Below are 72,089 nucleotides of genomic sequence, written 5' to 3' on the forward strand. Positions count from 1 at the left end.
AGTTTCACAGATGGAAAAAATACATGCCTACCAAATTTCTTGAAAAAATACATTTTTTTTTGTTTTGAACAGGGGAATGCCTTTGCAAACTGCTCAAAATCAAATTCAAAGTATAAATGGCTGAGAAAAAGAAGGATGCCTAGAACTTGTGGAGATATGCAGATAAGTACATAAACTTGAATGATAAAACTTTTCCTATGCCACACACATAAATAAATGGATTACAGTACACAGGACACAGTTCATTTAGTCCAAAAATTGGTCATATCATGTTGTGCAAACAAAAGAGTAATCTTCACCATTATAAACTAAGAATAGTAGAGTCTGTAAAACCTCAAAATGTAGGAAACCAAGGCACAGAAACACCTAAACTGAGTCCATAACTAATCTTCCTTGTTGACTTTTTTAAACCTTGTTCTTCTAACAGAGCCTCCAATGTTGCATTCATGATGAAATAAGGACATAAGGAGACATAATTTCACTCTATGTTCCTATGCATAGATATAATATAGTGTCAGCAAAACTCAATGCTTTACTGTTCTTGTTATGAAATAAGGACATAAGATAATGATTTTACATAGCTCGAGTGAAGAACATAAAAGTAATACAACATGGAAGCAAAGCAAACAAACTCACTTGATGACATAAGATTAGGAAATATACTACAGTAAAATTCAGTTCTAATACTGACACCGATTCTATAAACTGATCTAAGTTCATGATGTCAATAACTTCATTCAATCAAATGAACTGTAACAGTAAACAAAAAGTCTCATTCATTATGCTACTGTGAGGGAGATAAGAAGGAAGAAAGGGAAATTCAACAAGTTCTTGTAACAATAGGAAAAAAGTTGACATAAACATGGAGGCAATGAAAGATTCAAGGTAAGAAAACTACATTCAATTTAGATAACTGTATGATTATGTAACTGAGAATTTTACATAGAAATTACAGTAGATAAAATGTCAGCAACCGAGAAACAGGAAGAGATATGTAAATAAGATAAAGAAGATTCAGAAAAGGAGAATGCAGATAAGAAACTTAAACAAGTTTGAGCTCCTAATTCGGTTGTTGAATGATTTTAGAAGGGTTAAGAAAACATTTTTGTAGGGTAAAAGTTGATCAGCATTATCCTCAAAAAAGTAATTTATGTTCCCAATGAAACATAATAATGAGAAAGACCTTCCAAATAACAAAATTAATATAGCACGGAGTATTAGTTAATAATATTCTGACTGATACACAATTTAACTAGTAGCAAATGCTACTCCCTCCGTCCCATAAAAGTTGAGTCGTATTCCTTTTTAGTCCGTCTCAACAAAGTTGAGTCATTTCCTTATTTAACAAAAGATAAAATATCTAATCACTCTTACTTTATTCCATCATTTACTTTACTCTCTCTTATCTTTCCTACTTTTTTCATCTCTCTTATTTATTTAATATAAATTCTTAATCTCCGTGCCCAAAAGTTTTGTCTCAACTTTTATGGGACGGAGGGAGTACTAGTTATAGGAGAAAAAATTCTATGGACTTGACATACCAAGGTGGAAATATTATGTGGTGTGTCCTATCACTAATACATTGACACATAGAAACTTAGAGGCCCTAATTTCCAGCTGGGATATTACATATTCACGCTGCCAATTAACAAGATTTCTATTATGGAAATTATAAATTATCCAATAAATACACTCACACATAATATATACACAATCTTTCTATGATTTATCTATCATAGTCTTCAAATCAATTAAAAGAATTCTTCGTTACAAAACAATCAAAAGAATTCTTCATTACAAAACAATCAATGGATTTCGACGGTACGCCACTTATTCTTCTGGTATGCATACATACATGAGTTCTTGAATACCTATTCTTATTACCCACTATATATTTATTTATCTAAATATTCTTTTAAACTTTATTACATGACTACGTATAATCGGATGAACTAAAATTTAGTCTTCCTAATCAAGTAAAATTTAGTATTCTTAATCGACTGCTCTTTTAGCTTTGTTTTCATTGTTTTATAATTGTTCTTTTATAATATAATTTTTTAAAATCTACATGTTTAGTTGCTAAAGTTTTATCATTTTGTTTTATGATTGATATTTCTAATCAGCCTAATGCATATTTTAACAGCATAAAAATAAGGATATGAATTTTTAATTTAAATCTAATAATAAATTGTGTAATATTTTAATTGTATGAGTTCAAAATGAATTTTACATAATTTCTTTTTCTACTGCAGAAAATCTAGAAACTTCATATGTTCATCGTGTGGACACTGAATTTGAGTTCAAATTGGGAATGACTTTTGCTGATGAAGAAGATGCCTACAAAGCATATAATGCATATGCATTTACCAAAGGGTTCGGAATACGAAAAGGTAAGAAGTCCTACAATAAAAAAAATGAGCTTTGTGGATGTTTATTTTTATGTTGTTGCGAGGGATTCTCGTAATTTGAATTTGCCCTGTCTGAGGACAGAAAAATTGAAAGGTCATTAAAAAGATGTGGGTGTACAGCTCGCATTAGGTTTCATATCAAAGAATCTGTTTGGGAAGTGGTTGAATTCAATGATGTCCACAATCATCCTTTTGTTGAGGATAATCAGAAGCATTTAATTAGATCGTGTAGCAAGATTACAAAAACAAAGGGGAGCATTCTTAACACCATGGTTGATTCTGGGATAAAACCCACAAAAGCTTATTCTTATCTGACAAATGAAGCAGGAGGAGCGCAAAATGTTGGTTTTACTCTTCAGGATGCTAAAAAAATTTTACAATCGAAAAAAATGAACTCAATAAGTGCAGGAGATTGTCAAAGTCTTCTAGGGCACTTAGAGTCCTTACAAGCTAGTGGAAGTAATCTATTCTACTCTTTTCAAGTTGATGACCAAAATAGAATGACTAATTTTTTCTGGTGTGACGGTGCTTCAAGAATTGATTATGATTGCTTTGGTGATGTTTTAGTGTTCGACACCACGTATCGTACAAACAAGTACAACATGGTATGTGCGCCTTTTGTGGGGGTCAATAACCACTGGAGAAACGTCTTATTTGGTTGTGCTTTTATGTTAGATGAGACAATAGCCTCATTTATTTGGGTGTTGGAGACGTTCATGGAGGCAATGGGGAACAAAGCACCTAAAACAATATTTACTGATCAAGATAGTGCAATGGCCAATGCTATTGGCAAGGTTTTTCCGAACAGCATCCATCGGTTATGTGTTTGGCATATCTCTAAAAATGCCACTCAACATATTTCACACCTGCTTTCAGATTCTCAATTTAAGGCGAAGTTCAATAAAATGTTGTATGAAGTTGAAATGGAGCAGCTTTGGAGAGATCCATGTGAAAGATGGAATGTTACTGAGAATAAGTGGTTGAGTAATTTGTACTCCCTCCGTCCCATAAAAGTTGAGACAAAACTTTTGGGCACGGAGATTAAGAATTTATATTAAATAAATAGGAGAGATGAAAAAAGTAGGAAAGATAAGAGAGAGTAAAGTAAATGATGGAATAAAGTAAGAGTGATTGGATGTTTTGTCTTTTGTTAAAAAAGGAAATGACTCAACTTTTATGGGACGGACTAAAAAGGAATACGACTCAACTTTTATGGGACGGAGGGAGTACTTGATACGTCATAAATGGTGCCCCGCATTCAACCGTGATAAATTTTCGGCCGGTATAAGATCTACGCAGAGGAGTGAAAGCACAAACAATGTTTTTAAACATTTGTCTTGTAAGACAATGACATTAACTGAGTTTGTTAGTCACTACGAGAAGCAAGCAGAAAAGATGCGTGAGAATCAAGCTGTCGATGATTTCGAATGTGCTCGAGGGGTGCCAAGAATTGGTGTGGATTGTGGTATTTTGAGGCAAACGGCACAAGTGTATACTATTAAGATATTCAAGAAATTTCAAGCCGAATATTTTAAAGGTTTATCATGGCATGTGACAGGTTCAAAGCATGAAGGTGGAATTTACACATACACCATGAGGAGGGAAGTTGGTCATTTGGAGCATTATGTGAGTTTTGATTCAAATAATACTACCATCTCGTGTACATGCAAGTTGTTTGATTTATTAGGGTGGTTATGTTGTCATGCATTAACGGTAATGAATAATCATCTCAATGTGACTACTATTCCTGTCCAATACATATTGAAGAGGTGGACGAAAAGTGCAAGACTAAAAGTGCAAAATGATGACAGTGGTTCATGCTCCTTAGATTTGACGTCGACAAAAACTTATCACCTAAAGGAGTTGATGCGCCAATCTTTTGATGTCATGAGCTTAAGTGTTCATGACGTTGAAACCGTCAAAATTGCAAAAAAGAGACTCCAGGAGCTTGATGTTGAGATCAGGAATTATGTCTCATCAAGTGATAACAACACCATGAGAACTGAGGATAATGATGTTCCTCAAGTTAGTCCAACACAGATTCTTGATCCTCTTAAGAAAAAGTCGAAGGGAATGACAAATTCTAGAATGAAGAGCGCCATAGAGAAGCGAAAGAAGGGCAAATCATTGAAAGGTAAAGGAACTTTGCAACAATTTCATGGTGTAAATCCTACAAACCATCCACCAATGTGGAATAGGAATTTTCCCATGAATCCAAGCCACCAATATACGGTATGTTCGTGGTTTATGCTTATCAACTTAATATGTATATGTATGCATCACATTTTTATTGATTTGTTGTCATATAATTTCATAGGGTACACCATTTTATATGACCTCAATTCAACCTGGTTATGCCCAACCTATCTCCTTTACTTCATTAATGACTCAGGTATAGTTTTGTGTTTATAGGTTGATATATTCTATATATTTTAGTTTGTCTTTTTATATACCTTCTTTTCTTTTTTTGGTTTTATAGGACTATCAAAGTGTGGCAAGTGTTCCTGAAAATACGTTTCAGAGTGATTGCCCGCCATGATTTTCTAAAGTCAGAAAAGTTATTCGAATTGGAGAAATTTGAGTTGGATCATGTTGCTATAATATTTAGAATGCACTTTGGAAGAGAGTATTGTGATCATTTTAAGTTTGAACTAGTTTTTGTTTCTTTTATTTACGAAAAAGAAATTGTAGTAACTATCGAATAATTTTGATAGGATTAAACTTTTTGATTGGTGATCACTTTGACTATGGTTGTTTTTCTAAAATTCAATTTCTATTACCATAGACAATAATTTACTGTATTTTGTTTTATATTTTTTATGGTCTATTGATGAAAAATTAATATAGTAATTAACTATTTTTTTACCATCTTGATATTATTAGCTACCGGCATTATAGTTTAATATAGCATAAGAACATTATATAATAGTGATTAATATACACAAGTAATATAAATTACTATTAAGCTATATAATCATAATTTATTGTGTTCAATGCCATTAATAAAAAAGAAGGTATAATATGAAATGTGATTATACTCTATTATGTTTTTATATGAGTATATATTATATGTAAATAATGAAATAGTTAGTTTATAATTTTAGCAATAATTTTTCTATTATGTAAAAGATATAGTGGAACTGTGGCAGATTTAAATATTATGCATAGTGTATATATGGTTACGTATGGTAATTATGGGATAATTTATAATTTCCATAATAGAAATTTTGTTAATTGACAGTGTGAATACGTAATATCCCAGCTGGAAATTGGGGCCTCTAAGTTTCCATGTGTCAATGTATTAGTGGTAGGACACACCACATAATATTTCCACCTTGGTATGTCAAGTCCATGGAATTTTTTCTCCTAGTTATAGCTGGTCATAATAGGGCATTACGATCAAGATACATATCAAGAAGTTAATAACACTATTCATTGTATATGTACTTTTACTAATCAACCCTTTACCAATATTAGAATTCTTCAATGTACTTTTTAGAAAGATTGATGCTAAATTGTCATATTATGGCCGATCATAATATTAAAAAATTATTAAAATTCTATGTATTTAATGCTAAATTGATGAAATTTATGCATCTAGAAAGTAATAATTTTTTAAAGACTAATGTACCCTCATATTAAATATAGTACGTAGTATGTAGTACTCCCCAATTCACATTTTGACTTATACTGATACTGATCACTTGCGCTTATATTTTTTTTTTATTTCTGCACTCATATTTTCTTTACTTTTTTTGTTTCTTTTAGGTATGTAGAGTATTATTTATTTGTACTGCCATTTTCTTTCCTAGATATTAGATTATATTATAAGTTTTTTTTTCTCGTATTATGCTACTATTTATTTTAATTGCTTTGATTTTTTATATTATACCCTATTACTATATTTTATCATTTATGTTATATTATTTGTAGTAAAAATCATACTTCAAATAAAAATATTCTTAATTTTTTTAATTGCTTTTTAATTTTTATATTATATTCTGTTATTTTTATTATTTTATATGATATTATTTTTAATAAACTAGTACCTCAAATAAATTTTTCTTGGTATTTACTATTTACAATTATATTTATATTTCATATAATTATATTTATATCATAATTATTTAGTTGTATAATTCGTACCCTTAAACCTTAAATCCTATATCCGCCACTGTTTGTATCCAATCAGTAATACTCCATTCGTCCACAAAAAATAGAGCACAATTATCATTTTTGGTCGTCCACAAAAAATAAAACACATTCATTTATAAAAAGTTTTCAACAAATAATAACCCTGCACATCATTAATAGATCCAACTCTAAGGCATGATGAAAAAAAATACTTTTTCCTAATTATTTCCCAATGCCTATATTTAGAAAACATTGAACCACACACTTTAGTTACGTAATTTAATTATTTTGATCAATTTTAACTATACTAATTATTTAATTATTATAAAATTGTTTAGCAATCAAGCACTTATTTGTAATCAAATACATATTTTATTAATTTAAAGTGAGGTACTAAAAATTATTCAGATGATTTAATATGTATATTAGTTTTGAAATCATAATAAAATATGCTGATGATATTTCAATTCTATTATTAGTGATTATTAATGTTTAGCTTCACTTACTTAGTTTAAACTAATTTAAAATATACTAGTATAACTTATCCTATTATTAAATAACTTGTGAATAAAATACATGTAAATACTATGACAATATATTTATACAAAAACAATTCAACTTTAGTTATACTACAAATTAATTCACTGTTTAATTATAATGAAATAATTTAATTTTAATGAAAACACATACTCCTACTATTATATAATATTAACAATTTGTCAAAATAATTCAGAGTTAAGTAGTATTTACTAAATTTTAAATTTTATAAGTAATTTTAATATAATATATATTTAACCTTGGTGTTATATCACAACCTACTCACTAATATGGAAACGTAATGCCACATATTTACAACTTATTTTGAAATTATAGAGAAAATTGATAAATTAAATCTTGGTATGTGAAGATTTAAAAAGTAAAACAAAAATAAATATATTACGATAGTAGTTGTATAACTTCATCATTACCTTATTGATTATATGTTATGGAGTATTGTAATAACTAAAATTTAAAAAACTATTATTTGTACAATATGGAGTAATAAAAATAAAAACGAAATGGTAAAAAAGTTAAGTAACAAATTACTCTAAAAAAGAATGGAATAAATTAAAGAAACTATAATTAAAAACTAAGGGTAATATTGTCAACTGATTAAGCATTAAATGAGTCAATTAAATTATTAATATCCAAAAGTATCTATATTTACTGAAATGTCATTTATAGCCAGCCACATTATGGCCACGTAGCTTTACTCTTTTAGAAATGAGGTGAAAGATTGAAACGGCAAAATGGAGATATAAAGTTAGTTTGAATTAAAGTTTTAATTTTATCATAATTTATTTATTTTAGGTACTTTCGTACAAACATTTAAAATAAAAAATAACTTAAAATTAATTTATTTATATATTATTGATATAGTTGTGTGTATACTGATTAGTATGAAAATTGTACTAATATCTTCACAATATACTACCTCCGTCTACAAAATATAGAATAGTTTTGTCATTTTGGGTCGTCTACCAAAACTGGACCTATTTCTAAATTTGGAAAGTTTTCAACTTTTTAATACTATTAATAATGTAGATCCCACAATCCACAAATATTTCTTCTCTCTTACCTTTTTTTCATCTCTCTTACTTTATCAGTTACACATTAAATCCAATGGTACATAAAATTATGTCTATTTTTAGTGGAAGGAGATAATACAATTTTTAAATTAACACAATACAAATCAAAATACTATAACGTCAAAAAATATAAACGCATTTTTTCCAATCTCTCTTGCCATATTAATTAAAACAAAACAAAAATAAAACATCAAGAGAACCACACTTTCCTCTTATTAATCTCTTCTGGCATAAGTAGTTTTATTTTAAGCAATAATATACGTCAAAATATTAGAGGGTGCAATGTACTTTATAGTAATTCTAATATGTATAGCTTTATTAAATGTTTTGAACTTGTCTAGAATCTCAACATCAGCTCAAAATATTTTGAACTCGTCTAGAATTTCAAACTTTTAATTATTAGATGTAGGTGCCCAAAACAAGAATATTCTCTTATAAATGATTTAAAATATTTTTGATCATTCCAAGAAACCGAAGGGAATGAACCACAAATGTCCGCATATATCAATTCTAAAATGTATAGCTTTATTGGTACCTAATTTTTTTTATGTTTGGCTTGTTTTCCTTCGATACATTGAACACATAAATCAAGTTCTGAAAAGATAAGTGTATTCAATATAATATCTGACACAAGTCTCACAATCCTTTATTTTGATATATAACCAAAACACTCGTGCCATAAATTACCAAATTTTCATTACTTAATTTTTGCTTAATCTATTTGATTCAAAATGTAAAGCTTCTAAATATGGAGCAAATGACCAGTATGACATATATATATGTGTGTTATTCAAGTCAGCTGCATGTTAGTGTCTTTAGGATTTGTTTAGGTCTAGGATTTATTTGTGTTTTTTTTAATGGGCTTAAAACTCAACTGCCTCAAACTGACGGTGAGAGAAATTGAGGGAGATAAGGCATGCTGGAAAACAGAAATCCCCCCCCCCCCCCTCCCAGGAGCTCCTTGTCAGTATAGATGATGCAAGTATGAAGGAAAAAACCCATCATTTAGGTCAGACACGAAAGCCCTCTTCAATGGTGAGTTAGAAGCCTAAAGTGGAACCACTTTCCACTAAAAAAACATAAGAAAAGAAGAGTGTTTGCCACATGATGTCTAGGGCAAGGTGACCGCGTGTAGCAAACCCTGAAGGCAGTAGGAAACCCCCCATCGAAAAAAGAAAAAAAAATACCTACCCTTTATAACCCCATTTTCTAACCTGATCTACACCCCAAAATAACCCACCAGCCACTGGGACTGTGTGTGTGCAAGGCATAAGGCAAGAAGGCATTTGGCCAGGAGGACATACAAGAAAAACCAGCTGAAGAAGAGAAAATCAAAGAGAAAGGAGAAAATCGACCGGGAAAATTCCAGGTCCAAAAAAATTATAAGAAGGAATAAGGGTGGCAAAGCCACGGGAAAAGATCGAAGAAAATGGTCGAAAAGACCTGACCACAAAAAAAGGGGAGAAAGAAGGAATAAGGGTGGCGAAGCCACAAAGAAGCCACTGACCAGTTGGAGGCCAATATCAGAAATTGTCCAGCCGAAGAGAAGCACTAGCCAGAAGCCTAAATGCACACAGTTCTCCCACATCAAATAAAGTAGTTAGTTTTTTAACCTTAGAGCCTTAGGAACCTCCACCCCAAACACTATAGCCCCGTTACAAGCCTTGAAGACCTTCAGGAGCTGCGCGTGAGATCTGAGTCCAAAGCATCTGTGGTTTAGCATTGAGAGAAGAACAGTCCTAGCATCCCCTGTGAGGAATGAGTGACTAAGTGAATCTAGTGTTTGGCATAGAGTTGGGTTTTCTTGACAAGCAGATGTACTGACTAGGGAGGAAAAGGGGGGCGGCGGAAGTTCAAGGCTGTCTAAGGCCGGATTGCACCTGATCTCAAGGGGAGGAATGGTTGAAAATATAGTTTGTTCTATGTGTTTTTTTTTTATGTGTCTATGTGTGTGTCGTTATTTGTTTTTCTTTCCTTTGTGTCAAAGTCTAGAGTCTTGTGTCTAGTTTAGGTAGAGTCGGTCGGGGGAAGTAACCAAGCTCGAATTCGACTTATTTCTTTTTGTTTGTCTTCACGCTTGAGGAAAAGCATGTGGTAAGTGTGAGTAGTTTGATCAGTCGTATTCTAAGCCTTGGTTACTGGTCAGTATATCGTGATTTGCATGTATTATCCGCAAAATAGTTGCTTAAGTGTGCAGTATAAAGTAGTCCAAGTCAGTAGGAGACGGTTCGGACAACGCAGGTGAAAGCGCTAAAAGGGTGCAATACTGACCAGGATGCATGCAAGAGAAAAGGCTCATGATGGAGAAGGAGGATAGTTGGGATGATCAACCATAAACAAGGGAAAAAAAGTTAATTCCCGAAGGAAGTCTACCCTAAAAGCAAGGGCAAGCCTCCCTATAAAAGAAGCCACTTGGAGAGAGAGAAACAGAGTTTCGAGTTCGAAAGTCCAACCACTACACTTAGTTAGAATTCTCTCTCGAATATCAGTTCCTTCAGCATTATCCACGTTCTTCTCGTTCCTCGCCACAACCATGGTCACCTGAAAGTCCAGACGTTCACCAGAGAGTCATCATCCGCCGTTCCAACCAGTTTGTCTCATAGCGGTAGCAGTTTCATCGCCCGGAGTGGATAAACAATCTTTAATCGCTTTCCTAGTTTAACTTTTACTAGCTTTCTTCGTTGTATCAGTTGCAAACTTAAATCTTGTTGCCTTTTGAAGTATTTCTATAAGATCCAAACGTTTTAATTATGAAGTTTATTTTTCGCATCTCTCTTTGGTTTGAATCTGCTTTATTCTGCCTAGGAAAGTTAGATCTAGTTATCACTTTTATTTTCTAAGTGTTTACGCATATTTTTGTTTGAGTAGGCTAAATCCAGAGTCGTTGATCGAAATTTCAAGTTCATGTTTCAGTTTAAGTTTTCGTGCATGAGTTTCTTGTTTTGCGTTGTCATCACCACCTTGCATGTTAGCCAGTAGGAGTAATCTACAGTTTAGCCGTTAATCTTTAAGTTTAAGCTTTTTAATCGATGATCTTGTGTTTGAGGTTGAGAATCTGTGTTCATCCATGGAGTTTGAGTTCATGTAATTTCTGTTGATACTTGTTGACGAAGAAAACATCACAATCCACTTTTACTTTGGACCACTTTTGCTTTTTAGTTACTTTTTACTTTTGTCCTTTACTTTAAGTTTGTACTCTCCAGACTTGTCAGAGTTGCCATCCAGCCACCAAATATACCCTGCTGCTCTAAATTTCCTCATTTTGTAACTGTCTACTTTCCACATGCCTCTGAGATACCTTGTCCCCTACTTTCACATACACAACCACATGTCAGTCACTTTCACGCCCACTAGTCAGTAGGGTACCATCTTTAATTTCCGTCTAGGTAGAATCTCAACCCAAAAGCGTGGTAGCTAACCAAAACCTCCCAGATTATCACCGCAATTACCCGAACGTGTCCATCTGTGGGATTCGACCCTTACCACCACTATACTAGCCAGTAGAAGTGGGTTTAGGAATTTATTTGATACCAGGTTCCGATCGTGCCAACAACTCAGCTAGGTTGAGATTTTATCCTGATCAGTTGGACGCACCTCTAATTTAACACAACACCGAAAACCTGCACTTTCAACGTTCTCGTAGAATTGCGGCTTGTCGGCGTCGCAAGATTCACCATCGTGAAACTCCCGTGCTTCAATTTCTTCCCGCGAATCCAATACATTCCGAAAATCGGGGAGATTTTTTCAATCCTTTGTTTAGTTGGTGTTTGAGAGGGAAAAGGGAAAATGGGAGGGAACGGAGTGTTTGAAATGAAGCGTATATTGTCAACTCCCTTGAATGACAATGCTATGTAGTAGGTGAAGGGGTTGGCAGCGGAAGCGCATTCATAAATCAATTACATAATAATCAGATCTATTTAGCGGATTATTTAGACAAATTCTATTCGCGTAATCATCTCACGTATCATGCTCATAACTCAAATAATCACATGCTTTAAATTAAATGAAATCTAAAACATGCTGTTCTAGGGTTTAGCCATTATACCTTGATGATTCTCCAAAGAATCGAAGATAGCTAGCGCCTTCTCCTCGTGAAGATCTTTAGTACAAAACCACGGATCTTCTGACTGGTTCCCGGACTGTGAACTGATATCAGGGTGGGCTGATCTCACCAGCGCACTAGGACTTAAATAGAGAAGACAGAAATCCTTTCCCACGGAGGAGAAAAATTCGACCTCTACTAGGAATAGAGAGGGCCGAAAATTTTGAGAGAAAAACAAGTGTATTTTCTGTCTCCTTTATTCTCCTATTTATAATAAGTCACATATTGGGCCCAGACAGGGATCTATGGAAGGCTTTGGATATGGGCTCCTCCAATTAGCATTTTACTAATTAAATTAAACCCAATTTAATATAAGCTTAAAATTGGAATATTACGAGCAGCCACTACAGAAGTAATACTGCACTCCCCATCCAAATCCGAAATTACAAGTACTTCGGGTTTCCAATACTTTATATTTATTTCCCGCACTTAAGATAGAAACATCCATTAATTAATTATTGTCTGCTATGGACTTAATTAATTAATATCTTGTTTATTCCAAGAGAGGACTCAGCAAGAAAATCTTATTTATTATTCATAGAGTAATTAAACTCCAACTAGCTAGGTTCCGAATAATAAAACCTTATTTCAAGCTTCTCTTGAGGATGTTATCAAACGAGACTCACCTCGCGCACGATTCAACATAATAGCAATCCTAGCACCGCCAGATACTAATCACCACTACCCAATATACCAGGCTTATTGGGTTACGAAAAACCCGCACCATTTGGTAAGTCAAAGTAGTGCATAATCAATACCGTATGCTCAATGCTAACGTACATTGATTTAGAAATAATTTACGAGACCTCGTCTTTCAGTAGATAGCATAAAGACTGTCTCGCTGTTAGATCCATTCAGTGCTATACCACACCAACGTCATCTTATTTCAGTAAGGCTTAGAAATAATCGGACTGACATTGCAACCTTTCACGATAGGTAGTCTAAGCCTATCTAGGTTGTGAAATTCTTCTTTTTCTTTGTTTAGAACTGACCGTGTTACCTTAAAGTGGACGACGCCCACAACCGGTCTACTAAAACAAAGACTTGGACTTTGTTAAATTACTTATACATTTAAATATGCAATTAACATCCATTAAATGTAAAATATAACAACATTATGACAAAAATAATCTGTTTATTCATTTGGAAAATAAAATAAGAGTTTTAACAGTATTCAATCACTCGAAAGGTGATTTCTAGTATACAAACTCTAACAGTAGGGCTGGCAATTTTTGACACCACACGATAACACGACACGAACCGGCACGAAATTAATGGGTTTGGGTCAGAGCTTATCGTGTTCGTATCCTTATCGGGTCGACCCATTAAGGACATGAAAATTTCATGTCGTGTTCGTGTCGTGTTTGTGTCGGGTTCGTGTTATTCGTTAACAATGCGTGTTCGTGTCGTGTTCGTGTTATCCGTTAACACATAATATTTTAATATTATTATTCTTATTAACACATAATATTTTAATATTATTATTCTTATTATTTTCATTTTTTAATACTTATTTTCGTGTCATTAATGGGTTCGTGTCGTGTTCGTGTCGTGTTGACCCGAAACGGTTCGTGTCGTTAATGGGTTCGTGCCGTGTTCGTGTCGTGTTCGTGTCTGAGGGTAGCGGGTCGTGTTCATGTTCGTGTTTGAGGTTTTCTTAACGGGTCGTGTTCGTGTTTGTTGTTATCTTGTTCGTGTCGTTATCGTGTCGCCACGATAACGACCCGACACGCACGATTTGCCACCCCTACTATGTAGCAATACCTATGAAACTACATTTCAACTCCCTAGAATCACAATGCTATGTTATTATGCATAGTACTCCCTTCTATCCGTGAATGAATGAGTTAAGCGAAGAAGCCTATCAAGCAGTTGCAATAGCTTTATAGGAGATGAACGAGAAGAGTCAAAGTGGGAGATATGTAATTGAAGAGTTGTGGAATACCAAAGAAACTTCACCTTGCGGGGATATCAGATCCAAGATCGGGTATATGATTGAAGACATAGACGATGTCAAAAACATCAATTGGTGTCAGTATGTAATATCTGTACTCAAATATGCACAAAAGAAATGGTTGAGTCCATTTTGTGCATGTAATCGCAGTGAACGTACCCCATTTTGTGGATGTAATCGAGCCCTTTCAGCAATGCTTTCGTGTATTGCCGGATTTCTGATTTTGACAGGCGGAGATCGGTGGAATTATTCAATTTGTCGGCCAAAGAGCCGCCGCAAGCGTATTCAAGCAGCAAATTTTGCAATTTCTCGCCATTCTCGTTAGTGACGCTCTCGCCAAAGCAGCGGATTATCTCTGGGCTCCCTGAGTTCATCGAGGATGAGTTTTTCTCTAATGAGAGAGGAAGAGCGGGAAAAGCCACATGACTTCACTGTTGGGGCTACCGCAGCGGAAGACACGGAAAACAAACAGGTTCTTAACGGATCTATTTAGGTGATTATGCATTCGACTCCAATTTCATGCAATAAACATAGATCTATAGATATAACAACAAATAAACACATAATCATGCATATTCGATGTAGATTCGATTGTTCGATTATTACCTCTTGATCCATCATTAGATTGACGTTGCTAGCTGCACCACCCGGAGATCCTTGGTTTATCGACCACGAATCTTTCGTACTATTCCCTTGTCCTTGATCATCCATCCGTGTGGGCGGATCTTAGATAATCAATTAAATAACTTTGAATGGATCTAGGAAAAACCCAATACAAACACGAAATTGTCTAGATCTAATCCTATGAATTATGATAGATCAAGAACAATAATCAAAACCCTAATTCTCCCACGTGCTAGGCACGAAAATCGAGACAAGTGAGAGAGAAGAGAGAGGCACTGACTTTGCCTCCTAGGGTTAGGTTTTGAGGTGCCTTGGATTGTATGCTAGGGTTTCCATTTCATTCATTATTTATAGTGGACCTTATTGGGCTAGTAAGGGGATCCATGGAATGACTTAAGTGTTGGGCTCACCCATTAGATAATTAACTAATTAAATCAAATGACCCATTATTTAATATATTATCAATGGAATATTATTTTGTTCCACTAAAGAATAATATTGCGCTCCCACTTAAATCACCAAATTACAAATAACTTGGGTCCATTTTATTTTATAATATTTCCCGCGTTTAAGATTATCTTGATCCGTCAATTTAATTCTTTTGTCTGCTACGTGACTAGAATTAAATTAATTCTCCAAAGAGTTTTTCTAGTTTGAAACTTTATTTATTATTCGTGGAATAAATTCCAACTGCATAGTTTTCTGAATAATAAATTCCTTTTTCAAACACCTCTTGGGGATCACCCCTTAGGGATTTAATCATACCACACTGGGTACGCGAATTCTATGAAATAATATTCCAATACCTTCATGTTATTCAATTACTACCACCCAAGATATCATGAACTTGAGTTACGTACAAACTCTCACATTGATAAGTCAAAGTGGCGTTTGATTGAATAAACAATATTGATATTAATATCATAGACTAGAAAATACTAAACTTTCTGAAATATATTCTTTCAGTAGATAGCAATAAAGAATTCATTTTGGATTAGATCCTTTCAGTGCTTTACCACACCGGTGTTACTAATCTCTTCTTAGGTAAGAGAGGATTATCACAAACACCGCAACGGTACCAATAGGTAGCCAAAGCCTATCTAGGTTGTGAATACGTTTTTCTTCTTACTAGATCTGGCCAAGTCCCCTACTGGAAAACTCATGAGGAGATTCATTGAATTTCCCTACTTGACCTTCTTAGTAAAAAGCCTTAGACATGTTTATCATATTTCAATAATAAACCATTATATTATATTATTTATTCTCATAATTAGGTAAACAAGTGGACGTGACGTTTCTCGTATACATGCACAAGCTGACTGTACAAAGGCATGTACGCTCGAAGCATCTTTTAGTATACAAACCCCAACATTCACTACCGTCAATGGAGGTAGCGTAGAATTGCGGCTTGTCGGCGTCGCAAGATTCACCATCGTGAAACTCCCGTGTTTCAATTTCTCTCCGCGAATCCAATCCATTCCGAAAATCGGCGAGATTTTTTCAATCCTTTATTTAGTTGGTGTTTGCGAGGGAAGAGGGAAAAGGGGAGGGAACAGAGTGTTTGAAATGACGCGTATATTGTCAACTCCCTTGAATGACAATGCTATGTGGCAATACCTATGAAACTACATTTCAACTCCCTAGAATCACAATGCTATGTAATTATGCATACTCCCTACCGTCCGTGAATGAATGAGTTAAGCGAAGAAGCCTACCAAGCAGTTGCAACAGCTTTGTAGGAGATGAACGAGAAAAGTCAAAGTGGGAGATATGTAATTGAAGAGTTGTGGAATACCAAAGAAACTTCACCATGCGGGGATATCAGATCCAAGATCAGGTATATGATTGAAGACATAGACGATGTCAAAAACATCAATTGGTGTCAGTATGTAATATCTGTACTCAAATATGCACAAAAGAAATGGTTGAGTCCATTTTGTGCATGTAATCGCAGTGAACGTACCCCATTTTGTGGATGTAATCGAGCCCTTTGAGCAATGCTTTCGTGTATTGCCAGACTTCAGATTCCGCCAGGCGGAGATTGGTGGAATTTTTCAATTTTTCCGCCAGAGAGCCACCGCAAGCGTATTCAAGCAGCAAATTTTGCAATTTCTCGCCATTCTCGTTAGTGATGCTCTCGCCGAAGCAGCGGATTATCTCGGGGCAATCCCTAAAGTCATCGAGGATGAGTTTTTCTCTAATAAGAGTGGAAGAGAGGGAAAAGCCACATGACTTCACCGCCATCAATGGAGGTAGAGTAGAATTGCGGCTTGTCAGCGTCGCAAGACTCACCATTGCGTAATTCTCGTGCCCTAATTTCTCGCTGCGAATCTAATCCATTCTGAAAATAGCGGGTATTTTTTCGAACCTTTGTTTAGTTGGTGTTTGAGAGGGAAGAGAGACAAGGAGAGGGAACAGAGTGTTTAGAATGACGCGTATATTGTCAACTCCGTTGAATGACAATGCTATGTAGTAATACCTGTGTAACTATATTTCAACTCCCTAGAATTACAATGCTATGTAATTATGCATAGTACTCCCTTCCGTCCGTGAATGAATGAGTTATACGAAAAAGCCAATCAAGCAGTTGCAACAGCTTTGTTGGAGATCAACGAGAAAAGTCCAAGTGAGAGATATGTAACCGAAGAGTTGTGGAATACCAAAGAAACTTCACCTTGCGGATATCTGATCCAAGATCGGGTATATGATTGAAGACATAGAAGATGTCAAAAACATCTATTGGTCTAAGTGTGTAATATCTGTACTCAAATATGCACAAAAGAAATGGTTGAGTCCATTTTGTGTATGTAATCGCAGTGAACGTACCCCCATTTTGTTGATGTAATCGATCCATTTGAGCAATGCTTTCGTGTATTGCCGGACTTTTGATTCCGGCAGTCGGAGATTGGCGGAATTGTTCAATTTGTCCGCCAGAGAGCCGCCGCAAGCGTATTCAAGCAACAAATTTTGCAATTTCTCGCCATTCTCGTTAATGACGCTCTTGTCGAAGCAGCAGATCACCTCTAATTTTGGGCCTTTAAATGTGACATATAATTTGGATTCTAACAGTGTAGTTGATACGATCATGGAGGCCGTGCGTCAAGGATTTCAGCTACAGCTGGATTCAACCGAAAACCGTCCTATCGAGATGATATCTGAAAGCTATGAAACTGCCACCATTGTCTTCTTCTTGGAAACGGCTTCGCGTGGGTATCTTGCACATCCCAATCGGAGTCCGAATGAGGGAGTTATGGCGGTTTTACGGAAGTCGCGCAGAGAAGACCGGGAGCTTCGGGAAAAACGCCCGGCCGGGCGTTTTTACTGTGCAAAACGCCCGGGGACAGGGAAAACGCCCAGGCCGGGCGATTATGCCGATTTTTTTAGATTTTGTGGGCCAACTTTCTATTTTTGGACCCATAGTATAAATACCTCTTGATGTCATTTTTTTTCTTTAGGTTTTTGCTGAATTATATGCTTGAGAGATTTGTTCCTCTTTGAGAGGGTTTCCTATCCAATTCCTAGATTTAGGTTGCTTGGTTCATCAATTCTTAGTGAAGTATGGATCAAGTAGAGCTATGCTTCAAGGTTTGTGGTTTCCTTGAAGATCTAGCCATGGATGCATGTTAGTATGTTGTAAGTGTTTTAGCTTGCCTCATCAATGACTATGTATCTCAATTTCCACCATATCCAATTCTATTTCCTTCTTTGTTTATCTTAGTTTCCTATTTCTTGTTGGGTTGCCATTATTGATACAATAGAAAATCTACTTCACAAAAATATTAGATCAATCACCTACAAATTGGGTAAATCCTTGGGAAATGGATCACAAAATACATGGATCCACATCAGTAGTGTAAATAAATAATGTTTTTTTTTTAATTGAATACTAGAATTTATGTTTAACTCTATTATTATCATTATTACATTATAAAGCAAGGTTCTAATTTAGATTTTAATTTATTGTACTTCGTATATATTTTTTAAATCAAATTATATTTGTATATTAATATCTTGAATATTTTTTATTACTCTTTGGTATATCAAACATATTTTTAGAATTTTTAGAATTTGAAATGTTTCATTTATTAGGAAAGGAGAAAATTATTAATTTAGAGTAGGACAAGATGAGTATATTTTTTTTTGAATATTTTTTGAAGTGTTTTGATAATTTTTCTAAAGTTTTATTAATACTTCCTTTGTTCCACAATAATTGTCACTCTTTTACATTTCTCTTCATCCCACAATAATTCTCACACTTCATTTTAATTCTAAATGGTAAGTAATTTTGGGACGGAGAGAGTATAAATTAACTAATTAAATTGATATATTACTTTATTAAATATTTTTTCAATTTATTATATTGAATTTATTTAAAATAAATATAAATTTTATTTATGTTTAATGTTCAAGTCATATAATTACTAAAGATAGTATACATAGTTAAAATTGAGTTGAATTTGATTTATTCTATAATATAGTACTCCAGTATATTGTTATTCAAGATATTTACTCATATTTTTAATTTTAGGCTTCTCAAAATACTGAAATATGTGTGTATAAATATTATCTATTGAATTTAAATTTGGCTAAAGTGAATATATTAATTGTAAAATTTTTACTTTATTTCAGTATTTGCTTGCTTATGTCGGCCTATTTCTAAAAAGACGTGTTTTTAGTAATGGGCAACTGTAATAGGTACAAAATTTTATTTTATAGTGATGAGGTTGATGATACTTTTGATTCTATTATTTTCTATGATTAAAGTGTAGTTGATTTTTTCTATATTGATTTTAAGTACTTTAATGTATTTTTTAAAATAAATTTTGATTAATAATCTCTGTTTAATGTTAGTATTATTCTATTTATTTGATTAGTATTATTGTTGATAATCTCAAGTTAGTGTGAACAAATCACTTGAGTCGTGCAACATATAAGGTTTGACACATAATAAGGAACATTATATATTTTTCATTGTATATAATTTATGTCGGAGATGTATTTTAATTGGTTAAACATTTTGCATATCTTTAATAATATTCATTTGGCTTTTGGACATGCATCCTAAGTTGCGTAAACTATAAGGAATTATATCAATTAATGTATGACATATACTTTGTATCCCTTATTAGTGTCTATCTTCATGCTAATAAGCTTCATCCTTCTATCTATATCCCTAAACTGTGAATCTTACTAAATTATAGTTATAGAAAATGTTGAATGTTTTTTCAAAATACATATTCCATCCGTTCGTGAAATGTTATCCAATTTTGCCATTTTGGTCAATCAGTAGAAAGTTGTCCACTTTGCTTTTTTCTATGTTTGGTGAATAGACCCCACTAATTTTCACTAAATCTTTACACTCACATTCTATTATAAAACAAATATATAAATATGAGATCCTCATTCCATTGACATTTTCAACTCACTTTTCTTCATTTTTCTTAAAACCTATGTCAAGTCAAACTTGTGTACAATATTTCATGGACGGCGGGTGTATAATTTAATTTAAACGTTAGTAATGTTTATTAAAAATATACAATATGCCTATTAAATTTTTTTAATAATTAATACTCCCTCCGTCTCATAATAGATGTCACACATTCCTTTTAAGTTTGTCTCACAAAAGATGCCAGTCACATTTTCTTTTTTTAGAAAAAATTCTCTCACATTAATATAAATATATTATTTTCTCTTTTCACTTAACACACAAAATAATACTTCCTAATAGTCCTGACATAGTTTTGTAACTTCGATGCAAATAATGTTGACATAGTTGTCACTTGGATTCGTCAATCGAACAATATATTATCTCAAGAAAAAATCTCCATTTTTCATGGTAATTAAAGCCAAAGTTTGAAAACACAAATTTCTATTAATGGAGAGGTAAATGGAGAGGTAAAACTAATATAACTACCATATTTACCTTTTCTTCATGAAAATATATTCTCCAATGGGAGAGGTATTTGAGAAGGTATTATACCTTTTCTCATTTTGAAGAGGTATCTTTACCTCTCCATCAATGGAGAGGTAAAATCATATAACCACCATATTTACCTTCTTTTCATAAAAAATCATTCTCCAAGGGAGAAGGTATGTGAGAAGGTATTACACTTTATGTTTTTTTAATGCTTTTGTACTACTATTTTATTTTATTTAAATGATATACTTTTCCATATATCTTTTATCCTTGGAGTTAATTGATTTTTAGAAAGGTATATTGCACTTTTTGAGAAAGTATAAACATGATATATCCTTTTCATTTACCATATCCCCTATTAAAAAAAAAAAGGTCTCAAGAGAAGAATGCATTAGACCACACAGAAACACCCTGATTTCCACCGTCGTTAAACGGCACAATCATCTCCTCCCTCCAATCTGCTGATCGCCGCCGGGATTCACCATCCACCCGCAAACATCTGCTGCTGCTGCGTCCTCTCCTCCGGCTCCGCCGCCACCGGCGCCCCGCGATCCTTCCCAATCGACTCGGTCCTCTTGTAAATCTCCTTCAAGTTGTAATCGAGCATCCAAGCGACGTCGTTTAGGTCGGGAAGGCCGAGGCCGTGGAGGCCGCCCTTCCCGGTGAGGCAGTGGTACATAAGGTGCGTCACCTCCTTCTCCCGATTCTCCTTGCGGAGCTTCTTCAGCTGCTCGGCCGCCTTCGCAATGCGGCCACGGATGAACGACTCCTGGTTCACCATCTTCTTGCTCTGCTCCATCTCCGGCATCCGCTTGAACTGCGCCACCACGCGCCCCGCCCCCCGAGCGTCCGGCCACACGTCTGGCTGCGACTCGTACGGGCTGTACACGATCGCGCACGACTCGATCCCGCATAGCGTGCTCAGCTCGCTCACCTAAATTGTTATAATAAGGGGCAGACACAAGACACAGAAAGAAATCATCACTGATAAGGGCTATTTTTTTAAAAAAAAATTTAAATTATAATCACCTAATCAGAAGTGGACACATAAATCATCACTAATATGGCCTAAAAAAAACTATAATCACCTATTTAGGAGCGAACTCAAAAATCATCAATGATTAGGGCATTTTTTGTAAAAAAATTTATTTAAACTATAATCACTTAATCAGGACCAATACATAAATCATCACCGATAGAAGCTGTATTTTTAAAAAAAAATATATTTAAACACTAATCAACTAATTATCGCTGATCAGAGGTTTTTTTAAAAAAAATACTTAATCTATAATCATTTAATAATGACCAATACATAAATCATCACTGATAGAAGCTGTTGTTTTAAAAATTAAATTATAATCATGTACTACTGGTTTAGCTCATTCATAGTGGGTTTTATAAAAAAAAATACATAAAATTGATATAAATTTCAAAAAATTAATTATGAAAGGAAAAAAAAAAACATGTTTGATAGGGGCTTAAGCCTAGAGATCTTCCTATGTGTGTCACCTTCTTCATCAAACCCTTCTTCCTCTTCTTGAATGTCGCCTTACGAGCTGAGTCGTTGCTGATGAACGCGAGCTTCACTTTCTTCCGAGTCATTGCGATCGTCGATCGATATGTCTAGTATGCTAATCTCATCTTTGCTCTCTCTGTATAATATATGTGCATGTGTTTTAGGGGATCATTGATTTTAATTCAAATTAATATGGAAGATTCGGGAGCCTTAATGCTCCAACCTTTTTGGTAATAAGCTTTTAGTGTCCAAGATAATCATATCATCTTCTCACATTTTAAAAATCTGAGATTTTTCTACACAATACTTCATCTACAATTCTCTGTATCAGTGGTCTTTTGCATAATTAGTACTACTATAAAAAGTGCATTAATTTTGACATAGTCAAACATAGCCCAAGATAGGGACGTAGACACGATGACTGGTTTGTATGAGTGTTGTGAGTCGCAAAAAAAGGGAAATTTGAGAGATAAGAGAAAATATGTAAAGTTGAATAACAATAAAAGAAAGTTATATGTAAAAGATAGTGAAATGAATGGACTAATCTATTTAAGTAATATATCTATTTCAATAGTCTTGGCTAATGCAGTAATGACTAACTGAACGAGCTGTTTATTTTCTGTTTGGACCATTTGTGATAATTTTAGTATTTCGTACAAGCTCTTATTTACATACCAAACTGATAAATTTTTCGATCATAATTTTTGGTTAATCTTATAACTATCAAAATTTGTGAATTTAATTATAATTTTGTATGTTTCTCAATTATTTCATATAATTTAAATATTGATGAAATTTGTGGTGACTTTTGTAACTTTTTATTATTATGTGTTTTCCACTTACATAATACAGTAATTATCTATAAATTGACTACCAAAATATAGAAAAGTTAGATTACCCATACGTTTAATAAAAATTGTGATTTAAATGACAAATTTTTTTAATATATTAGTTGTATAAGACAATGTTATATTTTAATTTGCTGATTTTGAAAGTTATAAAATTGACCAAAAGTGAATCAAATGTTTTGATTTAAATGACATGTTTTTGTGATTATAAAATTCTAAACTACCAAGTCATATTATTTTTAATTATATAGTTTTTGATAGTTATAGTTAAGAGTTTGAAGACTATAAAGTTAAATTGAATAATCAATTTTGAAACTAAAGATTACCAATACAGAATAAAAGAATGGTGTTCAAGTGTCGTGATGATTATTGTTGAACAACCTAAAGTTAAGTAGTACTATTATGTAATTTGAATATTATTCGGATCTTTACTTTGAATTTGAAGTTTAGTTTATAGTATCTTTTTTTATATGTACATATAAACTCACTGACCAAAAAAAAAAAAAAAAAACTTTTCGTCATATTACTTTCGACATGTCATTTTTTTATCACACGATACAAAACTTTAATCATTTTAACATAGATTTTGATAGTAGTTGAACAACACAATGTGAAAGTAACGGTAGTATGATAAAAAAAGAAAATTATACTGTGAGTGAATTAAGTGAATAACATAGATATATAAACAAGTGCGGAGAAGTATATATGAATGGAAAAGGTCTATTTCGAGTTTTTAACATTCGATGGCAACTCGACCAGCCACTGTCGGGTGCAGCCATGTTCGCGTATTCCGTTAGCATTAGTATATATTCTTATTGCTATCCTGTCACAGTTTATTTGTCCATGCATCCACATCATAACGACAAGATTGTTTATGGAATAACAACTTCATGTGTTGGTGAAGCTATAATCATCCGTACAGCATGTATGTTTCTAATGGTATTATATACTCAATATGGAATCACGAATGTACTTCCATCATCAACACGTTACATAGTTAGTTTGAATACAAAGTTGTTATCTTAGAGTATCAACAACTACTAGCTTAATATGTTGAAATAATTGAATGTACAATTATATAAAGCTCTCTATGATGATTAACTGAAAACGACGGAGAAGGAGCATAAATTGTAGAGCAGAAACGTACCTTGATCCATAACGAATTGAACGGTAGAATTGCTTTGCAGTGGCTATGGATCTTCCAAACGATCAGAGACATTCTTCTCAATAGTCTGCCGAGAGAATACAAAGATATCGAATATTCTTCTGACGTTTGGGGACCATAACCCTAGCTTATATTTATATTAAATATAAACCCCTTTATTTTCTATTCGGTTCCTCATCAAATAGAAAATCCCTTATGATATCTACACTTATTTCCATAACAAATAAATACACTTTATCCCAAACTTTAATTTTTAAAAGATCACTTTAATTGGGCAACTGAAAGATAGTCATACACATTAAATTAGTCAAGTGGAAGTCCAAATTTCCAACTATCTCCCACTTGGGCAACACATGACACCAAATAAATGTGTACAAACCGAATGAGCGCTCAAATATGCTATCACATAATGTATTTCCGAACAATCTTATTGTCAACCATATCGGCATAGGACTAAAGAGGCAGTCACCATATTTTTTCATGATTAAACCCATCAGTAATCACATATGCAAACATAATCAACAACAGATCAATTATGGAGTGTAGCATGGAAATTTCATGCAAGGTGACCATATATGTCTATTTCCAACTGGTCCTCCCAAATCTTTAGTGAGATCAAACCAAAACCAAATTACAAAAGTAATGGACAAAACATAATACCTTATTTCTGCAGAGAATAACATGAACTTCATGTTCAAAACACAATATAGAGCAATAACTAAAATTACTCCCATTGAACGGAAGTATCCTTAAACAACATAACACCTATTTGGGCTACATGCCCATGAAAAACCTTGAGTGATAGTCCCTTAATGACTAGATTTGTAAACATCAAATCAATTCCTAGGCTCTATATGTATTTGTCCATTCCGAACCATTTATTTAACAACCAGGAAGCTCCTGTTGTTTTAGAATATAATACTGCAGAGTTATTGTCACAACATAACTTAAGTGGTCTTTCAATACCTTTAACAATATGCAGCCTAGTGACAAAATTTTGCAGTCATGTTCAATAACTAGATGCCCGAAACAAGTTACGAATTCTGTTATCATGGCAGAAGTAGCTACAAGTGTTTGCTTAGCACTTCTCCACGAAATGGCTTCACAGTCAACAGACACACGCAACCTAAAATGGATCCTTTACTGTATTGGCATCTAACAAAATCAGAATCAAAATATCTAATGATCTCTTCAAATGATCTGATTTTCTGTATGTGAGCATGTAATGCTTAGTTCTCTGCAGTATCTCATAACCCGTTTTGCTGCTTCCTAATGATCCATGTCGGGTTAACGAGATATCTGCCACAATAAAAACCAAATTGGGTCTAATACATACTTGAGCACACATTAGGCTCCCAATAGCCAAAGCATAAGCAACATTTTGCATTTTCTGAATCACAAGATTTATTTTAGGGCACTGAATGAGACTAGGTATGTCTCCCTTAGTCATAGGGGTATTTCTTTACTTGCAATTATGCATCTCAAATACTTTAGGCACTTTTTCACTATATTCCTTTTGTGACAATCGAAAATTATTTCTTTCAATTCCAAATACAAAAGAGGCTTCCCCAAGATCTTTCATCTCAAATTTCCTCGAGAGAAAATTCTTGGTGTTGTGCACCATTTCCTTATTGTTAATGCCAATCAATATGTTATTGACATACAATACCAAGAAGATGCATTTGCTTCCACTGAACTTGTGATACATACAACCATCAATAGCATTCTTTCTGAATCAAAATGAAAGAACTGCTTCATAAAATTTGCGGTACCTTTGACGAGAGTCTTAATTGAGGTTGTTGAGATTGACTTTAAATGATATCATCTTGAGGTTCTAAATCTACTTCTTCTTCAATGATAGTAATTGATACCTGAACATTGTTAGAAGCAGTAGTAGGTGTCTGTACAGACTCCTCCTCAAAAGTAATGTTCCTTAACACATTCTTCCCCCCAAACTCAACATCCTCAAGGGATACTATATATCTCGTCCCAAAAAATCAGTTCCTTTTGTGCGATCATAATTTTTTTTTAAAAAAAACCCTATATTTTTCTGGATAACCAAAGTGAGATATTATGCTATAGTCTTTAATTCCTCTCTCCAAAGCGAATGTGACAAGGAAGAATGATAAATCATACTCCTTCACATATCTTTTAGAGTTCTATTTCATCTTTCAGCAACACCACTCATGCTAGGCGATCCCGACATGGTGTACTAATGGACGATCACTCTTCCGAATGGAGGGCAAAAGGTCTTTGACATTGTTCACCTGAGTAGTCATTTCTTTCGTAGTATTCGTCACCACGACAAGATTTGTCTTTCTTAATGCCTTTGTTGAGTTGGAGCTCAACTGATGTGAGCCTCGCTGGCTCGCCAAGACGTCGCGACACCTCTCCGAACGAATCAGCCTCTCGTCGACTGTATGGCTTGCGATATTGGTCGCAAAAGGGCTGCGACATGGCACCCCGCAAGTTGTAACATCTTTAACACGAACATGCTTCGAAATATGGATGAAAATTGCAAGAAGTCGTTGTAGACATGGCATTCCTACAACTTCACAATATGGATGAATATGAGTTCGACGTGAAATATGGAGGTGGATATGGAATGAATGATGCCACGATTGAGGGCGGAAACTCAATCGATAAATCGATAGACTATTCGAAAACGAACAATTTGCTACAAGAATTCGAATTGGAAAAATCAAGAGTAAAAAAACTCAAGAAACACACTCAATTTTATTTATAAAAAAACTCGTCTTTGCTTCTCGACTCATATTACACGCCTTTTATAGGCAAACTATGAAACCTAAAAAGCTAATAAATCTCTTAATGAGATAACTACTAATCTTAACTCTAATAAAATATAATTAATAAAGTAATAGCCTAACCAAATCCTAACAAATACCTAAACCACGTAAACCCTAAACACTAGTAATATTAATAATATTAGTAACTATGCATTAAACAATAAAATAATCAAAAGGAGATATCAAATATAATGTTTTGAAATCTTCTCGGCACTCTCTCCATATCTCCATTCTTCACAAACTCATCTCTTTATCTTTTCTTTCATGTTAATCTTCCCATTTTTTAGCCAACTCAATACTTCGAACCAAGATATACTTCCTCTTCTCGTTCGTAGCTTCGTGCTCGAGACGAGGATCACATCACACTCTCCCTCTTCAAAAGGATTCGACCTCGAATCCTCGAAATCTACATTCTTGGTCGCAATGCAAATTCCTTCACTAACTTTCAGATTCAATGACTCTCGCTGTCTCTTTCCTTTACCAAAGTATCGTTGTTGAATAGGTATATGCATTCGTTGTCGAGATCGCTCCCATCTCTTTCGTGATTTAAGTGGTTGGTGTCTCAACTTTCGGCGATACTTAAACTGCATTGTTCGTTGTTGGATCAACTTGTGAGGCCGTGATTTGCTTGAATCCCTTCGTTGTAAATCTCTCATTGTAATGGCTAGTAATTGGTCAGCTTTGGTAACACCAATTCTTTTCACAAAACACAAATTTTGAGTTGGACTTGTAGTTGTAGAAGCCTCAAGCCTAATACATCTAATGTAATGGCCTGACTTCAACACAGGAGCTAAACCTATCGGCATTAGGATCTCAACATTTGCGCAACTTGGAACAAGAAGTGGACCAACTATTTCCTCCGAACCTATTTCTTCCTTCATCTCCAAATTTTCTTTTTCTTCTTCTAGAAGAATTGTTTCCTCGGCAACGATTGATAAAGGAAACTCTTGCTCTTCCTTTCTCGGAGCATTTGTTTTCTCCCGTTGCAATTCACGCTGCTGTCGCCTTAATTCCTCACAAGCTTTTTCGAGCAGCAACTCGATCTTTGGCTCCAATCGACGCATCAACTCTTCAAAGAAATCATCCTGCCCAGCCCAGTAGCCGAGGTACACATGGGTGTCTTCGACGGTTGGGTCAGTGCACGGGCTAATTGATGGTGTCGCGTAGCTCTGATACCACCTGATGTGAGCCTTGCTGGCTCGCGGCGTTCTCGCGACACCTCTCTGAACGAATTAGCCTCTCGCCTTCGCCACGGCTCGCTATACTTATAATATATCGAAAATAAAGAATCTGCCATGACATTCCTCCAGTTTAAGATGGATATTTGGAAAATAATTACAATATGGTGGATGTGGATTCGACAGGAAATATGGAGGTGGATATGGAATGAATGATGCCACGATTGAGGGCGGAAACTCAATCGATAAATCGATAGACTATTCGAAAACGAACAATTTGCTACAAGAATTCGAATTGGAAAAATCAAGAGTAAAAAAACTCAAGAAACACACTCAATTTTATTTATAAAAAAACTCGTCTTTGCTTCTCGACTCATATTACACGCCTTTTATAGGCAAACTATGAAACCTAAAAAGCTAATAAATCTCTTAATGAGATAACTACTAATCTTAACTCTAATAAAATATAATTAATAAAGTAATAGCCTAACCAAATCCTAACAAATACCTAAACCACGTAAACCCTAAACACTAGTAATAATAATAATATTAGTAACTATGCATTAAACAATAAAATAATCAAAAGGAGATATCAAATATAATGTTTTGAAATCTTCTCGGCACTCTTTCCATATCTCCATTCTTCACAAACTCATCTCTTTATCTTTTCTTTCATGTTCAAGATATACTTCCTCTTCTCGTTCGTAGCTTCGTGCTCGAGACGAGGATCACATCAACAACATCAGCCCAAAATATTTTGAACTTGTCTAGAACCTCAGACTTTTGATTATTAAATGTAGGTGCCCAAAACAAGAATATTTCCTATGAATGATAAAAATTATTTTTGATCATTCAAAGAAACCGAAGGGAATGAACCACAAACGTCTGTATATATCAATTCTAAAATGTATGGCTTTATTGGCACCTAATTTTTTATGTTTGGCCTGTTTTCGTTCGATACATTGAACACATAAATCAAGTTCTGAAAAGATAAGTGTATTCAATATAACATCTGACACAAGTCTCACAATCTTTTATTTTGATATATAACCAAAACACTTGTGACATAAATTACCAAATTTTCATTACTTAATTTTCGCTTAACCCATTTGATTTAACATGTAAAGCTTCTGAATATAAAGTAACATAATTAAGCATGTAAAGATTGTCACGCCATATGCACTTAAGCAAATAGTGCCCACAATACTGGAATTATTTGAAGGAAGAAACTTACAATTTATGAATGAACAAGATAAACCAAATTTGTCCAAAGTAGAAATAGATACCAAATTCAGTCTAAATGACTGTACAATAAAGTATCCTTCAAAACCAGAATAATTCCAGTCTTTAATAACAATCTACAATGCCCAATAGTCTCTTCTTCCACCGATTTGTCATATCCCACATAGATGTATCTTTCACCATCAATTGACTTTTAGTAGCTCAGACAGCCTTGCACTGATAACCTTATGTGAGTAGTAGCACCAGAATCTACCCACTAAATATCATTAGGCACTAAATCCAAATTAACTCCAGAACAGACCAAAACAAGAATTGTAACTTTCTTTGTACCCCATGCGTGATATTTGTCACAATTCTTATTTTATATCCATGTTTACCACAAAAGAAACAACTATCATTATCCTTATGTTATTTCTTTTGTGATGAACCCTTATCCATAGCAACATTCTCAATACACTTTTTCTTAATGCCCTTTACTTTATTTCTTGAGATACTAACCAAAAGTGCAACACCAAATGCACAAGCAAGTCTTTAGAATTCAAGCTTAAGTGAAGCAACGTGAGACATTTTCATAATGTTCTCCCTTATGTTGCCCTTTGCCCTTATACTTTATTGAGATCAAGCATGCTTGTCTCAGCCTTAACGTTTTTCGCAAAACGTTCTTTAATTTTTGGCAAGGTGTTCACTAGTCTTAGTGATATACTTAGATGCAACGCCTCGAAGGCTTCTGGGATACTACACCTAATGATCAGTAGATTTACACGATTCGAGTATTCTCACTTCTCATAGTTATTCCTTTGATAAGAAGTACTATCGTCCGTAGGAGAAGTAGGTTGCTCAATCCTTAGCGCGTAATCCAAATCCATGCAACCCAGAGCAATAAGAACATAATCATTCCAATCCATTAATATTTGACCCATATTGTTCATATTGGAAGAAGCTGTAGGAGTAGATATCATGACATAATAGAGAACCAAATCCGAAACAATTGTCATGTTCACATAATAAAATTCAAATAAGAAGGTAACATCTCGAGGTACCGACACAACATTCATACCAAGTCTTTGGATAGTAATATGAACTTGCAAGTGGCAACCTCTATGTAGTGATCAAACACTGAAAATAAGATTATGTCAAGTAATGTCCACCTTTGGCATCACAATTACTTACACAAAAACTAGATAATTGTCACCCATTTATCACCACAAATATGTATGTATCTCGTGCCTAATAATAATCTTCCTTCGGGCCGACTAATATCCGCATTAAAATACAAACACATCACCGTCCTAATATTCGCAATAAAGAAGTCTAGACAAGAGAGGTTACTTTAGCAACGTCATGCTTCGACTAATCTACTTTGAACATTAGTTAAACATTACGAGGTTCCGAGCACAACATTTACATAAAGTTTTTTAACAGTAATGTGAACTTGCAAGTGGTAACCTCCTTATAGTGATCAAACACTGATAATAAAATCATGTCAAATAGTGTCCACTTTTGTGCATCACACTACTTACACGAAAACTAAATAATTGTCACGTATTTATCACCAAAGGTATGTGTGTATCTCGTGCGAAATATTAATATTCCATTGGGCCGATTAATATCCGCATTAAAATACACACATCTATAAAAGGAACATGAAATGTACCAAAATTATTGAATTTAAAACTTTAATTAAATTCTCAAAAGAATTCTTAATTCCCAATTAATTAGCCAATTAATTGAGAAACTATGCGAATTATACACAATCAACTGAATCATTTATTCACACATTCCATATAACAAAAGCATAAATATGGAAACAGGGATTTCTTCTAAAACATAATGGAATAATAAATCAATCAATACAATATACAAACTCAATACTACATGTGCATATTATATCAATTAATATCATTCCATATACATGTAACCTACTGAAACGAAAAAGAATGAAATTTAAATTCACTCATAATTCCTTACGGTAAACACAAACACAATTATAGATATCTCAATTAATCCCAACACAAACTGGAGCGATACACAAGTACTCCATCCGTCCCCGATTAAGAGTCGCACTTGCATTTCTGCACTTGTTTTGTAAAAATAATAATAAATAGTTAAAGTCAATAAATAGTAAAATAAGATAGAGTGAATTTGAGCTTGACTTCTTCAATCGTGAGGAGGAGGAGGGAAACGGGCGTTGAGGTCGTCGAACACGCCAATAAGATAGGCGATTTCGCCACTCATGGTTTAGCGCTCTTGTCGAGCCTCGGCGGCCATCCTTTGGAGCTCTTCAATTTGTTGACGGCGATGCACGTCTTTTAGCCTTTGTTGCTCCCAAAATTGTTGCTCCGCCGTGCGCCAATCGCCTTTAGCCGTCCACCCTTGGCGGTTGTAGGCGTTCTCCCTTTGTTGCTCCACCCAACGGGTGTCCCAAGTGTTGGACACGTTTTGCATGTAGGAGCAGATGTCTCCTAGTTGGGCGGAGGTGTTCGCTTGGAACTCATCATTGGGATTCGGCCTCCCGCGGCGATGGCCCTCCACTTCCTCTTCTTCTTCTTCTTGGCAACGTTGGGGCGGTGGAAGCGGCGGTACTCCACTATCTTGGGCATGTGAATGCACCCCTTTTTCATTATAGTGATCAATAGCGTCAAAGGTGGAGTCATCATCGGGCTCAAAGATGGGGATGCGAGCCGGGATATTTCTCTTCCTGAACTCCCCATTGATGGGGTTGGCCTCAATGGCTCTTCGTTGGGCTGGAGTGTCGAGCTTCCAATTGACTTGCCCAAACGTCGACCTTGGTCAATTGCGGGATTGGAACAGGGAAGTGATCCCCCGCCACTTGCAAGAAAAATCCATGACCCCAATAGTCGGTCTTCAATAATCCCACCGAGAAAAGCACCTCATAAGTGATAAACCGGTCCCCGCCATCTTCCGTCAATCCGGCAAAAGATATGTCCAAGTGTTTGGCAATCGCCATGATCAAACCCCCGCAACATATAACGCCTCCATCTTTCTTTGTGATCCGGTCCACATAGAGAGTGAAGAGGGTTCCATAGTCGAATCCCTTCTTGTTGAGAAGACACCAAATCACATTGCGCTCTGTTTGGAAAACACTTCCCCCATCGACCCTAGCAAACATGAGTTGGGTCATAGCGCGGTGGAGGTACCTCAAAACGGGGTTGCGAATCGATGAAGACTTGGCATAGCCCGCGGCGTGCTCGTGCACATTCATCATCGCACCCCAAACCTCGTCAAAATCGTAGTCATTGTCTTCCTCGGGGTTGGGGTCGAAGCAATGGAACACCCCACTAAGCTCGTCCACGGTAAGTGAGTGCCAACGGTTGCCTAGGCGGAAGTCGATGTTAAGCGGAATATTTTGACGATGATCATTGGTGACCTTCAATGAGCTAAGAAACTCAAGAGTATACCCCTGAATGACGGCCACTTCCTCTGGAACATGTAGCCGAGACCGTTCCCGTCACCTACGTCGCACAACGCGCAAAAGTCCTCCGCGATTCCCAAAGTTTGGAGAGGGAAATCGGGGGGGTATTTCGAGGGCGCCGTCTCTCTCGCCGACACCTTCTTCCACATAGCCTTTTGCTCATCTGTGGCAAGGCTAATGTCATAGTTCTTCGCATTCTTGGGCTTTTCCTTTGATCTCATTATCCTACATAAGAAAATTTATATTCTTTAAGAAAATACCAACAAATAGGCAATCAAAGGGTCCCCCAAACTTGCACTCAAAATAACTAAAAACCAAGAATCAACAATCATATGCAAGTTTGTGTATCATAGCATCCTAGATGGTAGCATGTAAACATGTAGAGCATAATCAACCAAAATAGGACACTTTAATCCATCCCCCAACGTGAAATCATCCCCCATGCAGAGACGTATCAACAATAAATCAATACTAATCAACAGTCTCTTAGAAATTCACAAGTATTGCAATTCATGGAAGTAATAATAGCCTCACAATGCTATGAACATGATTACAACATATTATCAAGTATAAACAAAAGAGAGTCACTATTCACCAAGCTTCAATTCACCACCCATAACACAAATTAACCATGGAAATTCAAAAATAAACACACACAATCATCCCTCATCATGAAATAAGAGTTTCTACCGAACAATTCATTCAATACATAGGATTGACAACCCTAATCTTGTAATCAACGTTTGCATCGCATGAGCATAAGCTAGGTGACTCGTCCTATCAAAGTAATAACTATGCTAAGGTATTGTAGTTTGGAATTTGTATAACCATAACTGTGAACGCACATCCCTGGAATTCCCCTTATCTCTATCGTTTATCTCTGTGTCTTATTTGCATCTAGTTGTTATTTACCTTCAATTATTTTCTGTTTTCAAAAGTTTTCAAAATTCTCTTGGTTCTCCAAAGAGTAATTGAGTCTTAGTAGAAGATAGACAGTCTGTGTTTGTCTTCCCCGTGTTTGATATCCGGTGCTGACCTTTGGTGTAACACCCCGACTTTTTCTATCATGTTGTTGTTCTTGAAAGAGCGATGATTTTCAAGACAAAGTTTTTATGTTCGTTTAACCTTTTTTTTTCGAAGCTTAAAAGAATTTTGACTTTCGCGGTCGATTAAGAAGAATTCTAATTCTTTGTTTGAGCCAATTTACTACTTAAGCATTTTTTCACCTAAATTAATTCTTTTCTAGCCGAAATGGTTAGTTCTTTTAAGCCCAAGAGATAAAAATGTTTTGGAGCCCAACAAGTGATTGGCTTTGAGCCCCAATTCTAAACTTCACTCCAAATAACGGCCGGCGTCTCTTCCTTCTCCCAAGCGTGACTTATGATCTTTCATATGCACTCAACAGTCACAAATTAAACCACAATTAAGATCACAAATCTTTATCCCAATAGTCACGGCTTTTCACACTCACACAAATTTCCGTTTCATAATCAAACTCCTTGACTGCATAGAAGCTTTGATTTTGTTGTATGACTTCACGCAATATTTTGCCAGAGAAGGAATAGTTAAAGAAGAAAACTTATGGCCTTTTAGAAGAGGAGATGGGCGCTGACCGGGATGATACGAGGTTGGCCGGCGACGACTCCTTCTCCAAGCAGCAGCCTAGCGATCAGCAGACAGCAGCAGCACGCTGCGTTCTGACAGACGGAAAAGAGAGAGAAAACGGAGAGGTGGATCAGCGGGAGGGAGTGTAGCAGCAGCGACTGTAACGCAAGGCGACGGTGCCCGGGTCATTCCAGTGATGACGTCAGCCTGGACGTGAAGAAACGGAGGAGCTCGATGGCGGGAAGCAACGGCGGACAGCAGCAGACCGCGGTGATCAACAGCAGCGGCACCGCCTTTGAACCGAGGACAGCGGCCGTCGATGGATATCAGCCACGAGCTGACGGTGGCAGGCAGCAAGAGCAGCGGCTCTGTCTTACGCTCAATGTGAGTAGCAGGCTGGGGCGAGGCGACCGTGTGGCGACGAGCAGCAGCTCGAGAAGGCTAGCGGTGGTGGCAGCTCGCTCGCCAGCGAGCTGTGAAGGAAAAGGCGGCGGAGGCTTCGTGGCGCGACGACCCTATCAACAGCGGCTGAACCGGCAACAGCAGCCGCGGCTCACGGCGGTGCTGCAATGTGAGAGAGAAAAGAGGAACGGCGAGACCGGAGGCTTCAACTGCACCGTGACAGTAACGACACTACGCTCTGTCCGATGGAGGAGTTGCGAACTGAGGTAGGGAGATGGTGATGTATGACGGTAGAAAGAGAGAACGAGACGGGGAGAGAAAGATGACAGAAGTGTTTGAATGAAAAGTGTAGGACTTCAAAGCCAATTTTGGGAGTTCACGGATCACGTAAGGAGATGGATTGAGGTTAATTTGGTTTGGACCAAATTAATTAAATTGAAGATGGGGCAGGAGTACATTAAATCAATGGGTGACTCCATGCATGCTTTTTGTGAACGGAATGGAACACAAGGCTTTAACGAACTAGGTGGGCTCTATTGCTTTAACTCATATATTTTTCAAAAGATGAATATGGTGCTATAAGGGTGGTTTAAATGTTATGTCATGCCGTATTTTTATTTTTTGAATTGCCTATCTGATTGTCTACTAGGATAACATCCTACTAGACTTTGATGGTTAACGAATTCGGGTCTAACCAGGGTTTGAACCCCTACTTAGGCTAGTGCACTGATAGGGATCGTGAGCCGTCTTTTGGGTCGGCCGGTCCAGTGATCGAGTTTGTGGCTACATTCTCGTTTCACATGATGGTTCAGATATGGCATATGATGGATGATGATGATGATGGTTGTCTGCGCGGTCACATTTTTTTTACGATGGAAATGATTTTAGTGTTCTCTCGGCATTTTAAAGTAAAACCCGAGATTCACTCAATGGTGGTTTGACATAACTTTATTTATGAAAATATCTTTGGCATGAGTTCACTGAGTACATCAAGTACTGAGCCCTGCATGTTTTCTCTATGTGTAGGTTGAGCTGTGACGAGCGCGGTGGATGTTGAGCATAAAAGTGAAGAAAATAGCAAATAAAATGCTTTGAATATATTATGTCTCCATACATAATACTATTCTTCTCTCGAATGCTTCCGCTGAACGTTGTTTTGTTTATCATTTGATATTGTTGAATATTATTTCTTTTAATCATCGGACAATTTCTATTTGATACTCTGTTTTGAATGATTAAATTACCACGTTTGATCGATGTTTCGAGCCAATTGATGGTATCCCCTATTTCTTCCCCACTTCTTAAATCCCCCATTAGTTGCGATTCAACCGTGCTTTCTACCCTTAGAAAATGCGGTCATGACATTTGGCTATACTATTTCTATTTTGTATACTTGCAGGTATTAATAGTGCTAAAAAATATTGAATCAACGCGACTGATTTTAAAGCCGAGCTCGTACAGGAGGGTTTTGAGGCGGCATGGGTTGCGAAGGGTTTTGACGCGGTGTGGGTTGCAAGCGGGTTTGAGGCGGTTGGAGGCGGCGGGGGATTGCGTTGGGCCATCATCGGAGCGAGACATCTTTGGGAAAAAGAACATGAATTTCTATGAAGGAGTCGTCATTTTCTAGTAGCTAAGAGAGTAACTTTTGATTTTGAAAAAGTTTTATTTTGTATTTGTTTTAATATATTATGTTTCATCCAATTTTTGCCAATGGATATTAAGAACTTAATTTGGTGTAACTAATTATAATTAGTAATTTAATTTGGTCAAATTCGAATTACAATGCAATCACCGTTATTTGTTAACGACGCCATTGATTTAGGACTAATTCTGGTCCGAGTTCATTTGTGAGAGATCGAATAATCAAAAAGATAATGTTCATGACCAAATTCGTAAATTGGTCATATGTTTGGGACCACATTTGACCTTTATTCTTCTTTTTTTCTTCTTTCTTTTTTCTTCATTTTCTTCTTTCTTTTTAGTATTTTATCTTCCTTTCTTCTCTTTTTTTTTCTCCTTAGTTTATGTTTCCTCTTTTTCCCTTTCTCTTCTTTTTCTCCTTAGTTTATGTTTCCTCTTTTTATTAAATTATTTTATACTTATGTTAGAGTTTAACTCACTAAAATATTCAATTCTTAATATCATTAAGAATACGATTTATAATTTTAAAATTTTATTAAGACTATATTGATTAGTTATTAATTTAATATAAAATAATTATTATAATAATTATTATTATATAATATTGTGTGATTTATAATTAAAATAATTATACTATAATTATTTAGTAATTACAACCAGTTTTTAATATTATAACAATAATATTATTATAATGATTAAATATAATTATAAATATAATTATAATTAAGTAAATTTGAATGATATTAAAAAATAAATTAATTATTAATTTATAACATAAAAATAATAATATTAATATTGATTAATAATAATAGTATAAAGAGTGAGAAGAATGAGAGAAGATAGTATCACTTTTGGTACTTAGTTTTATGTATGTCCAAAATAACCTCAATGACACAAATGAAAAAATATATTTGTTTAGAGGGCATTAGGGTGAAAATTGCATGAGGTACCAAAAATATGTTTATAGATACAAAAATCGATATAAAATAAAGATCAGATACTGTTTATGTGCGAAAGTGAAAGATCAAGTACCATTTATTTAGTTCACTCATTAAAATATAATTGATATGAAAGTGGATTTGAAGAAATTGTGTGTGTGTGTGCACACCACACACAATACACATACTACATGCAACTATGCACACAATACCAGTGGCGGATCCAAAACTTTTGATTTGTTTTAACAAAATAAGAAAATTAAATTAGTGTCGTGATCTAAGAAATGAGAAAGGAGTGCAACCACTGGAAAATTGTGACAACTTAGATATCGGTTACTCTCAAATACTAATAATTAAGAATGTTGGGGGTACCCCCGTACCCCTTGTCCTTCATTGGCTCCGTCAGTGCACAATCCTGCATATACCACACACACTAATGTATATTGGTGGCATATCTAGGAAATAAATTGGAGGGGGTGGAATTAGGAGTAAACGAAGGACGGTAAACAATTGTATCAATTTAGCAAATAAGATATTAAAAATCTCAAAACGACGTAGTTTAGCCTCTCTGTCTTTCAAAAAGAAAATCCGCAAATGAGGGTGTGACGATTATAGTGTTTTCTGTAGGCCTCAAGAAAAAATTAAGTCATTCTTGCAATTTAGAGTGACTCACTGGCAAATCCAATTTATAACAAAGGGGGATGGCAGCACCCCCAAAAATTGTAAATAGACTAGTGGTAATCTGCTCAACTTTCGTAGCATCCAATCGAGATCAAATTCTAGCAGGCGCAATTTTTGCTATTTTATCTTCATTAGGCTATATTCTATTATCTTCATTAAATGCCGCTATATTCTATCTTCATTATTTGTTTACAGTTTCTAATTACAATCTAATTCTAAATGTTTGGTTACAAATATATTACTCCCTCTGTCCCATTAAAAATGAAACGTTTTCCTTTTTTGGCTGTCCCATTAAAAATGAAACGTTTCCTAAAATGGAAACAACTCTATCTCTACTTTTTCATCTCTCTTACTTTCCTCTCTCTTCTTTAACTCACAAAACAACACTACATAAAATCTCGTGCCGATTCCCAAATGTTGCATTTTAAGTGGGACGGAGGGAGTAGTTTATTTGCCTAGCGATTACTGTCTCTGTCTCCATTTTAGGTTCGATTACATGTAATAATTTATTATTTACTCTATCATTTGTTTTATTCACAATAAAAGTATGGTTAGATATTATTTTTAGTATTATTTATAGTTTCTAATGCTCATATTTGATACAATTATTTTAAAAATATGATTGTTTTATATTTATTTAAATATTTAAATTAAAATAAATTCTTATATCTAAGAGCCTCTACCTCAATTAGTGAAAAATTTAAAGTAAAATAAAATAATAATATATTTTTATGCCCAACAAAACGAGTCACTAGAAAATAAATGATGGAAATAATAGAAGGAGATAAATTGAATTTTAAATCTTTATGTCGGTGAAATTATTTATCGCACCCCCAATATGAAATTCCTGGATCCGCCATTGTGACTATATATTGATTATATTACATTACACGAGAAATTTATGGATTAGTTAGGCTCCCCTTTGCGGTCGATGTTATTCATAAACATGCACACAAGATTTATCTATCATTATCTAATAAAATTTCAATTAAATTATATGATTATTTCCTAAAATATTGTAAAAAATGATAAATATATTATACAGAAATAAATAGACGAAATCACTATACAGTTCATTAAATTCTACTACAATTCATTAAATTCTACTACAATTCAATTCTATAATACAATCACATTATATTGCCTGGTTAAATAACTAAGGAAAATTTCTATTTGAATTACAATTTTTGGTTGACTTTGGTCAATCTAATTACTTATCAAAGTTGATAATAATTAAATCATACTAACTGTTAAACATTTTTCGATTGTCCCATACAATTAGAATTCTGGTGAAATGTGTTATGTAAGTTACATTTTTAGTTAACTTCTGATAAATTTAGCATTGTTGTTTATTATGATTGATCGATTTTAGATTATTACTATAAATTAATTTTAGAAGATATAATAACGATTACAAAAATTGTGATTTAATTAGCTAATTTTATAAGTTATGGGATTGATTAGAGCCAACCAAAAGTTGTGATTTCAATGAAAATTTTCCCTTATCTATTAAGCATGACTAAAAATATATAATCATTCAGATATATTTAGTAATGCGAATCATTAAATATTTTAAGATGAATGAAATATATAAAATATCAAAATATGATTTTTATTAAAAAGTAAAATTACAAACAATACACATAGAATATCTTAATTACGAGAAATAAATTAAATTTATAAAAATAAGATCCTGGATTTTGGAAAAATGGATCTAGACGGTAATTCAAAATTGATTACAATAGTGGCACTAATGAATCAATATTCCTAATGAACTTTTAATCAAGTTAAAAGTCTATTAGGATAAGATCTGTTTTGATTTTTTGGATCCATAGTCAAACTCAACAGTATTTTATAAATAAGAGAAGGAGGATCAAACAACAATAATTTCATCATCCTAAGTTTTGAATTCACTCTCCCCTATAAATTTCAGAAATTCCCTCACCATGGGTGTGATATTTTCTCTTTCCTATATATTAAGGGATTGATAGCATAAGGCCTATATAATATTCAAACTTTGAATAATGATATAATTGACTACATGATTTAAGATTCAAATCCATTGGTGGAGTGCTGGGAATAGCAAGCCCTCATTTACAAAAGGAAGAGTGCAATCAAGAGGTATATTATGATCCCTAGAGGCATGTCTAGATACCTGATATCACTTATTTGTGGCATTTAACTAGTTCAGTTTTCGCGTGACGTGTGACTGACAACCTTTACAGTAATCAGATAAGTACATAATTATGTACTATCGCAGTCCACGAATAATAAACTCAATTTGACTTTGTACAAGTTTTAATAAATGTAATGGAAAATAGCGAAAGATGAGTCATAGTTTTATACATCCATTTTAATTTAATTACGTTCTATTGTAAATTTCTTTCATGTAAAAGCATGTATATTTTCAGGAGTCATCCCTTTGATATTCATGGGACTGGGGATCTTAAATACATTTCCAGCACACAGCGAGGATAACCTTTGGATTTTGGATTTGGGAAGAATAGGATAGGCTATAGAGGGAAAGAATTTTGATATAGTAAATTCATTATGATCAAGAAATTAAAGTTCAATAGTTAGTAGGGATGTATTTATAAGATCAAGGATATTTTCGTCTAAAACTCATATAATTTTTTATGGAAAATTGCGACATAGTTTATACTCCATCCGTCCCCAAAGAATATGTACTTTGGGCTCGACACGTGTTTTAATGTAAAATTAGTAAAGTAAGAGAAATGTATAGAGAAAAAATAATTAAAATATTATTAGTGGAGAATATGACTCACCTTATTAGAGATAGAAGACTTTCCGAAATTAGAAATTGCATATTCTTGTGGGACGGACTAAAGATAAAAGAGTGCATATTTTTGTGGGACATGGGGAGTACTTTATTACTCCCTCAGTTTCGTGGTAGTTGAGTTATTTCATTTTCTACACTCGTTTTGAAAAAAGTGATAATAAATAGTTAAAATGGAGAGAGAGTATTATGAGACAAAATAAGGTACTTAGGAGTATATCTACATAATTCTCTCTATTATGTTGTTTTTTCTCACCTTAAACTATTTATTACTACTCCCTCCGTCCCTCATTAGAAGTCACACTTCTGTTTCTGCACTCGTTTTATAAAAATGATAATAAATAGTTAAAGTGAAGAAATGGTAAAGGAAGAGAGAGAATAATGTAAAGAAGAGTCTTATCTACATTATTCTCTCTCTTATTTTACCATTTCTCCACTTTAACTATTTATTATCATTTTTATAAAACGAGTGCAGAAACGGTAATGTGACTCCTGATGGGGGACGGAGAGAGTATTACTTTTTTTAAACGCGTGCAGAAAATGAATTAACTTTAACTACAGAATTACTGTGGAACGAAGAGAGTACTATCTCGAGAGTATTTGAGACAATATTCAATGAAAAATCAACCACGTTCACCAAATATAGCAAAACATGCCATCAAGTTCGATACAATTTGAGAACATCACGGAATAAATTATATACCAATTTAATAACTAATCTTAAAATTTATTTCTCAAGAGTAAATGAAGCACCTCTACCATCCTTGGGAAACAATCATTAATACAAACACAAATGTGGCGTTCAATTGCCATGACTAAGTATTGTAAGATTATGCATCTAGAATTCAGTTGTGGGATTATTTTAGTTCAATTGTCATGACTAAGTATTGTGAGATTATGCATCTAGAATTCAGTTGTGGGATTATTTTAGTTGGAGATGAGAGGCTATGACTAATTATCATGAGACTATTCATCTAGGATTAAGTTGTAGGGTTCAATCATATGAACCAAACATGATACATCTTTAATCATGGGATTTAATTTTGGCAACCGAACACCCCCAAATATGTAGGGCTGTAGAGGCATGTGCTACTCCCTCCGTCTCATAAAAATATGGGCAATGGATATGACACGGGAATTAAGACAAAATTTGTAAAGTAAGAAAAATGAAGAGAATGGTATGGTAAAGTAAGAGAGAAGATGATAATGATAGTTAAAGTAGTGTTAGTGGATAGTGAGACTTACATTATTAAATTGATACTCCCTCCATTCCACAAGAATATGCACTATTTTTTTTAGTCCGTCCTACAAGAATATGCACTTTCTAATTTTAGAACTATTTTCTCTCTAATGAGGTGGGACCTATTCTCCACTAACAATACTTTATTTACTTTTTCTATGTACCTCTCTATTCCTTTACTAATTTTGTATTAAAATCTGTGTTGAACCAAAAGTGTACTCCCTCTGTCCCATTAAAAATGAAACGTTTTCCTTTTTTGGTTGTCCCATTAAAAATGAAACGTTTCCTAAAATAGAAACAACTCTATCTCTATTTTTTCATCTCTCTTACTTTACTCTCTCATCATTAACTCACAAAACAACACTACATAAAATCTTGTACCATTTCCCAAATGTTGCATTTTAAGTGGGACGGAGGGAGTATATTCTTTGGGGACATAGGGAGTAACTTTCCAAAAATAGAATGCACATATTTTTGTGGGACGGACTATAATATTCAATCGTGACAATTATTAAATTATTTTCATTTTTAGTTTTCGTTTCTGAATAATTGAACCCAAATATCACAGGGCCATTATGCTATGATATTTTAAGAAAACAGGGATATAATGTGACAACATTTTATACAACTTTGGTGATCAGTTTTCTTAACAGGTCGTGTTCATGTTTGTTGTTCTCATGTCATGTCGTTATCGTGTAACGACACAACACGGACGATTTGCCACCCCTATTCGTGACGACTATTGAAATTATTTTCTTTTTTAGTTTTCATTCCTGAATAATTGAACACAAAATATCACAGGGCCATTATGCTATGCTATTTTAAGAAAACAGGGAAATAATGTGACAACATTTTATACAAGTTCGGTGATCAGTTACATGAAGCCATATTTAGATATACATTGTATAATTTCATATAAAATCAAGTCAAGCAAGTCCTGCTTCTTCCTGTATTTGGTCTATTCTATTTTCTAATACTTGTCTGGCACGAGCACTTCTGTGCTGCAGGCGTTGATGTAGTTTTTCCGATATCTGGGCGAAGAATGCTGCATCCCACCTGCTTATCAACGATGGATCTTCTGCATAACAGATATAAATCGATGTAACTGCACTTTCCACGACCACCATGGCCAGTCCAACCTGCAAACCATATATAAGAAACCAGTAAGCAGGCAAACCAAATGCAATGCTTGTCATTGTCAAATGGCACAAGACGAAATAAGCTGCTTCCTTACCAAGATCATACCCATCAACATAGCAGTAGAGCCTACCATAACCACCCTCTCGGGATGCTTGATCCTGGTCCAGATTGCTGCACATGTTCCTGATATCAGCCCACCCAACACTGTGCCCATGAACAAAACAGCACCTGAACAATCGTATGCTATAAGTGCCTCCACACCGGTGGACTGGAATAACTCCCACGCATCTTTCGCTGAGTGATTAAAGCTTTTCCCGTAAACACCAATCTGGATGAGACGCCAAATCCATGTTTAGGTAGGTATCCAAGTGTATTCTCAGTTTACAAATTAAGGACTATAAGTTCCACTCCAGTAAATATTATCCTCACAAATTCCCCCAAGTAATAAAAAAAGTGAGGCAAATATGGGGTAATCATTGTACTCTTAAAAGGATTTAATGTCTTCTGTAGGTAGTTGTTATTGCTAGCATACACGCACTCGTTAGTACCTGGACATAAGCATACTTATTGAACCAGCGAACCAGAAACTCTACTAAATGGAACAAAAAATCAACACAGCAGAGCAGACACTCATTGTTGCCAATTTTTGACCGCAATCCTCTGATCTGTAAATTTCATTAACCAAATTATTGATGGTAAGAGGCAATCGAACTGAAACTACATACAGTTTAAATGTGCTCACCTCCCACCGTAGGGTTCGAATAGCAGCAGTAAAAAGTGACCCGTAGCATATACTGCCAAAAGAAGTAGTGACAGCATGTTGCAACGAACTCATAACTAGTTTGGGAGGCATTGATGATGCTTCTCGACCACCATGGATAAGAACAAGAAAAACCATACCCGAAACAACGACGTGGACAATATTACAGAGAACTGCACCAGTCCAAAACAAACTCACTGACAGAACCTGTAAGTGCATGTGGTAGGACCAATACTATGTTATAAGATGAGTAAATGAGAGCTTAACTAGTTCACAACCCTAGAAAAGCTAATATACATATATATATAATACTTATAGAGAAAAAACTTGCCAGCTCACCACAAGAAGCCACCAGAGACCACTATCTCCAATGCCTAAAGCAACAACCCCAGCTGCACCAAAAGACCACAGGGCTAGCCACAAAAGCATTACTAGCATGAAAAGGCTAGCTACTCTTGTGATCTCAGGAAGGTCCCAGACCATTTGTACTGCTCTTTGTAGTACCAGCATGGTAAACGGGAGCCTGGAAGGAGAGAAGAGATAAACAGAACCAAACAATGCATAAAATGTTAAATCCTTGCTATAGATGATAACACACTTACTAGATATGTTTCAGAATATTAAAAAGCTCAAAAAAAAACAAAATCATTAGAAATATACACAAATTAAGAGGAAAACTTTAATATTAGTACTTGTACTTAAAGAAAAGAAACGGATTTTCCTTATTACTGGGAAATGCAACAGGCAACAGCATCTAAGCATATTGGGCCCTTGTTTTTAACCATTAAAGTTATTGAAAAATCAACAAACACTAAGGTATTAACCACAAGGCCACAATGCTTACCTGTCAATAACAGAGATGACATACAGGAACTGCAATGCAGCACCAATAGCAAATGCAACACCCCAGAAGAACTGCTCGATCCAGAAACACAGCACACTGATGACAGCAAGATATGTAGTCAATATGTGCACAGAGAACTTCATCATTTGAGTGGCACGTGAACCGAGCAAGAATAACCAAGTCCACCCCAAAACTGCACCAACTCCACCAGCCACGGCATACAATGGCCAGTAGTCTTCAGTTAAACCATCCTTATTTTCGAGAAATCCCATTGTGTATTTATCAATATTTAGCCTATCCAATTGCTTAAACCTATTTAGCCCAAAAACCCCGAGAGCAAAACCTACCACAACCAAATGCGCTATAAATATCACCAACCAGAACACATCCCGCCAGCAACGAGACACTATTTGGGAGATTCCTTGAGAAGATGACTGACTCCCCATGGCATTCTGCAGACCGATTTATAATGTTATCCACATAAACAAGAAAAAAAACTGGGGAGGGAAAGAGTACAGTTACATCCTGCACTTGTTCATATATCTGCAAGCAAATGTTGATCATTCACATAGAAATTAATAAGACGAATATGTCTAGGTACAGTCATCACGATCCTTGTTGCAGATAGCAATACAGTCATTTGGTTAGCTACTTAAATTAATTTTAAGATCATATCCATTCAGAGAAAATTCGTGTTATGCACAAATTATTAAAATAAAATAAGAAAAAGTTTAACAAAAGGATCTATACTGCGTTGCGGTTTTTCCTAGGGGAAATCTAAAGCAGAGTCGGCCGGAAATGCAGGACAAAACTAATTCAGTGATCTCCAAAAACTAACTAATAGATTCTAAAAATGCCGCCCAACTTCATTTGCACCGAAACCGATAAATTCAACCAAATCTACTTTTTCTTACGAGAACTGTTCCGCTTGCCAAGGTCTACAATCGCTGGCACATCTTAAAATCAATCACAGCAAAATCCACACAGAACAAGCACACAAAGTCTCCATAAATCAATAAAATAAGAATAAGATGATTAAATTCACCAAAATATAAACGCCTACACAGGTCGCCGGATCAAGCACAGTGAAATAATCGACAAAATTAAACTCAAAACAACAATAAAGCGAAATCCAAACTTATAGTTGCTCCGAAACAACACACAATCTAGCCATGTCCATACCGCTTGCGGTGGTCCGACGGCGGAGTCATAGGAGGAAGAAGACGACGACGATGAAGAGCGAAAGTCATTCATTAGGCCACGGCTAGCAGGAAGTCGGCAAAATCAACGTATATACTGGATCAGAATTTTGTTTGGTAGCGAACATGAGTAGTTTTGCTAGGGTTTGGAAAAATTTGACAGCAAATAGCAGTTTGAGAGGGTGACGGCATTTGCAAAATGGGGAAAGGGAAAAATTTGGAGATGAAGTGAGGAAAAAACGAAACGGCTATTATTTTAATTTTAGCAATAGATTAGCCAAAAAATTTAAATAAAAAATAGGAGCGAGTAAACGGCGTGAGTTGCAAGGTAGTCGCAATCCTTTTGCTGTGACTGACCTGTGAGCAGGGATGTCAATCGGGTCGGCCAATCGGGTTTCGGGTCAACCCTATTCGGGTTGCGGGTCAATCAGGTGCGGGTTTGTCGGGTTGTAAAAGTTCAGCCCTAACCCTAAAAACTCAGGTTTCCGGCTAGCCCGACGGTTAATCGGGTTGCTACCGATAAGGTTAAGGCTCGATAAATCCAATAAATCATGATGAAAATTAGTTATATTTATAAAATATAAAATATTTAATTATAATAAATTTGATATATATGCTTAAACTCAATTATAAAATACTATTATTTGTGATATTTCGTGAAATTTTAATACATGTTAAAAATTTTAATATTCTTTTAGTGAGATTAATTTATTTAACAGTTATTATATTAATAAAAATTCAATATATAATTTATATATTTACCATAAAATTGAAAGTTATCTTTTTTTAGTTATCTATGTCATAAAATTAATCAACGAAGTGCCGAATTAGGAGTAAAAAATTGAAAAATATAAATTTTACCGGCTTATCGGGCCAGCCCATTGGGTTTTCGGGTCTGGCCCTAATGGGTTGCGGGCTTATCGGGTTTTATTTTTATCGGGCTAGAAATTTCCGACCCTAATCCTATAAATTTAGCAGGCTATTCGGACTAGTCCACGGGTTGCGGGCTACATTGACATCCCTACCTGTGAGAGAAAAAAAAGAAAGAAATAACTAACAGTGAGTAAACGGCGTGAGTTGCAAGGTAGTCGCCACTCTCTTGCTGTGAGGTAATCAATGGTGATTTTAGTAAGGTTAAACAACGCGCTCTCCCATTTAACAATGAATTTTCAATTCAAATTTTCTGTTCGGAAAATACATATAGTGCAATATGAAAAAAACAGGCTTTGGTTATTCATCACAAAATATTTTGTGATGAATGAAAAATTAATAAGTGCCTCTTTTAAACTAAACGGAGGATTATTTATAAATGATTGGCATATAAGTATATGCTTCATAAACAACTAGTGTTGTACAGTTTTGAGGTCATATTATTAATGTAAAATTCAGATTGGTAAGTAAACTGAGAAAGTTATTGGTTGGTTACATCGGCTGAACCACTAATTAAACCATAATATTGTAGCAATATAATGTATATAATTCAATAAATATTATACATATATATTAGAATCTAGAGAATGATAAAATACAATTAGTAATATATCTTAAAAATATCAAACCTTATAGATTTAATGCATAATAAATATAACAAAAATTATGTGGATGATAAATATAATTTTGTACATTTTTATAATTAATTATAAAAATATATTATTACATTATTAGTTATTTTATGAAGCATAAGAAGAGATAAAGTTCATCTATTATTCTATAAAAAAAACTTATTTTTAGCATAATATATATATATATATATATATATATATATATATATATAGGGTCTTGTTAGGTTGAGATTTTTGGGCCTAATTGAGAATTGAGATGCAACCACAGCCACTCATTCGCGCGATGTCAACAGCCTGTAGTTTATGTCAACAGGGGGTATTTTTGTCATTTCAGTTCTAAAATGTTTAAACTATATTCTAAATACTCTGTAAAACTCTCGAACGGTTTCTCAAAGTTCTCTCCCAAGTTTCTGTCGCGATTCATCGCGATTCTAAATACAATTTTGCATCTTCTCTCCTCTTCGTCGCGATTCATCTCCTAATCTTAGATTTCGGTCAGTTTTCTACATCAATTAATTTCGAAAAATGAGGATCGAAGAAATAGTTGAAGCTGAAGCGGCGATTGCATCCAGAAAAAGGCATTCCAAATCGGCGGTCGTTGAAGCGACTTCTTCAGGTTAAGAAATTGATTCAAATTTTAAGTATATTGCTTCGATTTTAGTGTATTACAACACATCTGGATTCGTTTTCTTATGAAATCAATTTCTGCTGATTTTTTTTTGTTGATTAGCGATGGTAGAATCAGAAGAGATGGAAAGGAACAATGCTTCTGGAAAAAACGGAAGAGGACAAGCATCACCTTCCAGTTAAGGATTTGTTTAAATTTTTAAGATTATTGACATTTTAAACTTATCGCTATTGACGTAGCTATAATAATATACTATTGACATAGTGTACGATTGTTTGAATGATTGTTGACATAATTATATTGACATAGTGTATGCTTGTTTGACAAAGTGTATGCTTGTTTGAATGGCTGTTAGGATGGTTGTAGAAAACATATGTATGGCTGTAGTAGTATGTCAATAGCTATTGACATAGTGTATGCTTGTTTGAATAGGTGTTGACATAATTATATTGACATAGTATATGCTTGTTTGACATAGTGTATGCTTATTTGAATGGCTGTTAGGATGGCTGTAGAAAACATATGTATGGTTGTAGTAGTATATCAATTGCTATTGACATATTGTGTGTTTGTTTGAATAGTTGTTGACATAGTCATATTTATGTGAACATGGTATGCTTGCCATGAACTTTATAAGATAATCAACAGGGTATGTCAGTATTATAAACTTTAACTATTAACATAATAGTAATAAGATAATTGTTCTTGCTATATATGGGATATACCTGTTCATGACAGAGTATACTTAATGTCTGAACTTCTGTTAATTGTGCTTGGTATATCTATTGACGTAATTTTAGTAATATACATGCACTTGCTGTCAACAAAGTATACTTGTTATTGTCATGATATTGTGTATAATTGATATAGATTTATTATGTTTGATTTTAAACCAATAACAGAAAAATATCAAAGCGAAAAATGAGTACTTCACTATCTCCGAAAGAGTTAATGATTATTGAAAAAAAAACAAAAGAAAAGGGTAAAGGATGAAAAACTGATTGAGATTGCTGAAAATTTATCTCAAAGGCTTCTAGTGAAAAGGAAGCCGTTGTTTTTTGTTGATACAATAAGCAAACTGAATTAGGAACAGATTAATGTTGTGAAGGAGTTGGGTTTTGAGAGTGTCCTACATTTCAACATTGATTACATTCCTAGTAGGTTAGCATTCTCATTATTAAAAGGTTTTGATGAAAAAAAGTGCAAGATAAAACTTTATAATGAGAAAAAAAATTCATATCACTGAAAAGGATGTGGAGCTTGTATACAGATTTCCAAGGGGTGACATTACTTACTCCAGAGATAAGTGGAAAAAGTAATGCACCTTTCATGAGGGAGATAGCAGAACAATGTAATACGAAACCAAAAAACGTGAACCATAAAGCTGTTGAACAACTTATGTTAGCAGATCTTCAAGGAGGAACACAGTTAAAGAGAATGTTCTTGGTCCTATTAGAATCAGCATTGATTGAGCAATCAACATGTGGAATGATAAATTCTAAGACTGGAGGGATAATTGATGATCTGGATAACGTGAGAAATATCAACTGTTAATCATATACAATGTTTGTGCTCAAGTTTGCAATGAGAAATTGGTCGAAGACAGAGAAGAACGCCTTTGCAGGACCACTTCCCTTCCTTATGGTATGTTTTACATTTTGTATTACAGATTATTAACCGTTAACATGATTACATTGAGTTGTATGTGTAGTTGATATAGCTTGTACTATAGTTGACATAAGTTGTATTAGTTATTTAAGTGGCTTGTGTATTGAGTTGACACTACACACTAGTAATTGACATGCATTTTTTAACGTATGCAACTCTGTTACTTAGACAGAGTTACACAAGACAAGCGTTCTGTTCCTCCCACATTTCCATTAATGAAAGGATGGAAAAGTGAGCATCTTCAGGCTAGAGAAGATAGAGAGACCAATGCAGAAGTTTTTTGTTTAGGACGTATAAAGAAGAGATACATTCATAATGAGGAGCAGCAGCAAGGGAATGAAGAACAAAATCTTGATGTAGATGACTGTGGAGTTGGGTCTTCTTCTCAGAACCTACTCCCATCAGATATGGTGACAAATGTATTGCTACACGATGATTGCATCAATTTACAATAACTAGAGGTTGCAGCGATGTTATAACTGGCTCATGATTGGATAGAAGCAAACATGGACAAATTGCTTGAGCTAAACAACAAGTACAAGGAGTTGTTTAGTCGTAGAAATAAGAAGTGAACAAAAAGTGATTTTAATGTTTGATGATGTTAACTTATTTTTTGGATGGGTTTTAAAACTATTATTGTGGATTCTGACTTTTGAACTTATCAGTTATATCAAATGTTAATCAGTTCAACAAATTATATTGAAATGTCAACAACCTATAACCAAATGTCAACAGCTTGTATAAAGTGTCAACAACTTGGAAAACAAATATTATAATTAAAAAGAAAATCATACGATAGATGTCAATAGAGAGCAAAATCAAATATCACCAACTAATAAGAAAATGTCAATAACTTGTAGTATATGTTAACAACTAATAAAAAACAACTCTGATTGTTGTTGACATGACTTGTACGTGTAGTTGACATGACTTATAATTGTTGTTCACATGTTTTCTATGAGTAGTTGACATGGCTTGTACGTGTAGTTGACATAGTATGTAACATAGTTGACATGACTTGTATGTGTAGTTGACACGATATGTACCGTAGTTGACATGACTTGTATGTGCCGTTGACACGATGTGCATCATAGTTGACATAATTATATTAGTTGTTGACACGTCTAGTATATATAGTTGACATGATTTTTAATTGTAATTAACTTTAAAAACATGAATTGTATTTGTAATTACCCCTCCAGGCAGGATTGGGGCAGTCTGGACGACCGCATCGGCGAGGAGCACAGAAGGAAACCTGACTCCAACTTGTATTACACCACAACAACTGAGTTCTGAACACCACCGCATTACACAACATAAATTTTCAACGAATTAGGAAATCAATCAGCGTAGCAAAGCTCAATCCGGTGTCATAATCTACTTGCGGTTGGCATTTCGAAAATGTTGTGGATTATGTCAACTATACACATATAATGTCAACTATAAGTTGTTAACATTTGATGCAAGCTATTGACGATAATACCCCTAGTTGACATAAACTACACGCTTTTGACATCGCGCGAAAATTGTGAATGAGTGGTTGCATCAAATGTCAACAACTTATAGTTGACATTATATGTGTATAGTTGACATGATTATGTCAACTAGGGGGTATTATCGTCATTTCATTTCTAAAATGACGGAATATCAAATGTCAACAACTCGTATTAAAATGTCAACAACTAAAAAATAACAATTATAATTCACATATCAATAGCCAGAATATCAAATGCCAGAATATCAAATGTCAACAACTTAGCTTTCACCGACGACGACTTCCATTCATGCAATCAACGATTTCTCGGTCAACAACTTATAGCAAAATGTCAACAACTTATATATCAAATGTTAACAGCTTGTCAACAACTTCTATATAGTGTCAACAACTCAAAAACAATTCTTGCACTTAAAAACTAACAACTATTTTATCTTAATTTTTTTATTTGACACAAGTTCCGGCATCATGATCATACAACACATGTCAATAGCCTGCATATTAAATGTCAACAGCTAATCAACAATAAATCTAGAACTTTCCAACAATCTCATATTTCCGAATCAAAAGCAAAATCGTTCAATTTCACAGCCACGAAGCTTGAATCAGAGACATATGAAGCATCAACTACTCTTGGCGCTCAAATTCGTCACTCTAAGTGGCGCGTACATGTTCACGTGCTCCTGAACTCCAGTGCACAAGCTTCCACCTCAAGTGAAGAAAATTTTTGACCTTTCATCATGTAAGCACTCGGTTCCATATGCAAAGTAGTCCGAGGCCTTATAATATGATATCCTTCTTAATGAGCTGGTCAAGCATCTTCACACCTCTATCATATTGACCAATCTAGCAACAATTTTCAATCAGAACACCGTAATGCCCTGCTTCTGCTGGAATACTCAGCTTAATCATCGCCTTCAACATATCAAGCAAAATTTCATTTATCATTTATTTAAGGGAGGAAATTTGGAATTAATACCTGCCACAATAATGTTCTACAAATTCATACAGAAAAGCTATTTGCTAGAAGAAGCTACAAAGCATCAGCTCCTTTACCCCTAGACCTATCCAAGAAAAACAATTTCAATTCAATCCATACTAAAACATCAGTTCTTGAACACACACACTCACACAATCACACTAAAATTTTCAATTCAATCCATACTTGACATTATACGTGTAGTTGACATCAAATGTCAACAACATGTCAATAGCTAAATGTCAATAGATCTACATTTACTCCATCCTAATAATCAACATTCTTGAGATTGCAAATAGATTAAAAAATAATCAATTTTTTTTTTCAAATAATGCAATTTTCTTCAAATAAAAACAAATGATTCACAGAAACAAATCTGAATTCAATTCTAACACATGATTACACTAAAAATTTTCCACAATTTTGGATTAATGCAACAAAATCATAGCACAATAAAAGGTCAACAAATCGATCGAATCAGAAACACCACTTGCAAAATTCTCCCCTATATCTTCCGGACCAGCTTGCTTACTTGAGTTTAATCCAATTGACGCCGACGCTTGCCCCCTCCTTCACGAAACTTTCACTGAACTTCTTTGACGGCTTCGGAGCTCAGAACAATGACCAACCTCAGAACAATATAATATCAGAATTCTAAAAGGCTTTTCATCAAACAAGTAATGAGCAACAAATTACAAATTGCATTCTATCATCACAGCAACTGAGTTCTGAACACCACCACATTACACAACATAAATTTTCAACGAATTAGGAAATCAATCAGCGTAGCAAAACTCAATCTAGAAAAAGAGCAAACTATCATAATTCATCAAATACGAATGCGTAATTCAATGATTACTCAAAAAAACAACCAAAATCCCACCAAAAATTGCATTTAATACTCGGATTATAAAACAAAAAGATTAGTTTTTAGTTACCTCTCGCAAAATTTGTACAATAATTACATATGGATTGAGCTGAAATTCCTTAGATTCATGAAAATATTACTGATATAAATAGGGAAAAAAAAAAAAAAAAAGCAGTGGGAAAAGCAGATGGTTTCCACAATGAGTGGAAATTGATCGCAGTTGACGCTTGCTGCTACGCCGGAATTGCCAGAACGATTTTGCAATTGGTTTCCCCCCTTCCTCTTCGTTGGCGGAGAGGAACTGACGAGCCGCTTCTTCTTCAATTTTTGTTGTTTTTGTTAAAATTACTATTCTACCCTTTCATATTAAATTAATCTAAAAATATTTATTGTGTGGCAAAATCTGGACCACTCATTTAATAAAAATGAGTGGTTGATATTGCATCTCATTTCTCAATTAGCCTAAATAATCTCAATTGATCATGATCCTATATATATATATATGTGAAATGTCAACAACATGTAGTTTATGTCAACAGAGGGGCATAATTGTAATTTTATTAATTTTATTTATTTTTATTTTTTTAATTTTTTTAATTTTTTTTTTAAAAATTTTTTTAAAATTTTTTTAAATCTTTTTTATTTTTTTTCTTTTTTTTATTATTTTTTATTTTTAAAATTTCTTTTTTTCAACTACATATACAATTCATGTCAACTACACATCAAATGTCAATAACTTTATTCAATAAATACTAGTATTTGACATGAATTGTACATGTAGTTGACATTATATTGTGTAGTTAACATGAATTGTATATGTAGTTGACATGGATTGTACACATAGTTGACATTATATGCGTGTAGTTGACATGAATTGTGTGTGTGGTTGACATGGATTGTACACATAGTTGACATTATATGTGTGTAGTTGATATGAATTGTATTTGTAGTTGAAAAATAAAAATTAAAAAAAAAAAAAAAAAATTTAAAAAAAAAAAAAAAAATTTAAAAAAAAAAAAAAAAAATTTAAAATTTTAAAAAATTTAATAAAAAATTAAAATTAAAAATTAAAAAAAATATATTTATTGAATTAAATGTACCATGATATTACCATCCTGCCATTTCATAATTAATTAATCTAAAGATATTTTCTATGTGGAAAAATCTGGACCATTAATTTAATAAAAATGAGTGGTTATATATATAGGATTGTGATCAATTGAGATTTTTTATGCTTATTGAGAAATGAGATGCAATATCAGCCACTCATTTTTATTAAATGAATGGTCCAGATTTTTTCACATGGAAAATATCTTTAGATTAATTAATTATGAAATGGCAGAATGGTAATATCATGGTACATTTAATTCAATAAATATTTTTTTTAATATTTCATTTAAATTTTTAAATTTTTTATTTATTATTTAAAAAAATTAATTTTTTTATTTTTTTTTAATTTTACAAATTAAAAAATGTAAACAGTAAACTCTATATATTTTACAAATTTCAAACTATGATATGGACCATAAGAAAATGTCAACAGATGATAAAATAACATCAACAGAAAATGTCAATACATTTTCAACACATTTTCAACACAGTATCAACAGTTGACACTGTGTTGACATTTCCTGTTGATGTTATTTTGTCATCTGTTAACATGTTCTAACGATCCAGATCATAGTTTGGAGTTTGTACAATATTTAGAATTTGCATTTGATTACATCCCTTAGGTAATGAGTAATAACAAAATACAAATATGATAACTTCATAAGCTTATTGAAATCTACCTTTGATTGACTAATATCAGTATTTAAAAGAAAAACTTGAGTACAGAGTGTTTACTCTTATGTTGACATGCACACACCTTAACCAACATCTGCATAACAAATATAATAACAATGCCACAAGTTGCAGCAAAACAAATAACATTTCAAGAACCAATGCTTATTACTCCCTCCGTCCCCTATTAGGAGTCACACTTTAACCAGACACGGGTTTTAAGAAATGTAAAGAAAAGTTGGTTGAAAAAGTTAGTGAAATGTGAGACCTATTTTTTTATATTGGTTTATAATAAAATGTGAGTGAATTGAGTTAGTGGAATGTGAGATCTACTTACTATTTATGGTAAAAATGAAGTGTGACTCTTAATTGGGGACGAACCGAAATGAAAAAGTGTGACTCTTAATCAGGGACGGAGGGAGTATGTTTGAAAGAACCAATGCACTTCAAGAACTTAAGTATCTTATTAAGTTTATTGAAATATGCTTTTGAATGACTAATATCAATATTTAAAATAAATCTAAAGAAATATAAGTGCAGTGTGTTAACTCTTAAGTTGACATGTCCACATCTTAACTAACTTTTGCATGACAAATATTACCAAGGCCACAGGTGGCAGCAAAACCAAAAACATACTATAAAAAATGGCTATTAGACATGAATACATTAAAAATAAAAAATTAGTTCAATTATCCAAAGGATAAATTTACTATGAGGTACATATGAATATTAATCACAAATTAAAAATCATAGAAAATAAATTCAAATTTTAAATTAAGAGCCAAAACACTCAAATTCCTTTATAGAACAACAAGACATAGATAAGTGTACTCACCATTTCAGATTCTAAGTTTCATCAATGGCTCATTTCTTCAGTTTGCTAAAAGACCTTCAATAATGCACTTTCAAGTGGGTAATCATAGCTCGATGTTATAGAGCATATGAAGTCTCTGGATCAAATAACAAGTTAAAAATTAGCTCACTAGATTGTGTTCTTGGAGATCAGGAGGACTCAGATTCATGCAAGTTTTTCACGTGATATAATGCATAAATTCAAAGACCAAATCAAAGAAAACAAAGTTTTATGTATTCGTAATTTCTTTGTGAATAAAAACCGTGTAACAAACATAATCACTACAAACAAAAACTGCCTATTTATGAACCCAAAAACTTAAGTTCTTGGAATGGAAGACTTAAAATTCCAGAAAATATCTTCCAGTTCAAAACTTTCAATGAGGTGGCAGAGATAAAAAGAATTAATAAGAAGCCACTATTTGGTAGAACTTCTTTATTATTTAGCGATTTTTGTTAAAGCTTTATACAAAATATATAAAAATTTAATTTATTTATCGTCACATATATAATGAGTGTTGTGGTGGATATTGGCAACATGGGGACACAAGGAAACTCTAAACTCCTAAAATTGCAGATAATGGATAAGTAAGACATGTTTTACTTTAATATATGTTTTAACTACTAACTAATACGTTAAATTTATTATAACTAGGCATAAGAATATTTACTGCACATTGTGGGTGGAGGGATCCTGTAGACTCTTATTTAAATCAAATGAAGACTACTAACAATGAAACAATTCAAATCATAATTGTGAGACTATGAAAGGTCAACATGTTTAAAGATAATAATTTAATTTGTTCAGTAATATATACTTCCTCTGTCCATAAACAATAGATCACTTTTGTCATTTTGGAACGTCCACAAAAATAGATCACTTTCTTAAAATGGAAAGTTTATCTCTCATACTTTTCCCACTTTTTCTTCCCTCTCTCCTACTTTACTCATTTTTTCTCCCTATCTCTCTTACTTTACCTACTTTTTCTCCACATCTCTCTTACTTTACCAATTCTACATTAAAACTCATGTCATACACAAAGTGATCTATTTTGTGTGGACGGATGGAGTATTTTATTATATATTATAGATACTTTACATTTTGAATTTTAATATTTGTATGATTAAATGTAGGTGAAAATGTGGTTAGAACATATTTTAATGTCTCCACTGTGCTCCTGAACTATGACGGTAAAAAAGTACATGATCTACACAAATTATAAACTAACACATAGTATACATTCATTTTATAAACACAAGTTATGAAATCTATTTTAATGCCTACTATATCATATAGGATTTCCGAAGATGCACGGATTAATCTTACCAAACAGAATGTTGGAAAAATTATCAAAAAGGCTCTTGTTGAATATGAAGATCTAAAATTAAAAAGTCTCGAGAATATACTCTGCTTAGAGGTTCTTTACAATATATTTCCTCCGTCCCCAAAGAGTATAAACTATTTTCTTTTTTGTCCGTCCCTAAAGAGTATTAACTTTCTAATTTTGAAAAATTCAAACAACGTACAACCCCTCACAACATTTTATTTACAATTTATACAATTATCATTAATACTTATACCGGACCCCACTCTCCAGTAACATTATTTCCACTATCCTCTCTCTCTCTCTCTCTCTCTCTTACTTTTCCCCTTATTTATTAAAACATGTGCCGAATCCAAAGTTCATACTCTTTGAGGACGGAGGTAGTAACATACACATTTACATTCTTCTTATTGCATATTAGATAAAAAAAAAAATTATTATATACTTCCTCCGTCTCAAAATAAGAGTCCTGGTTTACCATGTTCGTCCCACAATAAGAGTCTTATTTCACTTTTACCATAAATGGTAAGTAGGCCTCATATTCCACCAACTTATCCACTCACATTTTGATATAAAACTAATATATACTCCCTCCATTCCATAGTAATGAAGGCGTTTCTTTTCGGCACGGAGATTAAGAAAAATTGTGTTAGGTGAGTTAAGTAAATGGAGAATAAAATGGAAAATAGAAAAGGTAGAGAGATGAAGAGAGAAAAAAAGGAAAGAGAGAGTAAAGTAGGTGCGGAAAAATGTATTGACTTTTACTAAAAAGGAAAATGACTTTATTACTATGGAACGTACCAAAATGACAGAATGACTATATTACTATGGAACGAAGGGAGTATAATATATTAGTGGGACTCATATTCTACTAACTTATTCAACTCACTTTTTTTTACATTTCTTAAAACCTGTGTTATAACTAAATAAGACTCTTATTTTAGAACGGAGAGAAGTAATTAAATTTTTTGATGCATGCACGTACGAAGGAAATTACTAGATATGTCGAACGACAGGGACAGTGGTTCCTCACTATGGGAAATGTTTCTATTTATCTCTAATTTTCATTTTATCATTATGTATATAAAAAACAATTTCTTGTCCCCCCTTTGCACGACAAAGAACGATAATGTCATCGGACTAATAATTGTATTATCCTTCACTGAAGGAAAAATGAAGAATAAGAATAGGTCAAATTCCTTTTTGTAGATAAGATGTGAAAAAAGGAAGATTGTATATTAAAATATGAGATTTGATTTATCCCCATTACCAAAGTGAACGTAGCCATGCACTTCAATTACAGTTATAAACGAACAGTATTTCAAAATATTTACTTCTCGATCCAAAGTGCTAAAATACACTCCGTCCGTCCCACTCCGTTTACCCCGGATCCACCAGTGATTCTTTGGGTCCCACTCCGTTTACCAAAGTGCTAAAATACACTCCGTCCGTCCCACTCCGTTTACCCGGATCCACCAGTGATTCTTTGGGCTTACCTAGAAACCCATTATTTCAGTTGGATGGAATACTTTACTCTTTGGCCCAATAGCCTTATGTAATTAATTACTACTTTCACTTGTACAAAAGTAAAACATTCAGCTGATATAAGCAATTAAGTATTAGGATTGAGAATGCAAATGCTTTGCACTTGCTACATCAAGTACTATATATGTGCTCAAGACCGAAAAGGACAAGAAAAATATATTATTTGGAGTTTGCTCGTCACAAATAAGGTGGTATGTAAACATCTAAAGATAACTCCAATTGGATCACCTAACCTAGAAAACGTCCTCAAAATTGTCGGCCTCATTTATTTGAATATTAAAAGTGGAACTAATCCAAGTTTCATGAAATAAAGTGCTGTTGTTATCCTATTAGAACAAAAAAGATATATGTATTGCGCGTAACAAAAGTCCTGGATTTCGCTCTACCCCTAAAATCAACTTAATATATCTACATAATCACACACAAGCACACCCACTCTTTACATATCATTTGCGATAGAATATATTGACTAAAATAAGAATGGTAACAATTCGATTATATTGACTATTGAGTAACTTGATATACATTACTACACACAAATTTATATATTGTATAAATATATTATACTAGAATATAACATGGCAACAACAAAGGAGTCAATTGATCATGTGTGGAAAAGTGTATCAATGAGTAAATTTTTGGCTTTACCTTTTGCTAGAGTGTCTAGGTAAGTGGTAAAACTTTTCCGATACTTAAAATTAAGGACGTCTTCACTTTTTTATATTTCATATCTATCCAACAATATCTGTCAAGATTTTGGTTATTAGTTTTAGATCTTATATACTTCCTTCGTCCAACAATATAAGTCCTATTTAATTAAAGCACGGATTTTAAGAAATGTAAAGAAAAGTGGATTGAATAAGTTAGTGGAATATTGGTCCCACTAATATATACTCCCTCCGTCCCAGAGAAGATGTCACACTTGGGAAATGACACGAGATTTTAGGAGATGTTATTTTGTGTGTTAAATGGTGAGAGAAAATATAATTTTATAATTGATGTGAGAATGAACTTTTTCCAAAAGAGGAAATGTGACATCTTTTGTGGGACAAACTAAAAAGGAAAGTGTGACATCTTTTGTGGAACGGAGGGAGTATTAGTTTTATTTTATAATAAAATGTGAGTGAAATAAGTTGGTGGAATGTTTGGTCTACTTACCAATTACGGTAAAAATAAAATATGACTCTTATTGTAGGACAGACTAAAATGACAAAATAGGACTCATATCGTGAAACAGACAGAACTCAAAATTGCAACAAAGATAAACAAAAATGACAATTGTACCTCCAGCATTCCTAACCGAATGTGCTGCCGTGCGTAAGAGCAAGCACAACTCCTGCCAACGTAGATGAACCAGCCCTTTTTCCCGATGTGGCGCTGGTCCACTCTTTTTATAATGAAACTCCAATATTCATTTAAAAGATTCATAAGCAATAATTTTATACAATCGAAAACAAGAATTAATCATAGCACCAGCTGAAACTAAAATCAAATCAATACCAGAACAACCCATTTGTTTCCAATTGCTATGCACGGAAAAATTGTTCGCCTTAAACTGAAAAATAATTTACCATTAAAGCAACAATCCAAAGCTGGAGTACAGACTTAGAGTAGTTCCTCAACATATTCCTCTTTTATAGCAATTGATTTTTTTCTTCAACTCTTCAATGGTGAGAGAGTGCAGACAGTTATCAATTGGTTTTCTTCTTCCAACTCTTTAATTAGTTTTTCTGCATGGAATTCAATGGCATCTTTGTAGGTGTATTGTGTTCAGAAGAGGATTGACGGCAGCAGGTTACGAGTGGGGCAGTTGGGCTTAGAGTTTGAGTTCAGGAGTTGGGCTGCCACATGGGCCTCTGACGTTGGGCAATTCATTGAATGAAATAGCATGTGGCTATTATAATTGCCCGCAAATATATCCACATGATACATGCTCCTTCCGTCCTCCAAATATTATCCCACTAAAATTCAGTACGGATTTTAAAAAAATTGTAATGAAAAGTGAGTTAAAAAAAGTTAATAAAATATGGATCCTACTTTTATATATTAATTTTATAATATGTGAGTAAGAATGAGTTAGTGGAATATGAGGTCCACTATTAAAAATAGTAAAAAGTGAAATAGGACAAATTTTATTGGACGGACAAAAATAAAAAAGTGGAACAAACTTTCAGGGACAGAGGAAGTATTCATTATCATTATATTGTACTATTACATTGTATAATTAATTCTGTTGCATGATTGTATTACATGGGTCCTCTTATAATGCTTATAGCATCATAACCTAAAACTTATCCTAAAATTTTGAAATTAGCAGAAGAGATTAAATTTCACGAATTTCAATAAATAGTAGACAAAATATCAACAAATAGGTAAAATTGTCATTCTGTTGTTCATATGATAATTTTCGTAGTTTTTTTTTAATATCAACATAGTGTTACGTAAATTAAAATTTTTGAAACTATTTTGAAGAGAGAGGATATAGTTAGTTACCATAATATCAATACCTTCTAAACTTATTTACTACTTAATTATTTAAATTTAATATACTTCATTTGACATTATTTTAATTATTAGATCTCTTAATCTTATGATTAAAAATTAGGGCGTATTCACTATGGAACAATTGGCCAATTCTTGAATCAATTCTCGGTAGAGGGAACATCTTTTTTAGTCCACGAACTTTGCCAAAGTATCATTTTAGATCCGTGAACTTTGAAAATATCATTTGAGGTCCATCAACTAGGATTAATATCAATTGAAGTACTTTTTTACTATTTCTAAATTTTTCTGGACGAAAATACCCTCAATATTTTTAAGAGTATATTTTTTTATAAATATCTTTACTATATATTTATTATGAATTTTCTAAATATAATTTGACTTTCAATATTATCACTTAATTTTGTGACATGCAAGAAAAGATCCTTATTTAATTTTTTATTATTAAAGAAAAGTTCTTTATACAATTTTAAAATTCTTTAATATAAAAAAATTGAAGAAGCAATTTGATTTGCATGTCACAAAATTAAGTGATAATATTGAAGGTCAAATTATATTTAGAAAATTCGTCAAAAATATATTGTAAAGATATTTATAAAAAATATGAGTATATGATAAGTTTATTAAAAATATACACCCTTTAAGGTATTGAGGGTATTTTCGTCCAGAAAAACTTGAAAATAGTAAAAAAAAAAAGTACTTCAAATGATATTAGCCCATAATTGATGGACCTCAAATGATATTTTCAAAGTTCACGGATCTAAAATGATACTTTTGTAAAGTTAATGGACAAAAAAGATGTTCCCTCTTCTCGGTATTATGATTGTTCGCAGTACACTAATTAATTGTTGGGGGCCTCCTAAATGGCAGAAGACCTGCACTATAGAAAAGAATTGGTGGAGAATTGAATATTTCAAAATAGGTAAGAATTGAGTTTGCGTTGAAGACTCCACCTAGAATTGGACTTGGACTGACACATTTGCCCCAACCTTCCACCTGATTATCTTCTTTCTCCTTTTTGGGTGTAGATGGGTAAATTTGTCCTTCCATAGTTGTATTAGGTCAAGTCTTTATTTTACCTAAATATTTGGGTTAATTCTTGCAATTTTAGGATACTAAATAATGGGGAAAAAATTATTTATGTCCTAATTATGGCTCAATTCCTGAAAATTTTAATTCTTCCAAATATTAGATATGGAAATGTTTTATAGTCAACACGCCTTAGTCTTAATTTGGATTGCAAATTAGTAAGCAATCGATTACAATGTCTATTGCATAACTAAATACTTAATATGGCTATCATAATTTAGTCGCATGGAACATGTCATAAATTAAAAATTAGTATTATTATGATAATAGTGGTTAACTACTGAAAAAAACATGCATGCTCCTTAACTTGTGGAAAATAGTAAATCGAATCAATATGAAAATTACCAAAATGTCATTTTAAAAACATTAGATCTGCAGGTGGAAGTTGCCAAGAAAATGCAAAAGCTTGCTTAGACAAATAGTTGTATGATCTCACATGTTCTTCCGAATCGCCTTTGCGACGCCTCTCTCTCTCTATATATATAAATAGTAGTAAAATAATGCAACAAATGCTAAACCAAAGACAAACGAAAACCAATTAATATATTCTCTTTCCACGAAAAATAATCTCATTTTACCATTATATGATCTCTAAAAAAATATTTTATTTCTAAAAAATGAAAGTTCCTCTCACATACTTTACTCACTTTTTCTAATCTCTCTAATATTATACCCACTTTTTCTTCTATACTCTCTTACTTTATCTCCCTTTTCTTTCCATTTCTCTTGCTTTATCAATTTCTCATGAAAACTCATTTTATCCATAAATGAGATTATTTTTTGGATGGAGAGAGTAAACATTTTCCTTTCAATTATTCGATTATTTAAGTTGCTAAGTGAATGTTGTTGTAAGTTTATACTCTGTTCTCTCTCTTCCCAAATAATAGTCTCTTTAATCAATTTTGGTTTGTTCATAAAATTAGTCCACTTTCATTTTTGATAAATTCTTCTCTTTATCAATTTCTTATGTAGTCCTCAAAGTTTCAGTTCTAAGAGTATATTATATACTGCTATAATTATCTCTATTATTGTTTGTTTGACTATAAGTAATCCAACTTAATTTCATTGCAGCAAAAAAGGCGATGCCGTCGCCTTAACGGCCCCCATACTCCGGCCCGACATCATGTGAGGGGGATTAAATCAGGGTACGCAGTAGCCCGTTAAGGGGGAAGTCTTAACCCACTGGCTGCCAGAAGCCCATCTCCCAAGGTCTCACACTTGTGCCTGAGAGATGGAAGCAACTACACGACAACAGTGGGATCCAACTTAATTTCATGAATATAACTATAGATGTCTACAATACATAAACACGTTGACATAACTATACAAATAACCAAACTAAGTGAGTTCAGACTAATTGGACTACAAATTTGTTGGGTTACCAAAATTTCAACTTTAATTCCAAGTGTTCGAGTTTCAGGCTAAAAGTTGACAATCAAAAAATATTTGTATTTCTAATTACACTATATATTCATAATAACCAAACTAATAAGTATACTACAATTCGACAATCAGAATACTTAAACTTGAGTTAATATAAGTATATATTAATAATAAAAGATCATATTTTGTGACATAGAATCATTCATTTAAGAGAAGTTTTTATTAGTTGCGTCCCCAACCTCTGTTACTTGTGTATTCAATGTGGGACGAATCTTAATTAAATTCTGCTTTGTACTGAGGGAGATTTTTATAGGAAGTTTTCCTCTTCACATTACTTGTGACTTCTATGCGATATTAACTTTTCAGGAAAAGTGTTTATTGCTTTGGATTAAAATGTATTGAGCTTGATTACAAAGTTAATGCCTAGTCTGGCGAAAGATCGACTTTTGATATAATTTAGAACTTGTGTGTTTAAAACCCAGTTCATCCTTTTCTTAATGTTTTCAGTTTTGGTTTATATTTTATAATTTCAATTTTTTTTTATAATTCTTTTTTTTGATATTTTTAGCATATGAATTTCAATACCATGAGAATCTAATCATATACGAAAGTAATTAGCATATGATTTAATATGAATAATAATTTTAACTTTTACTAAATCAACCCGCATATGAATGTTTTATGTTAAGATTATCTCCATCACAAAAAATTAGTTTCTATTCTATCTAGGGCTGGGAAAAAATACCGAAATACCGAAATACCGGCCTTATCGTATCGAAAAAATACCGAAAATACCGAATTTTCGGTATACCGTGACTTTCGGTACGGTATGATACCTTACCGGAATCTTCCGGTAAGGTAACAGTATGAATTTTCAAATACCGCGGTATACCGTTGCATACCGAAATTCGGTATATACCGTAAATTAAGGTATATACCGTAAACTAAGGTATATACCACAAAAATATAAACACAATTATATATAAAATATATTTTATATATTTTTAAATTGTAAAATCTATTGTGAAATATAAATATAATTATGAATAAATTATATTTAATTTATTTTTAAAATTATAAAATATAAATAATATTCTAAATACTCTAATTTTCTATTTTAATTGATGTTGAAAGTCAGGTATACCGCAAAAGTAAAGTATACCGAACTTCGGTACGGTATACCGAAAATGAGGTATGGTATCGGTATGGAAATTCGCCATACCGAAAATAAGGTATACCGAAGTTCGGTATACCGAAAACTTTGGTAAGGTAAAGGTATGACTTTTTCGCATACCGTATTTACGGTAAGGTATATGGTATGGTGGTTTCGGTAAGGTATACCTTACCTACCCACCCCTAATTCTATCTATAGTATTTTTCTATCTATTAGTATTAGGTGAGTCTCCTCCACTAACAATACTTCAACTAATCTACATTATTTTTTAGTAGACGGTTTAGTAAATTTTTGTATTTTATTAAATCAAACAATAATTAAATTTAATCAGCAGTAAATAAAATAAAAAAATAAGTTTTTATGTAATTAAATTTTAACATAATCCAAGTCAAGCGGGCTATTTTAGCCAGCCCTGAGACTGTCGACGAACTAACATCCCTGCCCATTGGTTAAACATACACCCGTATAAATAATAATTTATATACTTAAGATCTCGATGATTAATATTAGACGATCGGGAAACTTGTTACTTGTTAGTCTAAACAGCATTGTTTGTCAATGGATATTTTTACACAATTAATTAATGCCAAAACTTAAAACGGTAGGATTTTACAGTCTCTCGAGATCAGATTTTGTTGATACAGAGAGTCTGCAGTGCGATGAATCTGAAAAATCAGATTAATTCATGCATCGTATAATTTTGGTATCCGATAAAATCTTACACGGATCATGGAAATGGGAAAATATTGAGCAGAAATCACGTGAGAGAATATACATACAAGTGGTAATAATTTGCAGGCGGAAATTAAATATTTTAGGGGTAATTGCTTTTAAAATCACCAACTTTTCATGAATTCTGGTTTTTCCCACGAACTTTAAAAAGTTCGTGTAATGCCACGAACTTTATTGTCGGTTGCTATTTTCCCATGTCGTTTTCCGGTCTGATTCAAACTGTTCGTTTCCTATTAAGACAATGTCCAAATTCTTTTATCTTACTATCGTTATCTTTGTCTTTGAAATAGCTTCGTGTCGGTACCTTGTACGCCTCAATTGGAACTCGGATCAAGAAGTTATGGCCATTATGATAGTACAAGGTCGCACAAAGGTCGCAGCCTTCATCAAATGGCCATAACTTCTTCATCCAAGTTCTGATTGAGGCGTACAAAGTACCCACGCGAAGCTATTTCAAAGACAAAAATAACGATAATAAGATAAAAGAATTTGGACATTGTCTTAATAGGAAACGAACAGTATGAATCAGACCGGAAAACCTGACATGGAAAAATAGCAACTGACAATAAAGTTCATGACATTACACGAACTTTTTAAAGTTCGTGGGAAAAACCGGAATTCATGAAAAGTTGGTGATTTTAAAAGCAGTTACCCAAAAAATATTTTACTATAACAATTGTAGCTTTGCACTTTATGACTGATTTTTTTTATTACTACAAGTTGCTACTGAATCTTTCTTTTTTGCATCGATAGTCATACAGAGGTACACATAAATTCCTTTCAAATGTCATAAATATTAAGAGAAAGAAAGCAATTCAAATATTGGGCAAATTGTCCACTGCATGCCGTAGTGCATCAGTAACATCATAATTATCTGTATTCATAACATATCACAGTAGAGAATTTGTGCACTAAAAGTTTTTTTTTTTTTTTTTTTTAAAGAATGAAATTGAGATACTTAGTTAAGATATGAAAGCTTTAGTGGCTCCAAAAGCATAAGAAAATAGTAAAAATGACAGTTGTTTGTAATTGTATTCCCATATGATCAAAACCTAAAAAGGTTGAGCTGGTCTTCCTTTTTCTTTTTGTCTATTTTACTGTACAATTGCAAGTTGCAATTAACATCCCCATCTCAATCCCTTTCCCAACCACATTGCTTCAACACTAATTGTTACAAAACATTAATAATCCTTTGTTTCTTAGCACAATCCAACCCCATAATCTCCATCTCCCTCTCCCTCATCCTCTTCCCACTACCACACTCAAATATATTCACCCCAAACAACCTCACCATGTTCGAACCGCCCCTCACTTTCCAATCAATGTACAGCTGCTTATCCGGCCCCGTGGACCGCTCAAAACTCACCACATCCCCGGCCCGCAGCTCCTTCTCCTTCACGAACCGGCTCCACCCCTTCGTCAGCACATAGCTCTGGCTGCTATTCCAATACGAATACCGGAATCTCCACACTTTCCCGTTCCCATCTTCCAAATTCAGCAACACTCCTTTACTACTACTGTTTCCGTTCTGGAAAGGGAAGTGTTTCTCCGCGTGCTGTTTTGGTATCACCAGCCGGTTCAGCTTCCCGACGTCGCTCGGCGTCACCGCCTTCTCGAATAACTGCTCACGGGCCTTGGCCGCCGCCCTGGCAGCGAAGAGGTTTCGGCTCGGGGGGCTGCCGCCGCTGCTGAAGCTGCGGCGGCTCTGGGCGAGCTCGTCGTTGTAGGTGTGCTTTCTGAGCATGTCGACGATCTCGGCCTTGGAGTGCGAGGCGAGGAAGGCGGCCTCGGCGGCGTCCTCGTCGGGCTTGAAGTTGGTGACGGCGTCGCGGCCGCGGAAGCGCTGGGCGGCGGTGTCGTAGGCGCGGGCGGCTTCGGCCTCCTCGTTGAAGGTGCCGAGCCACACGCGCTGGTGCTTCTCGTATATCTGGGCGCCCCAGCGGCCGTTGGGCTGGGGCACCACGCCTTTGAAGCGGGAGGAAGGGAGCTTCCTCGACTCCGCCTCGATGCCGTTCTCGGGTGGAGGCGGAGAGGGAAGCGTCATTGAGAGGGAGTTTGTGGTGCTGCTTTCGTCGGCGGAGCTAATTCCGTCCATTTTCCTGTTTGAGAGAAAGAGGTGTGGAAATATGAAATGAAGTGTGGTGTTGAATTGAATGGATGTTCAATGTATATATAGTAAGAGGAGGTGGAATGGGATGGCAGGCGTGTATGAAAATGAATTATAAATAGTTGGATTGAAAAATAGATATGGAGATGTGGGTCAACCCTAGAGATGGTGAGGAAGTAGGAAGATTCATGTGGTATAAGTATAGACTCATAAACGGAATGTGGCCCTCTGAGCCCTTCCTTGGTTGTCACGAGATTTTGTACAATTTTGTTTTGTGTTAAATAAAGATAATAATGTAAGAGAAAGTGAATAAAGTAGAGATACATGCGTTTCTGTTTTTAGTATTGAATCATCTTGATTGGGACAAACTAAAAACGAAATTGGGTCATTTTCGATGGGACGGAGGCAGTATTATCGAACTGAGAAATAAAGTGGTTTATATTTTTAAAAGAGGGAACTTCTTTTTTGGTCCACGAACTTTGCCAAAGTATTATTTTAGGTCCGTGAACTTTGAAAATATCATTTGAGGTCCATCAACTATGTGATAATATCATTTGAAGTACTCTTTTACTATTTCCAAGTTTTTCTGGACGAAAATACCCTCAATACTTTAAAGGGTATATATTTTTAATAAACTTATCATATACTCATATTTTTTATAAATATATTTACAATATATTTTTGACGCTTTTTCTAAATATAATTTGACCTTCAATATTATCACTTAATTTTGTGACATGCAAGTTAAATTGCTTCTTCAATTATTTATATTAAAGAATTTTAAAATTGAATATAGAACTTCTTTAATAATAAAAAAAATTGAATAAGGATTATTTCTTGCATGTCACAAAATTAAGTGATAATATTGAAGGTCAAATTATATTTAGAAAATTCATCAAAAATATATAGTAAAGATATTTATAAAAAATATGAGTATATCATAAGTTTATTAAAAATATATACCCTTAAAAATATTGAGGGTATTTTCGTCCAAAAAAACTTGGAAATAGTAAAAAAGTACTTAAAATGATATTACTCCATAGTTGATGGACCTCAAATGATATTTTCAAAGTTCACGGACCTAAAATGATACTTGGGCAAAGTTCGTGGACCAAAAATGATTATCCCTCTTTTTTATAATGAGTCATCTTGGATGGGACAAATAAAAAACTATAGTGTGTCATCTTCGATGGGTCATAGGCAGTACTGCATAACAAGTAGTTGGGATTCACATGAGTGTGGACCGTTGTAGAGCCAAATCCATCCCCCCTCACTTCACTTCTCGCTCCTCATTATAAGCATGGAACACTATAACTACATGTAGAACTCTCTCTTTTTTTAATAAAATATTTAGGGTAAATAACTTTTGAAATAATCCCTATTATCGGCATATGAAGCAAATGTTGTACGGTTTTTAGACAAGTGATCCTCATGTCTTGATTGCGTTTCAGTGGTTGCATGTGATTCTCAAAATTCAAATTAAATCGACATATGAGCTATAATGATTTGTCGGTGTTGACTCTTTAAGATTTCATCTTCCATTGTCAGATCAAGGACTGAATATATTCTCAAATATCGGCCAGATATTATTAATTTCCCATTACTTAATTTTATAAAACAAAAATGTATAGTGTAATTTCCCACTACTTAATAGTTAATCCCAAGGTTCCATAATTTGTTACTATTATTATTGAGATAAAAAAGAGTGCATGGTGATTGATGAAAATGATGTAAAGGGATAAAATTGGTGAGAAAAAGTAGGAATGAGAAGAGAGATGAGATAATATAAAAAAGAGAAAGGGTTAAAAATGAGAGAGAAGAGAGGTAGATAATGTGGTGGTTCCACCAGGATGGGAAGTGTATGGGGCACTGGTATTTGCTGGATAGAGATGGAGACAAACACAAACCCATGGCTTATCCATACTCATATTTATTCTCTCTCATAACACCTTACCTGGCATGATTTGATTCGTCCTCTCCATATTGCTTTTGTCTTATTGCCTAGGTTCACCTTCCAAATTACTCCCTCCATTATTCTCCTTTAATTTCCTCTTTTTTCTCTAATCTATTATGTCAATTCATCACAGCGTTTATTATACCCCCATCCCTTTTCTAATGCACTTTAATTTTACTCCATATGCTTTGTTATGGTTATGTTCCCAATTTTGGAGTCAATTTTTTACTTCTTATAAAATTATTGTAATAAATGTTACTAATATTGAAATATGAAAAGTTTGATTAATCCCAATAGACTATTATATAAAAGTGAATGTTGGAACATGATTACTTTGATACAAGCATTATCTTAGAATATTAGTATTAATTCTGATTTATTGTAAAAGACGATTTTGCACTTTGGAGTTAGGTTTTTGGGATTCCAGTTGCTTGTTGTTTCAAAAAATTCAAACATTATTTGATGTGGGCTACTACTAACTCTCATTAATACTAACTCTTTGACTACAGTATGAATTTACGATGTGCCAATAATGGCGACCAAAAATAAAATAATATTATTAATCTATATATGTGTGTGTTTATCAATTCATAGAAGGATTCCGTTTCCGTACGAAGGGGCTCCCCCCCTTACGGTTGGTACTTGAGATTAACCCAACCATGGTTTAATTTAGCATTATTGCACCCCATTTGGATTTTATGGTGGATTGGATTTTCTCATTGTTATTTATGTCTTTGGTCCCATTTCAATATTTATCACTTCTAAAGTAACTATTTTTTGTTGCAATAAAAATTTATAAAAGAAATTATTTTATCATTTTGTATAAATAATTGTTTTCATCAACTTTGTTAATTCTTTTGTTTATGTTTCTTAAAAATAAAAACTAGGTCGATTTTGAATTAATTTTCAAAATAATAATTTTTTATTTTATTTTTATATATTTTTCTTTATAATTAAGTAGAAGCCATTATCCATTATCATTTTTTTTCTTATAATCTGTCTAAATTATTAATTATAGATTAAAATTTGTGAGCGTATTTGTCACAATTATATTTTAACACAGCTACAGACTACAGTTGACGCAATCCACAACTCTATCTACCAATTAAATATAATAATATGGACTGTATGTTTTTCTTTTCCCCAAATATCTTCAATATGGCTACTTGATCCACATAATATACTTACGTGGAAATACTAGTCAAATTTTTAGATATCAGTAAAATTGCTCCAAAGCACCTAAATTTGCTCTAGTCAAACAGGGATTTGGATCCCTTGCTGTGATTTCACAGCAGGGCCCATTCCAATTATTTAAAAAATTTATTTTTTTTAAATATTATATTTTAAGTTTAAAAAATTAGAATGTGAGGAACAACATCCCCTGCTGTGATTCCTCCACAACAGGAGATCCAAGCTCAGTCAAACAGAAAGTAAAGAGGAATTACTATTACATGATACTAACAAATATAGAAATTTTGATGCTACGCTAACATTTAGACCTTCGTTCAACGTTTGGGCATCCAGCCATCCACAACAGCAAGAATTGTACACCCGCCTATTTCTATTTTTCCTCCATTATGTTACTAGTAGTAGTATTTTATTTTTCAGTCCATACACCTACGATAATCCGCTCTATTCCTATTTTCCACTTGAAATATTTTTATCTTTTCAAAAAATTTATGTGACTAAATAAAATGAAATATCAAAATTCAAAACAACACAAATTAAAAAGTAACACTTAATTAATAAAAAGAGTTATAATGGAAATAATTAATTAAAAAAAACATAGAAAATAAGAAAAAAGGTATGATAAAGGAAGGTGAAAATGAGGTGTATACATAGAGTGGAAAATAGAAAAATAAGTAGAAAAAAATCACAAAATTTGTCGGGTGGGCGATCGTCCGGGCGCCCGTGCGCAATAGCACACGATCATGCGCCCGGTCGATCGGTCGGCCTTCAGGCGCACCACAAGTAGAGGGCGGGTGTCTGGGGCGGGATGATGGGACAAGGATATGCTATAGGACGGTATCCCAGACAATGTGCTTTTTTGGGCTATCGTCTACTATTGTGAGTGATCTTACTACATTTTTTAGTATAGGCACATTTAAATATATTAGAAATGGGCCACACACCCCTTAAAAGGCCTCATAAGGGGAAGGGTTATCCACACTTATATAGGTGAGCTAGGATCGTTACCAAGTCGATGTGGGACAAGATATAGAGAGTTTTAATACGCCCCCT

At 33.9% G+C, this 72,089-nt stretch overlaps 3 protein-coding genes across 4 annotated transcripts; all 3 read right to left on the bottom strand.

The window, feature by feature from the left end:
- Positions 1-21,118: 21,118 nt before the first annotated feature.
- Positions 21,119-22,369, bottom strand: LOC148934322 (agamous-like MADS-box protein AGL80). Its single transcript, XM_089064476.1, has 3 exons — positions 22,277-22,369; positions 21,257-21,701; positions 21,119-21,225 (listed from the first exon to the last, which is right to left on the bottom strand). Exons 1-3 carry the CDS (start codon positions 22,367-22,369, stop codon positions 21,143-21,145), a joined length of 621 nt encoding a protein of 206 aa, XP_088920602.1. The 3' UTR covers positions 21,119-21,142.
- A 20,725-nt stretch (positions 22,370-43,094) lies between these two features.
- On the bottom strand, positions 43,095-46,438 carry LOC125218123 (Plasma-membrane choline transporter family protein). 2 transcript variants are annotated; one of them, XM_048119728.2, is made up of 8 exons: positions 46,187-46,438; positions 45,383-45,456; positions 45,005-45,100; positions 44,500-44,683; positions 44,143-44,367; positions 43,949-44,065; positions 43,495-43,728; positions 43,095-43,399 (listed from the first exon to the last, which is right to left on the bottom strand). In XM_048119728.2, the coding sequence occupies exons 1-8, from the start codon at positions 46,256-46,258 to the stop codon at positions 43,187-43,189; spliced, it is 1,215 nt and encodes a 404-aa protein (XP_047975685.1). In that variant the 5' UTR covers positions 46,259-46,438; the 3' UTR covers positions 43,095-43,186. The 2 variants fall into 2 exon arrangements, with proteins under 2 accessions (XP_047975685.1, XP_047975683.1); XM_048119726.2 differs by having other exon boundaries at positions 45,005-45,456.
- Positions 46,439-66,791: 20,353 nt separating this feature from the next.
- LOC125219272 (AP2/ERF and B3 domain-containing transcription repressor TEM1-like) lies at positions 66,792-68,024 on the bottom strand. The gene has a single exon (XM_048121198.2). It carries the CDS (start codon positions 67,880-67,882, stop codon positions 66,959-66,961), a length of 924 nt encoding a protein of 307 aa, XP_047977155.1. The 5' UTR covers positions 67,883-68,024; the 3' UTR covers positions 66,792-66,958.
- Between the last annotated feature and the right edge of the window lie 4,065 nt (positions 68,025-72,089).

The sequence above is a fragment of the Salvia hispanica genome, chromosome 1 (assembly GCF_029641045.1).
Source record: "Salvia hispanica isolate PSC_SH4W2 chromosome 1, Shi_PSC_v1, whole genome shotgun sequence".
In the NCBI taxonomy this organism is placed as follows: Eukaryota; Viridiplantae; Streptophyta; class Magnoliopsida; order Lamiales; family Lamiaceae; genus Salvia; species Salvia hispanica.

Excerpts from the sequence above, each read along its gene's own strand:
- LOC148934322 (XM_089064476.1), bottom strand. The coding sequence starts at position 22,369 with ATGACTCGGAAGAAAGTGAAGCTCGCGTTCATCAGCAACGACTCAGCT. Across the intron at positions 21,702-22,276 it reads AGAAGGGTTTGATGAAGAAG|GTGAGCGAGCTGAGCACGCT; the intron begins GTGACACACATA and ends ATAACAATTTAG. Across the intron at positions 21,226-21,256 it reads GCAGCAGCAGATGTTTGCGG|ATTGGAGGGAGGAGATGATT; the intron begins GTGGATGGTGAA and ends GGCGATCAGCAG.
- LOC125219272 (XM_048121198.2), bottom strand. The coding sequence starts at position 67,882 with ATGGACGGAATTAGCTCCGCCGACGAAAGCAGCACCACAAACTCCCTC.
- LOC125218123 (XM_048119726.2), bottom strand. The coding sequence starts at position 46,258 with ATGAATGACTTTCGCTCTTCATCGTCGTCGTCTTCTTCCTCCTATGAC. Across the intron at positions 44,368-44,499 it reads GTCTCTGGTGGCTTCTTGTG|GTTCTGTCAGTGAGTTTGTT; the intron begins GTGAGCTGGCAA and ends ATGCACTTACAG. Across the intron at positions 43,400-43,494 it reads TGTTGATGGGTATGATCTTG|GTTGGACTGGCCATGGTGGT; the intron begins GTAAGGAAGCAG and ends TATGGTTTGCAG.